The sequence below is a fragment of the Schistocerca piceifrons genome, chromosome 8 (genome assembly GCF_021461385.2).
Source record: "Schistocerca piceifrons isolate TAMUIC-IGC-003096 chromosome 8, iqSchPice1.1, whole genome shotgun sequence".
NCBI classification, from domain to species: Eukaryota; Metazoa; Arthropoda; class Insecta; order Orthoptera; family Acrididae; genus Schistocerca; species Schistocerca piceifrons.
The window spans coordinates 206,358,964-206,431,052 of record NC_060145.1 but is presented as its reverse complement, the minus strand read 5'-3'; positions in this window follow the sequence as shown (position 1 = coordinate 206,431,052).

Below are 72,089 nucleotides of genomic sequence, written 5' to 3'. Positions count from 1 at the left end.
ACGTAATGCACTCACCATTACACACAACACTGTTCTGACTAGAACTGACACCTGCATCGTATTGAGGGCATTGCACACGTGCTTTTTCGTAACCAAATTCAACAGCGCCAACTGCAGCCTTTACGCTTAAACATGCATTTCTCGCGATACTTCCATATTTTTGTCCAGTCCCTGTACAGTGAGCAGGTTCCAGAGAACGATGGTAATCACATAAAGATGACATGTACTGGATAAACTAGCACGGAAAGCAGCATCAAGCCTATCGCTGGATTGAAGGCGACATAACGCTAATGCCGGTCAACAACAGCAGAACTTGAAATCAGCTACTGTCTGTTGTTGTTAATAATGCAGTCTAAGCCGGCCGAAGTGGCCGTGCGGTTAAAGGCGCTGCAGTCTGGAACCGCAAGACCGCTACGGTCGCAGGTTCGAATCCTGCCTCGGGCATGGATGTTTGTGATGTCCTTAGGTTAGTTAGGTTTAACTAGTTCTAAGTTCTAGGAGACTAATGACCTCAGCAGTTGAGTCCCATAGTGCTCAGAGCCATTTGAACCATTTTGAATGCAGTCTAAGAGCAAATACTTAGACAATTGTTAGAGTTATTCATTGTGAACTTATTTCCCATCCGCTTACACCAATATGAGAAAAGTGGGTTTTGGAAATGTCGTCGCATTTGTACACTCCTTTCAGTCACGTTGCATTTCCTCCTCATCTAGAGAGAGACGAACGTTTAAAGCGTAAAGTTGCCTGCAAGATTATATTATGATCTGTCGTAATACACTAATCCGTTGAATTAGTTATTGCGGTTGGCGCAAGGTTAACTTAGAACTTGTAATATGCATCTACATTTATTGGTTCGGAGAGAAGGTAATAAAATGACCACAACTTTTCACAAAAATAACTTCTGCCGTGTTACTGCAAGGCTAATGATTTAACTCTCCATAAAATTGGAGATCCAGAATAAGCACTCAGCACTGGAAACTTCGTAGTAGGTTTTCAGAGAATTTGAGATAATGAGGATGTGCAACCTATTTGTACCTAGTGGAAAGACTTTCCTAAATCGAATCATCACGAGACATGAAACATGAATTTATGGCTTCGAAGCAGAGAAAAAAAGCAGAAGCTTGAAATGGAAACATCCTTGACATCCAGTCATGAAATGTGCAGTAGTTCCATCTCGATGGGATAAGCGATGCTCACAATTTTTTGAATTCATGAGGGCCATTTCTGTAACATTGTTTGGTGAAAAAAAAAATCAACAGTAATCGCCGTATGTTGAAGGACATGATGTATAACAAGGCAAAGAGTTATGTTAATTGAAGGTAACATGAGGGTTCGGGGGGGGGGGGGGAGGAAAGAAAAGGGAAGGAACCATTTGTATCAGCTGCATCGGGACTTTATGCCGAATTAGGGGCGTCAAGTGAACATATGTACCGGACCTGGATTCGAACTCAGAATTAGTAGTTGAAAGGCGTCACGACTAGATGAGATACTGTACCTATAAGATTCTATAAAGATTGTTGTGTTGTCCTAATCATCATCATTTCATCCCCATCGACGCGCAGGTCGCCGAAGTGGCGTCAAATCGAAAGACCTGCACCAGGCGAACGGTCTACCCGACGGGAGGTCCTAGCCACACGACATTTCCATTTTTATTTTATAAAGATTATGCGAAAGAACTTGCTCCCCTTCTAGCAGTAATTTACCGTAGATCGGTTAAGCAACGAAAGGTATCTAACGACTGGAAAAAAGCGCAGGTCATTCCCGTTTTTAAGAGAGGCTGTAAGACAGATCCACAGAATTATAGACCTATATCGTTGACGTCAATCTGTTGTAGAATTACGGAACATGTTTTATGCTCAAGAATTATGACATTTTTGGAAAATGAACACCTCCTCTATAAAAATCAACATGGATCCCGCAAACAGAGATCCTGCGAAACTAAGCTCGCTCTGTTCCTCCATGAGATCCATAGCGCAGTGGACAACGGCTGTGTTCCTTGATTTCAGTAAGGCATTTGACACCGTCCCGCATTACTGTTTAATGAAAAAAATGCGACCTTAAGGAGTATCTGAGCAGACTTGCGACTGGATTGAAGAATTTCTTGCAGACAGCACTCAACACGTCGCTCGTAACGGAACTAAATCGACAAATGTAAAGGTAATATCCGGAGTATCACAGAGAAGTGAGATAGGACCTTGATGTTTTCAATACATATAAATGATCTAGTAGAAAGCGTCAGATGCTCTTTGAGGCTATTCGCAGGTGATGCATTTGTCTGTACCAAAGTAGCAACACCGGAAGATAGTAAGAATTTCCATAACGACCAGGCTATTCGCAGGTGATACATTTGTCTGTACCAAAGTAGCAACGCCGGAAGATAGTAGGAATTTGCATAACGACCTGCAGACAATTGATGAGTGGTGCAGGCTCTGGCAGTTGACCCTGAACGTAAATAAATTTAACATATTGCGCATACATAGGAAAAGATATCCGCTACTGTACATCTGCACTATTGAAGACAAAACAGCTTGAGACAACATCTGCCGTAAAATATCTAGGCGTAACTATCCAGAGCGACCTTAAGTGGAATGACCACATAAAACAGATAGTGGGAAAAGCAGACAATTGATGATTGGTGCAGGCTCTGGCAGGAGTGAAACTCAGATCCATCGGAAGAATCTTAAGAACATGTAACTCATCCACGAAAGAAGTGGCCTATAAGGCGCTTGTTCGCCCGATTCTTGAGTATTGTCCATCTATCTGGGATCCATATTAGGTAGGACTGACACAGGAGCTAGAGAAGATCCAAGGAGGGGCTGCGCGTTTCGTCACGGGATCGTTTAGCTGGCGAGAGAGCGTTAGGGAGATGCTAAACAAACTCCATTTTCAGACGTTACAAGAGAGGCGTTCTCTCTTACGGAGAGATTTACTATTGAAATTTCGGGACAGCACTTTTCAGGAGGAGTCTGACAACATATAACCTTCTCCCACATACATCTCGCGTATTGAACACGAGGAGGATATTCGTGAAATTAGAGCCAATACAGAGGCTTACCGACAATCATTCTTCCCATGCACTATTCGCGAGTGGAACAGGGTTGGAGGGATCAGATAGTGATACCGAAAGTACCCTCCGCCACACACCGTAAGGCGGCTTGCAGAGTATGATATAGATGTAGGATCTCCTGCTTTCTAGGCAACTGTGTTAGCCACTAGGCCATCCGGACACAGTGTGTGAGCAGATACACGGATTATCTCGTCACGCTTCCCGGCTGACCCACGCTCCCACCAAGTTCCACCTATCCGCAGCCCCCGTCCATTTCCTGCATGCTCGCTAATTGTTATATTCCCGCCGGAGGTTGAACGATATTGTGCCTGCGCACTGAGGGATGTGGATTCATTGCCTATCGAGACGAACCAATTGCAAAAATCCGTGGCGTCTCGTATTTCGGACATGTTCGAAAGGACAGACACCAATCATTCATATAAGGTGAAGAGAGTAGTTTGAATTAAACATTGAGAGCACAGTCGGAAGGTGTTCCTATTTTGCATTTAACACGAGACAATATTCAAAAGCATCTTTCAAACCAATTTTGAGGTGATGCGGTATCTAGTGTCAGTACTAACGCCTCTTCATCGGATTATGATTTGTTAACTGAAAACTTTTTTTATCAGAATATCGGAAAACTTGTGTAACGATGGACCAGATATATTGAAAACCAAGGTTACTATCCTGTGAAAGGTGACGGTTTGACCTTTGCGCTATTGTAATAAATTAGATAAACTGAGCAGATACTTACTGAATCACTCCGAAGTTACCATTCTTTTTTTCAGTTTGTACACTTCGCTGATACACCAGAGTGTATTAAATCTGTGTAATACCCTGCCTGACAAAAAAGTGAAACATCTCGCATGTCAATGTAACCTCGTGCGCCTACACACCGCTGGCGGTTATGTAAATGGTTAGAGATTCAATTTTCTTGACACGAAGGACGGAGAGTACAGTACATTGATGTTGTTGGTGTTTAATGTTGGAACCAGGCCTGTGAGGATACATACAGAGCGTGAACAGCGACAGATGTTGAGTGAGCATTGAAGGATCCGGAGATGTCGCGTACTCGTGTGAGACAGCTTTATCAGCGCCTGACGAAATTTGAAAGGGAGCTAATTGTGGGTCTCTGTTTGACCCGCTGGTCGAATCGTGCAGTATCTTGACTTGTGAGGCAATCGAATGTGACAGCGGCCCAATGTTAGACTGGATGGAAACGTGAGAGCAGGCATACCCGTTGTCAAAGTATCACCAGGCAGGATCACCGTATTGTGCACGAGGAACATTTTAACCCCTCCACACCTGCGTCTCCCATTCGAGAACAGGTAATGGACTCGCTGCAACATTCTCTGTCATTTGGCACCATTGGTCGGAGGCTCAGGAGCCGGATTAGGGAGTGCCGTTAACACTGCACCACCAAATGCTGCGTGTGGAGTGGTGCCATGAATGGGAAGCGTCGACTGCTAATGAATGTTGCCGCTATTGTATTCAACGACGAATCTCGGTTGTGCACGATCCCGGTTGACCGTCGTCAGCGGATATGATGGCGACATGGGGAAAGGTTCCATTCTTTCGAAGTTTTGGAGAAGCACAGCGATGTTACTCTTGCGTCATGGTCTGGGGAGCCACGGGATATGATTCAAGGTTACACCTGGAAGTGATTGTGATAACTGACGGTGCTACGGAACGTCACGGACATCCTCTGTCCTCGTTGGTTACCTCTCAAGCGAGAGTATTTATCAACGGGACAATGTCGTCTACACATGGCACGTGTCTTTATGAACTGTCCACGTACGAGGGTCATTCAATAATTAAAGAGACAAATTGGTCTGGGGAAAAAACTGTTAGTAGGGAAAGTTTGGTACTTTTATAGCTTTCAGTTGGCGTCACTGGGATGAGTCCTGATCAGCTGATGTTATCATCATTGTTTTGTTTATAATCTCAAAAATACATTTCAAGATGGCGAGTCCGCTTCAAACGTCCACATTAGTTGAACAACGTTTTGTTATTCGTTTTTTACTTGCTGAAGGTGAGAAACCGGTGAATATATGCTGTAGAATGTCTGTTGTTTCTGGTGAAGGTAGTACGAATCGTGCAAATTTTTACAAGTGGGTATAGCAGTTCAAAAATGGTCGCGACTCAGTGACTGGCGAATACCGTTCTGGCTGACCAGTTGCAGTTTCAACCCTCTCACTTGACGGTCGAATTGATGACGTTATTCGCACCGACCGCCGTGTGACTGTAGAAATGATAGTTCATAAGTTCAAAAATGGTTCAAATGACTCTGAGCACTATGGTACTTAACATCTGAGGTCATCAGTTCCCTAGAACTTAGAACTACTTAAACCTAACTAACCTAAGGACATTACTCACATCCATGCCCGAGGCAGGATTCGAACGTGCTACCGTAGCGGTCACGCGGTTCCAGACTGAAGCGCCTAGTTCCGCTCGGCCACAGCGGGCGGCGGATAAGTTACTTTTGAATACATTATGGGAGTGACAGTGATCAATGTGTTACAAATATTTACTATTAAAAACAGTCTTGATCACAATTTATTTATTACGGTGACCGGTTTTGACCACTACTGTGGTCATCTTCAGACCAATGGGTAAGAACCTCCTTCTGCTGGAGAATCACTACTCTCCAACAGAAGGAGGTTCTTACTCAGTGGTCTGAAGATGACCACAGTAGTGGTCGAAACCGGTCACCGTAATAAATAAATTGTGATCAAGACTGTTTTTAATAGTAAATAATTGATAAGGTTCAAGTTAGTACTGGTACAGTTCATAACGTTATTTGTAACAAGCCGAAGTACTGCAAAACATGTGCAAGATGGGTTCCAAAGGATTTGACACGGCTACACAAGGAAAAATGGTTGAGAGTGTGCACAGAGCTAAAGGAACTTGTGATGAAACTTGGATTCACTATTATGAGCCAGAATCAGAAAGACAAAGCATGGATTGGAAGCACACAAACTCACCGGTCGAGAAAAAATTCAAAACCCAAGCATCCGCAGGAAAAGTCATGTTGACGGTGTTTTGGGATGCTGAAGGTGCAGTTTTTTGTGATTATCTCGAAGAGCAGCGTACAATGAACAGCCAATACTACTCGGATTTGGTGAAGCCAGCCACCAGAGAGACACCCCGTGGGTCTCAAACAAGAGACGTGATTCTTCAGCAAGACAACGCACGTTCTCGTATTGCTCAACTAACCAATGAAACCATTGACAAAATGGGCTGGAAAGTACTGCCTCATCCCCCTTGCAGGCCTCATTTAGCACCAAGTGATTTCCATTTGTTTGGTGCACTGAAGGAGGCATTACGTGGAAAGAGGTTCCAGGACAACGAGGACGTGAAAAAGTTTGTGGAAATTGGTTAAAACATCAAGATTAAGAGTTCTTTGCAGCCGGAATAAAAAACCTTTTAGCCCTTTGGACAAGTGCATAAATTTTCAAAGTGATTATGTTGAAAAACAGAGAAAGGATTGATTTGTAAAAATAAACGCTTTTTTCTCCAGACCAATTTTTCTCTTTAATTGTTGAATGACCCTCGTACTTCTGTGGCCAGAAAGATTCCCAGATCTTTCCCCTATTGAAAATTCGTGGTGCCAGTTCGCATGTCAACTTCCGTCCCAGTGCCGGTATCCAGGATATCAAAGTCCATTTACAACAATTGTGGGCCAGCTCGCTTCAGGAGAGGATACAATAGCTTTGTATAAAACCCTTTCCAACCGAAGCATTGCACGGACCGAGGCCAGAAGGGGCCCTAGGCCGTACTGAGAAGTAAGCTTATACCGCCAAGTTCTTAGTAAGTTTGTTTCGATTTTGTAATCATTGAAATAAAAAAAAAACACACACACACACAAACTCGCAACTGGTGAACTTTCTTTTGGCTTTCTGCTCGCCTTATGGGTACTTTACTTTTCTACTGTCAGGCAGTGTATTTACTTAACAGTAGTTTCTGTTGTTAGCAGCTAGGTGAAAGCAAATACTACACACCGTCTCGACAGTAGTAGGAACTCGCACTCGGTCACATGGCTTGGAGGGAATACGTCCCTGTTCAAAGCACAGCGCGCTATTACCGTGTAGCGCAAACACTGGAAGTGACAGCGGAAAATATCCTAGCGTGCCGGCTCGATGGCTTGCTGTTTACGCCATTACGTTTATTGACGATGAGAAATAGAAGCGAGGGACAGTGTCGATGGTGAAGTCGACGAAATGTCCTTCCAGAATGATGAAGCTGAATTAAGGCGATGGGGTACAATTCACGACAGAACGGGCGCACGTACCAAAAAGAAGAAAAAGATGTCACGAGAGGTATCGTAAATGCGCTATTAGCTAGCAATTCCTGCGATGCTGTGATCATTTTAAGGAAATACTCAAGTTCTTGCGGCAGCACGCGTTACACAGTGACTAACAGTTAGCAAAGCGACTTTGTGCAAGCAGTACAGTAAAACAAAAGTGTCCTCTCTCTATCGTAAACTTGACAATGCTACCACTCTGGTTCGAACCTTAGTTGGCTTTGTTCAGTCACATACTTTAATTGCAATGTTCAAGTAAATCCGCGACTCCCATAATTAGGAGATTAGAGAAGCCATTAGTCCTAACAAGACAGCTTCACTATTCTTAATTTAGTCTGCAAAAGGCCGACAAATATGTATCTGCATTACTCCAGATGAAAATGGTCGAAAATGCTGAAACGAATTTTTACAGAACAAAATTAAGATGTGTGACTGGCTGCTGTATTGTTAAAGCGATTTCATTCACCGTTTTGGTGATCAAATATGTCATGGGTAAAAAAATGCTGCAATATTCCTAAAAATTCGAGCTTTCCCGTTAAAGTGTCAGAGTTTCTGAAGTATTGTGAATATCTCTGGATTAGTCATTGAAAGTTGCAGGTTGTATTACTCAGGCGAGGATATGACAGGTTGAACTAAGCATACAGATCACTATTTCTTTGTTTGCTGAAATAAAATACAAAGACTGAAGTGAAAAAAAGTGAGAACACTGCATACGTCTATACAGGTTAAGTCACTAACTATTGCCACCTAGAATAACTCCGAAAGTATGATAGGAGCTGAAAAGTTTGTGGGACAAACGTTGCATGGGACATCAGGTCCCATAATATGACGTTGGTTTTTTGTTGCTAGGTGGGGTCGCGTCAGAGATATGGTCAAGTTTTTCTTTTTAATGGGATGCTGTAGTTTGGTACTTCTTTTCTGATTGCCGCTATTGAGACGAATCAAATGATGTGTAACAGTAAGGTCTCCGAAGGTCAACGAAGGTCACAAAGGTGGCATGAACGTCCATTACATAAGGTGTTTGAAGTGACGACTACTGGTATCAGTGCAGTGCTGCAATCTTCTTATAATGGATTGAGTGATATTCCTAATTACTTCGGCACTTATCAAAGCACATGCTCTGACAATTCTCTCTCGTATATCGCGCAAATAGTAAATATTCGTCGAATACGTCGTATCCATCTAATGTGCCATTGATATGTAAATACCATTCGACAGTTTCGCAATACAACACTTACAGGAACGGTAAGACTAGTATCGTCGAATCAAGCGAATGTGAATGGTGTATTCCTTCGAAGAACACGTCAATATGCTTCTCATTTACGGAGAATGCCAACGAAATTCAGTAAGAGCTAGAGACTTATACGCTGAAAGATATCCTCAATGTACTCACCCTACACGTCATACATTTAAACATGTGTATGTTAACGGGAGAACAAAATGGCTCTGAGCACTATGAGACTTAACATCTATGGTCATCAGTCCCCTAGAACTTAGAACTACTTAAACCTAACTACCCTAAGGACAGCACACAACACCCAGTCATCACGAGGCAGAGAAAATCCCTGACACCGCCGGGAATAGAACCCGGGAACCCGGGCGTGGGAAGCGAGAACGCTAACGCACGACGACGAGCTGCGGACTAACGGGAGAACAACTGGATATATAACGTATCGGAAATATATCCGGTAAAGGAAAGTTACTAAGGAGGAAACGGAAATTCGTACTGTTGCCACTGTGGTTCGAGGTCCTTGTGTTAGTTCGCGTCAAATCGCAAGGGAATCTGGCATGAGCCAGAGTAGTGTTGTTCGTGTTCTGCATCGCCATAAATATCATCCTTACCATATCAGTCTCCACCAAGAACTAACTGGTACGGATTGTATGCGTAGCACTGAATTTTGCTGATGGGCTCAATTTCAGATTCAGAGGGATGACACATTTATTAATTTGATTTTACACTCCTGGAAATTGAAATAAGAACACCGTGAATTCATTGTCCCAGGAAGGGGAAACTTTATTGACACATTCCTGGGGTCAGATACATCACATGATCACACTGACAGAACCACAGGCACATAGACACAGGCAACAGAGCATGCACAATGTCGGCACTAGTACAGTGTATATCCACCTTTCGCAGCAATGCAGGCTGCTATTCTCCCATGGAGACGATCATATAGATGCTGGATGTAGTCCTGTGGAACGGCTTGCCATGCCATTTCCACCTGGCGCCTCAGTTGGACCAGCGTTCGTGCTGGACGTGCAGACCGCGTGAGACGACGCTTCATCCAGTCCCAAACATGCTCAATGGGGGACAGGTCCGGAGATCTTGCTGGCCAGGGTAGTTGACTTACACCTTCTAGAGCACGTTGGGTGGCACGGATCCCGTGCGGACGTGCATTGTCCTGTTGGAACAGCAAGTTCCCTTGCCGGTCTAGGAATGGTAAAACGATGGGTTCGATGACGGTTTGGATGTACCGTGCACTATTCAGTGTCCCCTCGACGATCACCAGTGGTGTACGGCCAGTGTAGGAGATCGCTCCCCACACCATGATGCCGGGTGTTGGCCCTGTGTGCCTCGGTCGTATGCAGTCCTGATTGTGGCGCTCACCTGCACGGCGCCAAACACGCATACGACCATCATTGGCACCAAGGCAGAAGCGACTCTCATCGCTGAAGACGACACGTCTCCATTCGTCCCTCCATTCACGCCTGTCGCGACACCACTGGAGGCGGGCTGCACGATGTTGGGGCGTGAGCGGAAGACGGCCTAACGGTGTGCGGGACCGTAGCCCAGCTTCATGGAGACGGTTGCGAATGGTCCTCGCCGATACCCCAGGAGCAACAGTGTCCCTAATTTGCTGGGAAGTGGCGGTGCGGTCCCCTACGGCACTGCGTAGGATCCTACGGTCTTGGCGTGCATCCGTGCGTCGCTGCGGTCCGGTCCCAGGTCGACGGGCACGTGCACCTTCCGCCGACCACTGGCGACAACATCGATGTACTGTGGAGACCTCACGCCCCACGTGTTGAGCAATTCGGCGGTACGTCCACCCGGCCTCCCGCATGCCCACTATACGCCCTCGCTCAAAGTCCGTCAACTGCACGTACGGTTCACGTCCACGCTGTCGCGGCATGCTACCAGTGTTAAAGACTGCGATGGAGCTCCGTATGCCACGGCAAACTGGCTGACACTGACGGCGGCGGTGCACAAATGCTGCGCAGCTAGCGCCATTCGACGGCCAACACCGCGGTTCCTGGTGTGCCCGCTGTGCCGTGCGTGTGATCATTGCTTGTACAGCCCTCTCGCAGTGTCCGGAGCAAGTATGGTGGGTCTGACACACCGGTGTCAATGTGTTCTTTTTTCCATTTCCAGGAGTGTATTTACTGACGAGGCTACATTCACTAACCATGGAAATTTTAATTTGCATAAAACGCATTATTGGGCAACTGAAAATCCATTTTGGCTGCGGCAAGTTGCATACCAAAAACCGTGGTCGGTGAATGTATGGTGTGGGATTCTGGAGGACAGAATTATAGGCACCTATTTCATCGAAGAAAATCTTAATGGTAGGAAGTACACCATATTCCTGCAAGGAGAATTAGGTCTGTTATTGGAAGAAATACCTTTAGGAACAAGAAACATAATGTGGCATCAACACTATGGGTGTCCAGCATATTTTTCGCTGATGGCTAGAAATGAGTTGCAGAGACAATTCCCAAATCGTTGGATAGGAAGCGGAGTAGATGTGTCGTGGCCGGCGCGTTCGCCAGACTTCACGCCTATGGATTTTTTCTTGTGGGGATTCGTAAAAGACATTGTGTATAAAGACGTTCCTACTACACCTGAAGATATGCGAGATAGACTTGTCAGAGCATGTGCTTCGATAAGTGCTGGTGTGAAAAGGAATACCACTCAGTCTATGATAAGAAGATTGCAGCACTGCATTGATACCAGTGCTCATCACTTCGAACACCTTCTGTAAATGGACGTTGATGCCTCCTTTGTGACCTTCGTTGATCTTCAAAGACCTTACTGTTACAGATCATTTGATTCGTCTCGATAGCCGCTATCAGAAAATAAGTACCAAACTATAGCATCCGATTAAAAACAAAAAAACAAAGTTGGCCTTCATACTCTGACGCTACTCCACCTAGCAACAAAAAACCAACGTCATATTATGGCCCCCATTGCCCCATGCAGCTTTTGTCCGACACACTTTTCAGCTCCTATCACACTTTCGGAGTTCTTATTGGTTGCAATAGTTAGTGACTGGCCCTGTATCTTTTCCTTTCACTATTGAGCGTTCCATATTTTTCTAGTGTTTATCAGTTTCACAGTATTAGACATGGCGTCAAAGGAACAGTAGCGATTGATTATCAAAATCTTCCTGTTGCCAGCCAAGTATTGGCAGTGAAAATTTCATCTACCATCAGGAGTAGAACCGGTTTCTCTGACGGTTGAGTGCCACTGCACAAGTATGCGTTAGCAAACTCGGAGACAAGTTTTAGTTTTGTTGAAAGATTAGGACCAACCAGTGAACCATATCAAAAGAATTTTGAGAGGGATTGTCGCTTTCTAGTTATCCATATCACCTTTTTCATTTCTTGCGCCGTAAAGGGTGTCCAGATGGAAAGGTATGAGAAATTGTTACGGGAAGCAAAAAAACGTTGAAGATGTGAAATTCCAGTCCTTGCGCCAACGTCCTAGATTAAATTCGAAACCTCACCGCAGTGTCTCATGAAGTGTGGGCATGTGACACTGTTGATAGTGATTCGTCAGTCGGATGGGGACGTTAAGCTCAAGAGGCTCTCTTGGTGTTATTCGAGAATAGTGGGGTGTGTGCCAGCACTGGGTTTCACACCTCCCTTCCATCATCATCATCATCATCATCATCACCATCACCATCACCAACATCATCATGAAACACAAACGTACCACTACACTATACACGTATCGATTACACTCACTTATAATGTTCAAGCACAGATAGGACAAAAATGGCTCTGAGCACTAGGGGACTTAACTTCTGAGGTCATCAGTCCCCTAGAACTTAGAACTACTTAAACCTAACTAAGCTAAGGACATCACACACATCCATGCCCGAGGCAGGATTCAAACGTGCGACCATAGCGGTCGCGCGATTCCAGACTGTAGCGCCTAGAACCGCTCGGCCACCCCGGCCGGCACAGATAGGACAACTCTCACGCATTCCAGGGAAAGGGGCCAGTGTGCACGATGGAAGAATCCATGCCATACTACATTTACATTTTTAATAGGACGAAATTTTGTTGGATTATATGTCCAATGTGTTAGGCGTACAACTTTCTTGTGTCTAAGTGCACTGACTGCATCTAGAATATAGTGCTGTTTTTGTTTTGTCGTTCGTGATGAGAGAGAAGAGAGACAGTGAACCATGGAATTTATACCCAAGTTTCGATGAAAATTCAAGTACCACCTCTCCTTCCTTTTAGCCAAAATATTGGCGTTGAAACTTGCTTTCATTGCCGGGATTCAATTACCCTACCTTCCAGTCGGTCGTCATTGCAAAAGCGCGAGTCAGCTATCTCGGCTACGGTCTTGGGAACTTTCAGAATTACGAGTTATAAACCAAGAATGTGGAAGAACCTGGATAAACACAGAAAGTGATGGGCCATGCAGCTTTAATGCAGTTTCGCAAAGATGATTGTGGCGATATTCATGATTCGTGTCGCGAAAAACAAATCGAATTATCAATCATAATTGGCATTTTACTTGGGTATAAATATGCAATCACTTGATTTGTTGAATTTTTATGCAGTTGGTTCAAATGGCTCTGAGCACTATGGGACTTAACATCCGAGATCATCAGTCCCCTAGAACTTAGAACTGCTTAAACCTAACTAACCTAAGGACATCACACAAATCCATGCCCAAGGCAGGATTCGAACCTGCGACCGTAGCGGTTGCGGGCTTCCAGACTGAAGCGCCCAGAACCGCTCGGCCACACCGGCCGGCTTTTTATGCAATTTATTTTCCGTACCATTAACTAGTTTTTGAACTACTGTAGGCTCAACTTCAGACGGAAGTGTTACAGGAACATTATCAGGACCATGTGCAACTGAACGCTGTGGTCGTGGCGGTGACGGAAAAGGAAACGAAAACGTTTATCAAACGATAAGGTTCAAATGGTTCAAATGGCTCTGAGCACTATGGGACTCAACATCTTAGGTCATAAGTCCCCTAGAACTTAGAACTACTTAAACCTAACTAACCTAAGGACATCACACACGCCCATGCTCGAGGCAGGATTCGAACCTGCGACCGTAGCAGTCCCGCGTTTCCGGACTGTAGCGCCAGAACCGCACGGCCACCGCGGCCGGCAAACGATAAGGTTATGGGTACTTACAGTGAACTGCTTCGTGGTATCCATGGGAAGTCCGCATTGATAATGTACGCATTCATATTATACATGCACAAACGCATGGTTTAGCTGTACTTGGTGTTACACTTTTTCACAGTAAATGTAAGCACAAAGAACATGGGCATGATAGATATCACACATTGTCACATCATAATCATTGGCCTGAGATGCATTGTTCATCTCAGAGTAGCACTTTCAACCTACGTCCTCAATTATTTGATGGCTGTAATCCAATATCCGTCTTCTCTACGGTTTTTACCGTCTACAGCTCCCTATAGTACCATGGAAGTTATTCTGTGTTGTCTTTTCCATATATTGCTCTCCTCTCCGATTCTTTGGCGAACCTACTCAATCTTTACCTTATCAGTCCACTTAATTTTCAGTATTCTTCTGTAGCACTACATCTGAAATGCCTGGATTCTCTTCCTTTCTAGTTTTCCCACAGTCCATGTTTCACTACCATAGAATGCTGTGCTCCAAACGTACATTATCAGAAATTTCTTCCTCAAATTAAGGTCTGTGTTTGACACTAGTAGACTTCTCTTGGCCAGGAATGCCATTGCTAAACTACTTTTTATGCCGTACTTGCTCTGTGCGTTATGAGTTATTTTGCTGCCTAGGTAGCAGAATTCCTTAACTTCATTTATTTCGTGATCACCAATTACGATTTTAAGTTTCTCGCTGTTCTTCTTTTTGCTACTTCTCATTGTTTTCGTCTTCCTTCGATTTACTCTTAGTCCATATTCTGTACTGATTAGACTGTTCATTCCATTCAGCAGATCCTGTAATTCTTCTTCACTTTCACTAAGGATAGCAATGACATCAACGAATCTTCACCTCGTAATTTAATTCCACTCTTGAACCTTTCTTTTATTTCCATAATTGCTTCTTCGATGTTTAGGTCGAACAGTAGGGGAGAAAAAACTACATCCCTGTCTTACACCCATTTTAATACGAGCTCTTCGTTCTTGGTCTTCCACTCTTATTATCCGCTCTTGGCTCTTGTACATATTATATATTGGCGTCTTTTCCTACAGTTTACCCCTATTTTTCTCACAATTTCGAACATCTTGCGCCACTTGACTTTGTCGAACGCTTTTTCCAGGTGGACACAGCCTATGAACGTGTCTTGATTTTCCTAAAATCTTGCTTCCATTATCAACTGCAACGCCAGAACTGCCTCTCTGGTGCTTTTACCTTTTTTAAAGCCAAACTGATAGCCATATAACACGTCCTCAATTTTTTTTCTGTATATTACCTTTGTCAGCAACTTGGATTCATGAGCTGTTAAGCTTAGTGTGCGATAATTCTCACAATTGTCGGTTCTTGCAGTCTTCAGAATTATGTGGATGATGTTTTTCCGAAAGTCTGGTAGTATGTCGCCAGACTCATACAATCTGTACCCAAAGGTGAATAGGCGTTTTTTTTTCACTTCCCCCAACGATTTTAGAGCTACTGATGGGATGTCATCTACCTCTTGTGCCTCATTCGATCTTGAGTCTTCCAAAACTCTTTTAAATTCCGATGGTAATACTGGATCCCCTTTGTCTTCTATATCGACACCTGTTTTCTTCTTCTATCACGTCTTCAGACAAGTCTCCCCCCTCATAGAGGTCTTCAGTGCACTCTTTCCATCAATCCGCTCTCTCCTCTGCATTTAACATCGGAATTCCCCTTGCACTTTAAAGTTATCTCCCTTGCTTTTATTTTCACCAAAGATGGCTTTGACTTTTGCATATGTTGAATCAGTCCTTCCGACTTTCATTTGGTTTTCGATTTCTTCACATTTCTCATGCAGCCATTTCGCCTTAGCTTCCCTACTTTTCCTGTTTATTTCATTCCAAAGTGACTTGTATTTCTGTATTCCTGAACATTTTTGTACTTTCTTCTTTCGTCGATCAACTGAAGTATTTCTTCTGTTACCCATTGTTTCTTCGCAGTTACCTTCTTTGTACCTAAGTTTTTCTTTCAAACTTCTGTGATCGCCCTTTTACGAAATGTCGTCGATTCCTCTCCAACTGAACTGCCTACTGAGCTATTTGTTATCGCAGGATCTATTGCCTCAGAGAACTTCAGTACTTTTGTATCCCACTTCCTTGCGTTTTGATTCTTCCTGACTAGTCTCTTAAACCTCACCTACTTTTCGTCACTACTGAAGTGTGGTCTGGGTCTACATATTCTGCTGGGGACCCCTTACAACCCAGTATCTTATTTCTGAATCTCTGCCTAACCATTATGAAATCTAACTGGAATCTTTCCATCTCTCCCTGCTTTTTCCAAGTATATCCCCTCGTCTTGTGATTCTTGAACAGAGTATTCGTTATTGCTTGGAGAAATTTATTTCAGAACTGAATTAGTCTTTGTTCTCTCTCCCGTAAGCTTCTCTTCTACTCCTTCCCATACAACCGCATTCCAGTCTCCTATGACTGTTGGATTTTTATCTCCCTTCGCGTATTGAATTACCCGTTCAGTATCCTGAAATACTTTCTCTATCTGCACGTCGGCATGTATACCTGAATTATTGTTGTCGGTGCTGGTTTCCTGTCGATTCTGATGAGAAAAATCCTGTCCCTGAACTTGAAAGTGTACTTGTAAAATAGATTATAAAGTAACACAAAAGATAAATATACAGAGTGGAATGCTTACCACGTAATTAAAGACTGAATGAGTTACTACCATATGTGACAGAGCTTTTCTTCATATGAACATGGTTATATAAATAAAAAAGAGCAAAACAGTTACGAGTAAACAGACAGAGTGCCATAGTTGTTACATGAATAAGAGAATTATAATTTAAGCAGGAGGGTGAATGTATCTTGTTTTTGTCCTTTTTGTTGTTTTGGTGCAATGATGTCCTGGAAATTCTGGAAGAAAAAGTTCTGTGTTGAGTCGTTTGGCTCGTTAATGATTTTTTGGGGTCATTTTACCTTATGCATGTGAGTCTCTGGAAGTTCGGGGAGATCGATCTGTAGCCCTGTGTCAGCAATGTGTAGCAAAGAAAGGTTGTAATTGATATAACATACAGAGCGTTCATGCTGAGCAGTATATGACGGAAAGCTGGACTTGTTTAAGTTTTTGAGTCGGGGGCATCCGTACGTTCTTTACAGCGAGCTGCAAAATTTCCCTCTGGTTGTTCTACACTACTGGCCATTAAAATTTCTACACCACGAAGATGACGTGCTACAGACGCGAAATTTAACCGACAGGAAGAAGATGCTGTGAAATGCAAATGATTAGCTTTTCGGAGCATTCACACAAGGTTGGCGCCGGTGGCGACTCCTACAATGTGCTGACATGAGGAAAGTTTCCATCCGATTTCTCATACACAAACAGCAGTTGACCGGCGTTGCCTGGTGAGACATTGTTGTAATGCCTCGTGTAAGGAGGAGAAATGCATACCATCACGTTTCCGACTTTGATAAAGGTCGGATTGTAGCCTATCGCGATTGCGGTTATCCGCATGGCTGTAACGAATCGTGCAGCCACGTCTCGATCCCTTAGTCAAAGATGGGGACGTTTGCAAGACAACAACCATCTGCACGAACAGTTCGACGACGTTTGCAGCAGCATGGACTACCAGCTCGGAGAGCATGGCTGCGGTTACCCTTGACGCTGCATCACAGACAGGAGCGCCTGCAATGGTGTACTCAACGACGAACCTGGGTGCACGAATGGCAAAACGTCATTTTTTCGGATGAATCCAGGTTCTGTTTACAGCATCATGATGGTCGCATCCGTGTTTGGCGACATCGCGGTGAACGCACATTGGAAGCGTGTATTTGTTATCACCATACTGGCGTATCACCCGGCGTGATGGTATGGGGTGCCATTGGTTACACGTCTCGGTCACCTCTCGTTCGCATTGACGACACTTTGGACAGTGGACGTTACGTTTCAGATGTGTCACGACCCGTGGCTCTACCCTTCATTCGATCCCTGCGAAACCCTCCATTTCAGGAGGATAATGCACGACCGCATGTCGCAGGTCCTGGACGGGCCTTTCTGGATAAAGGAAATGTTCGACTGCTGCCCTGGTCAGCACATTCTCCAGATCTCTCACAAACTGAAAACGTCTGGTCAATGGTGGCTGAGCAACTGGCTCGTCACAATATGCCCGTCACTACTCTTGATGAACTGTGGTATCGTGTTGAAGCTGCATGGGCAGCTGTACCTGTACACGCTATCCAAGCTCTGTTTGACTCAATGCCTAGGCATATCAAGGCCGTTATTACGGCCAGAGGTGGTTTTTCTGGGTACTGATTTCTCAGGAACGATGCACCCAAATTGTGTGAAAATGTAATCACATGTCAGTTCTAGTATAATATATTTGTCCAATGAATACCCGTTTATCATCTGGATTCCTTCTTGGTGTAGCAATTTTAATGGCCAGTAGTATACATATGAGCAAGAGCAATATCTTGTGAGTTAGTGTATGCCGAGTTTTGATGCCTCTCTACAGTGGATTTATTATTTTGTAGTTTACTGTCTGAATGGAAGGATATTTTTATATTATGTGGCGTGAAACGATTTAGAAATTTGTATGCCCCTTTGCCTAGGAATGGAAGGCTGGCAAATTTTAGCATTTCTTTTTTAGCGCGCAACGGTGATGGCGATTGCTTTAGTGTACTTTGGTTTTATTCAACGAGGGTGCTTATGAGGGAGTCATTGCGTGATTACTTTGGTCTGTAGATTTAAGTATGTTCGTTTCTTTATATGCATCTGCTTCATTGATGGTGATGCTTACCATCTGGTTCACTACTGATCTGAAGAATGCAATTTTATGTTGGTTCGGGTGGCATGAAGGGTTGTTGATGGAAACATCAGTCACAGTTGCAGTTTGTCATCCATAATGGATGTACTGAAATTAATAGTAATGGTGAAAACTATGTTCCAGATTCAGTGAATTGGAAAAATCAGACCACCAACATGAAGAGCTCGTCAGCAGTGGTGCTTTGCGTGTTGCTGAGCACAGCCTTTCTCGTCACGGTGGTGCGCGGCCAGGCAGGGCGAGCGTTCGACACGGATGACGACGACCAGTTCCTGGACGGGCCGCGCTATAGGTCCAACTGCCGCTGTGAGCGCATCAACAGGTGAGCCAGCCGAGTCTTAATAAACGCTATAGCGGATGACATCTGTGTAACGCAATATTGTCCAGAGTTAAGCATAGTGCAAGTGTATTTCCTGGTCAGAACATTCGATGAATTAAAGAATGCGAGCTTAATGAGGAATTTGGCTCAATTCGTGATTGACACAAGTAATTAAGAAATGTTTGAGTCCGAAGAGCCTCCTGCAAAAAAGCGAAATGGTGAGGGGCCAAAGCAGAAAAATCTGCTCTACAACAACAGGTATCATGGATACTGTTAACACCACCAGCCACGCATGCTAGAAAGCGACTTGGCATGTTCTCCGAGTTGGTTCAAGTGGCATTAGGCAGCATTTCTGAGAAACAGCTGTAGAGAGTCCTTGATGGTTCCCCAAGGGCTGGAATTGGACCCCCATCGAATTGTAGTCGATTGTTAGCACCTACAGGTTACACACCCCGAGACATTGTTGGCTATTTCTGGAGGTGGGTGTGGTCACCAGCAACTCGACACGGACGGGCTTATCGCGTCCCTTGGGAATGTCTGATCCCGCTGCGCCTTTGGAAAGCTGCACATGTGGCTTCCGAATACGACATTTCTGTAAGAGCGAAGCCCAATGCGGCTGGAGACTAGACGGAGAAGAGGGAGAGAGAGAGAGAGAGAGAGAGAGAGAGAGATAGAGAGAGAGTGTGTCATTCGCCAACGCTGGTGCAGGAGGGCTCCAAAGCGCCATTGCATTTGGAGATGGACACTCAGAGCAAGTTACGTCTGCATGTCAAGGTAATAGAGAGCAGTGGAGACGCCAGTCAGCACGACCTTTACGAATCGACAGGATACGGGGTAATGCAGATATCGGCAAACTATCATTACTCAAGTTAAGTGATTATTCCGTCGCTTCTTGACGAGTCCGCCATAAATCTTTGACTATCGCCGTCACAGAAATTACAATATTTGTAAACAATGTTGGAAGTGATGTTACTCATCTAGACTAAAGCACAAACACTTAATAAACGTTATGTTTGACAGTGTGTAGGTAATACAATTAAAAGTTAAACAGTTGAACAGTAAATAAATATATCGGTCAATCAGGCAGAGACAAATCATCTACGTTGGCTGAGTATGAACGTCGATAGAGGTTTCAGAATTATGACTCCACTTGGCAAACAGAGGCCAAAAACTCATTCTGTTGGAAACCCTGAAAATCGACAAACATTTGGCCCACAGTTCTGAGTTAATATTAAATGACCAAATACAGCCCAATACTTCCCTCTTCTAAACTTCAGTCCTCTCATTTTCCATTGCGTCCCACACGGTCTGCTCCTTTCTGTTTCTCTATTTCCCTGTATTTATTCATTTTTACTTTTAATGTGGTTGCCTATGAACTCCATGTATTCTGTTGCTGTCGTTGTCTATTCTATGTTCTATCCATATGTTTTGTTGTTGTCGTTGTCAATTCTGTTTTTTACTCTGTTTTTGTATCACTTCAAGTTATTCTTTAGCAGCCTTGTCAAGTACTAATTTTATTTTATTGGGATTCTTGATTTAATATAAATTGTTACATGGGCGTCATTTTGCGAGTTTAGTGTTAACGTTTCCCGTGGTTTGCTCCCCCATATATTTCTTATATTGTACAAATTATTACCTTTTTAATTACATTACCATTGCCCTGTCAAAGATGACATTTACTTTTTGTTTTTGCCTCAGTCTGGACGAGTAACGTCTTTTCCAATGTTCTTTACAAATATTGTAACTTCTTTGACGATGATAGTCAGTTAAAGTGTTATGATGGCGTTGTAAGCTGAAAAACGGTTAACTAAAGAAATTAATCCTGTAGAACATACACAATATTGTGCTGTTCATTTATTATCATTTTTCAAGATTATGCAGGAATCCTTTTAGAAGGGAACACACTTGACGAATGTGTGCTTCTGTTAGAGCGGAAACATAGGACATCATGCAACAGCAATGAAGGTTAGTAATAAATGATTCGATTCGTGCACGAAGAGTCAGAGTTGGTTAATCACATGTAAGCATATACCCATAGCGTAGGGATTGGTAGGGTACAGGTAATGTGGGAATCTTCAGCGCTAGGTTAGATGTAGAGCACTTTTACGGCCGCTGGCATGGTATTGTAAGCAAGGACCAGTCAGAGACTTCCCATTTTGAGCCACAGCCACAACCATGCAGGCCTCCGCACAATGCTCTTCACCTGTGAATCCTGCCTGACAGCTCGCACACGCAAAGGAAACACCGCCAACACACTGATCACCGCCTTTTAATGGTGTTTACTAAAAGTTTGCATGCTGGTGTTTCGTTTGTCTCAAAGAAGTACCTGTCTCTGAGATAATTATTACAATAAGCGTATTATTGTTTATCTTTCATTGAATTGTGTTATGAATTGGTATTAATTATGTTTTTGCTAAACAGGTTTTGTAAAGGGTAATTGCAATCAGTCTATCAGTAATCCGAAACAAGTACACCCTCAAGAACTGTGTTCAGGGACAACCATGTATAATGTGTGCATACTGAGGGGTTGTCGTGATGGAGATCCATTTTGTCAGTAACATCGGCGATATGGCACTCAGGAGGCCTACGTGAGCACCCTCTGTTTTGACTCTGCGGGCAGTAACCGTGCTGCGTTCAGATGTGAAAAGTGTTTGCAAAACTCGTTTTAGGGCACAACCGTGTCCAACCGACGAGGATGTACTCCTCTTGAACAGCTACAGCCATTGGAATGGGGTCACGCCTTGCGCCTGCGGGAAGCTGGGTGGACGGATCGACAGATTGCAGAACATACTGAGCGCAATGTACCGGTGGGGTGTCGCTTCTTTCAGTAATGGTCTGTGGAACATTTCCACATCTGTAGACCAGGTTCTGGAAGCCTGCGCAGTACAAACGCACGTCAAGTTCGACTTACGAGGTGCGACAATAAAGTAATGAGACTGATGTGAAAAAAAAATATTGCTTACCTTTTTAGTCAAGTTTAGTGTTGTCTCCTTCAAAGTAGTTCCCTTCTGATTGCACATACTTTTTCCAGCGCTTCTGCCATTGATGGTAACATATCTGGAACTCATCTTGTGTAATATCCTCCAAGACCCTCGTCACAGCTTTTTGGACATCTTGTGTTGTTTGAAAATGGTGTCCCTTGACCGTCGTTTTGACTCTTGGAAATAGAAAAAAGTCGCACGGAGCGATATCTGGTGAATAAGGTGGCTGTAGTAGTACTGAAATTTGTTTTGAGGTTAAAAATTGCTGTACTTACAGAGCAGTATGGGATGGCGCATTATCGTGATGCAGAATCCAATTATCAGCAATGTTGGCACAGGCACGAAGAGCCTCACGGGATTACCCGAGCGGTCTGAGGCGCTGAAGTCATGGACTGTGAGGCTAGTCCCGGCGGAGGTTCGAGTCCTCCCTCGGGCATGGGTGTGTGTGTTTGTCCTTAGGATGATTTAGGTTAAGTAGTGTGTAAGCTTAGGGACTGATGACCTTAGCAGTTAAGTTCCATAAGATTTCACACACATTTGAACACAGACACGAAGAACTCTTTTATGAAGTGTTTCCAAAATTGTGTTAACCTTTTGACCAGGAGGCACCCACTCTTTTTGAACAATTCGTTTGGAATCATAGAAGCACACAAGCATGCATTTCACTTTTGACTTTGACATGCGAGCTTTTTTTGGTCTGGGTGATCCCTTTGAGCACCATTGCGAACTTTGGCGTTTTGTCTCTGGATCGTACTGAAAAAACCAACTTCCATCACCAGTGATAACACGGCTCAACAATTCTGGATTGATTTCCGTTTGTTCTAACAGATTGGCTGCCACATTTTTTCGTGTTTCTCGTTGTTGTGGTGTGAGATTTTTGGGGACAATTTCTGCACAAATCGTTCTCATACCAAGATCTTAAGTTATTATTAGACGAATCGTTTCTCGATTGGTGTTCAATTCTTCTGCAATTATTTTCACGGATAATCTTCGATCAGATCGTTCGAGTTCACGCACCCTGGCCGACATCCTTCCGTGAGGTTGATGATCCTCCACTGCGGTCTTCATCTTCAACATTCGTTCTGCCTTCACTAAAAATTTTATGCCAACGAAAAACTTGAGCTCTTGACATAACCTTCTCTCTGAAGCTTACAGTAAGTCGTCGTCTCGTTTTCACCCAATTTAACGCAAAAAGAAATGGCATACCGATGCGCAGTACTATGCGGTTCCTTTTCCGCGACGGGAGACAAGAACACGTGTTAAATTACTACAGCACAACTCACGACTGAGCAGTTGCATCGATGTGCCACTCGGACTAGAAGCAGCTTATAGACCAAGGTCAAAGATATTGTGCCTACGTAAGCCTGCAGGGTTGGCACATCTTGCAAAGAAAATCAGTCTCATTACTTTACTGTCGCACCTCGTATTATGGGAGCAGCGAAAACCGACACATCATCATTCATGGACGGAATACAGACATGTTGCACCTGCCATGTGGTAAGGGACCATTGGGAACCGTCTGCATGCAGCCTGATTAAGATCACATGTGCCTCCACCGGACTACCACTACCACCACACCATCAAGAATAGCTACTGTGGCAATGTGGAACAGTCAACTGGAGAGCGAAATGGTGCTCTGTTGTCGTTAGTGATGAGAGTAGATTCTGTATGCATGCAAATAATGGATGTACAAGTGTATGGCGTAGACGTAGAGAGCTGCCTATTCCATAGTGCTTTCGCCAATGACACAAATGTCCCATCCCGGGCTTCATGATATGGAAGGCCATCTGTTACAAATCGCGGCCACATCTGGTGTTTCCGCAGGCTAAAGTAGCCAGTGCCCGTTACATTGCACAGGCTGTTATACCGACAGGCCGTTATCTTCGACAGAAACGTGATGTGTCTTTTCAGCAGGACAATGCAAGTCCACATACGACTGCTGCGACGCAATGTGCTCTTCGTGGTGTAAAACAGCTGCCCTCTCCAGCAAGACCACCAGATCTCTTGTCAGTTGAATTCATATGGGACACGATGAAGCGGGAACTTATCCGTCCTCCAGAGCCTGCATGAACCATGCCGTATTGCAACAAAAGGTGCAAGATGCTCGGAACAATCAATCGCAAGATGCCATTCGGCACCTTTATGATCATTTGCTTGTGAATATTTACACGTTTGTGCTGCCGCCAGAGGGGGATACACTGTACAATGACGCGACTGTTTGGACACCCTTTACCGTGACATAGATTTTTCAATTGGTCTGAATTTCTTGTCGCGTACTCCTACAATGATAAACTGCCTGTCACATCACTTGTCAACAAAATAAGATACTCTTGAGGGTGTTGCATTTTTTTTCGGAAGTGTAGATTTGTGCAGATGAATCACCTATTCCTTTTGTTTCTCACAGATATCACACTCAAGTGCAATTATTTTATTATTAATGAATTTATTTAATATAAATTAGTTCCTCGAAGTGAACATAAAATAGCACACCGTAACTAGCTTATATGTGCAAGCCTGTGGGTAATTATCATTCCTATGTCCGTGAACGAAAATGTGAAGTTCCGTGAGCGACTCTCACATGATGCCTCCCGTATCGGGATCCCATCACCAACGACCCGGTGTCTTCCTGTGACTATACAGCGTACTGATTTTCCCTTTAGACGATTTAGCGAGTACAATCGTTGTGCAAATCGAAACAGGATTCATCCTCGAAGAACACATTCCTTCATTCATTCTTGGGCCAACCTCGATGTTGTTTACTCCTCAGTAAACAAAACTGTATTTGTACTGAAGCTAGACACACACTATCGGCCGTCTGGTGTACAGGCCAATAGACATGGGACTCCGATGCATAGTTTGTTGGGAGACTCCTCAGGCAGCTGAAAGTTCAGCTTGTCATTGTCTTGTTGACATCGTTGTATTCCGCCATGTAGTTACGCCCAAATACCACCCCTGTCCTGACTGACCACTCTCGGTCGGCGTTGTACTAATCTACGACTAACACTCGTTCTGTTTCGAACCGTTACTGCAGCGTGTTAATGACTCTCGGTGGCATATTAAAATATGCTGAAACTATGCTCTGTAACAGGCGTCCGAAGATGGTGCCCTGCAAAACATATTCCAAATAGTGCCATGTGGGCGTCACGTTTCATTATTTACCAACACACTTCGCTACTCACTACGACTGAAACGTTATAGGTCTAGGGCACGGATTTTCTTAACATTTAGTCTCGAAACAGGGGATTCGCGTTTATCGCACAGATAACACGGTTTAGGTAGGTAGGTAGATGGTAAGTTCCTGTGGGACCAAACTGCTGAGGTCATCGGTCCCTAGGCTTACACACTACTTAATCTAACTTAAACTGACTTACGCTAAGGACAAAACACACACCCATGCCCGAGGGAGGACTCGCACCTTCGACGGAGGGAGCCGCGCAAACCGTGGCAAGGCGCCAGAAACCACGCGCCTATCCCGCGCGGCCATAGTTTGGTTATGTGTGGTACACTGGCCGTAATTTACAATGATTGTTCCTCTTTTCTCCTTCAGTTTTTCTCTTTTGTCGACTACGGCTATTTTTTCGACGCTACAGTATCACTGTATATCTGGAAACTATGTACATCTGTACCACAATGTTTACTTAACAGATTTCGCTTAAATTTGTTATGCCAGCGTTTGTAAGAAACTGGCGCATCAATAAGTACATAAAATGGACATGCGAGTGTCGCTCAAATAACGAATACATTTTTAAAATTATATTGGAAATCTTTCGGGTAGGATGACATGGGGGGACACTTCGACCAAAAACTGCACTCATAATTAATGCGACTGCCACTAGCGGTGAATGCTTGCAGTCTATATTCAGCAATCTGGTACGCTTTAATAGCTATCTCTTAAAAGCCCACACTAAAATTTTTTTTCATTCTACTGTGCCATCAGGAGCTATAATATAAAATCATCGTTTTCCCGGGAAAATGAACCAATAATCATAGAGAAAAAGATTTCTCAGTGACATCACACTGAACGAAGAGTGATCACAAAAGCCTGTGTTACACGACGAACGAACCTGTGAATATCAGATAGGCAACCATTATTTGCAGTCTCTGAGATTTAAAGCGTGCAGTGAGCAAACAAAATCTTCAAAGAGTCTGCGTACTTATTGAACAGGTAGGGATAATTACAAGCTTTGATTGCTTGAATCACTCATTCATTCTTTCGTCGAATGACATGGGTTTGAAAGATGCCATTTTCTGTCGGTGGGCTGAGATCGTTCAAGGTTTGTCCCATCGGCAACACGGTTGTAAGAACGGACAGTAGTTAATGAGTGAACCACTGAATAACTGAAAGGGACTAAGGAAATCTCTGTTTTACAAATTCAGAGATACGTAAATGGTACAGCTGGACGAAGACATGAGTTTCCTTCTCCCAGAATAGAAGTCCACCGCGGTAATCATTGCGTAACTTCGCTAAATCCATTTTCTGTTGTCGGAGAACGCGGAAACGTATTTACTCATTTCACACTGTGACAAGTGGGGGAATGACTCCGCTAATTACGTCGAAATGAAAGGCCAGTGTTGAAAGAAACGTATACTGACTAAACCTGGTTGGTTAAAAGAAAAAGAGAAATACTGGATTCAGACCCGAAAAATCGTGTACCAGTCCAGTCCTGACGCTTACAGGAACAAACAAATAACAGGTGTAGCGCTGATAGACTTAAGTTTTGCATTTGACACCGTCAACCATAAAATGCAGATGAAGAAACTGTTCGAGACATTTACGAACATTGCGTCTCTGTTTCAAAACAGGCAGTTTTATGTAACACTGGTGAGCAGGTATAGTTGATGGCGTCGACAAAAGAGGAAGGACGCCTAGGGCATCCGGGGCCCCCCTTCTATTTAATCTATACATGAATGACCGACTAGCATACTACTCATTCCTTGTACTCCGATGATCTGGGTATTACCCCACAACACAAGAGCTTTGAGGAAATAGAAGCGAAAACTGCAAAACTTGTTTAACATCATGTCTGATTATTACAAAGAGAGCTCCCTCAAACCACGTAAGTTTTCTATGTGGGCAACCGCAGCTTAATCTGCGCATGGTTAAAAAGTTTTTAAAAAAAATTGTGGTAAATTCTAAAAAAGTGTGGACTCCGCTTGTAGCTGCCAATTATTTTTTTATTATGGGATCCAGATACAACCGATTTCGCAATAATGAATTTCATCTTCAGGTTAAATTTGGCTAGATTGCATTAAGCCACTAAACCAATATGATATCTCAGTGTTCTATAAGGCACACATCCAGGCATCATCAGATGCAATGGGCGTTGAAAGAACCATCAATAATCATAGATAGCTGTGGGTCATCGTTGGGGGGGATATTCGAATTTGGAACAGTTTGAACTCAAATCAAACTCCTCGAAGATACGAGTTAGCACTTTCCACCTTAGCTGAAAACGGGCAAACAGAAACCTGGAATGGCAGCAGCTTGTAACACACAGACACACCAACATACGTGGGTGTCGTGCTGGAAGACCATTGGCATACAAATATCTCTGTGAGAAGACCCGCGGAAAGATTGCCACCAGGAACATCATCATCTTGAGGAAACTAGTGAGTAGTAAATGGGAAGCCACCCCTACTGTATTAAGAACTGCTCAAACACATTGCTTTTCCATGGCAGAATAGGCAAGCGCTGTATAGCGCAGACACGCCAACATCTTTACTAACCCAAATGACACATGCATCCTACCAATAGGATGCATGAAACCCACACCACTTGGTAAGCTATAAAAGGTGATTCAGCTGCCCCTAACGATAGGTTCTATGCAACCTGCAACACCTTCAAAACCACACAGGAGATTTTCATGTTCTTTCGTTCACTATGTGCAAACTATTAATCCTACAGAAAAAATGAATGGGACCTTTTCGTAGGAAATTTAGTGTAGTTAAGTTTTGTTTGGGGATGCGTTTCTGCTGGAAATCACAGTTTTCAATTTATTCAAGAAAAACACTTTTGAAGTTCACTTTTATAAGTTTTTCTTGAATAATACGAAAACTAAGGCCTCTATCGAAAACGTATCTCTGTACAAAACTTAACTACATTAAATTTTCTACAAAAAGTTTCTGTTATTTTTTTTTCTGTAGGACTCATAATTTGCACATGGTATTTCAAGACGCTGCTTGTTGCATAAAAACCATGTGCGAGGGTAAGTGAATCACCCCGAATAAGGCATCTGGAATCTCAGATCCTGAAGCCTGAAGAACTGAACATGAGCATACAGAAAAATTTAAGCAGGCTTACGATTAGTTCCAACTCATACACGGTGCTTCATGCAAATCTGACAGACTTAAATTCCGCGAGGAGCCATCTATGGACTAACACGTCTCTCAAGAGATGGCCAGCGGCCATACATCTGGCTGGAAAATTTGGAGAACACTGAATCGTATCAGAAAGAGTGTGGCGCCAGTCAAAACAATCTTACTAAATGGGACCTCAAGACGAAGCAGACAACAAATGCGACTGTGGTCCAGGCCATGGAACATATTCTACTATGTCCCAACTACCCCACGAGATTTACCGTTGTCGACCTGTGGCTTACAAGAAACAAGCACTGGACGTGGCCCGATACTGAGCTGAAAAAACTTTAAAAGAAGTTTTCCGGGCACGAAAAATTAAATAGGTACAAATGAAAACTATGGTTCTCGGTTTTGTCATCTCATAGTCCTTTTGCAGTGAATGACAGGTGGGCTATTCGCATTGTAGGACATCTACTACATGTAGGAGAGAACATCGTGTCAGTATTATCCATTTCTTGACCTGTTTCATTCGCATACTAATCGAGAGAAAAATGACACTCTATTTGCGTCTGTACTTGCTCTAATCCCTCTCATCTTGTTCTTGTGAACCCCACACGAGTTACAAGATGATCGATATACATTTGCAACACACTCTTCTTCGAACAGAGGTTCTCCAAATTCACCCATCAGGGTTTCGCGAGAAATACGTCATATTTCTTCCGAGGGTTTCAATGTCATTTCCCAAAGATTTCTATTATATTTTCGTGTGGACTGTACCGACCTGTTACGAATATATCAGGCGTCTCTGAACGCGTTTGACGTCTGTTGACATCCTTACTTAATGAGGACTTCAAAAAATGGTGCAGTAGAATTGTCGGGTAAATAAAATGTAAACGTCGTGTGACTAGGGCCTCCCGTCTGGTACACACCGTTCGCCGGGTGCAAGTCTTTCGATTTGACGCCACTTCAGCGATTGGCGCGTCGATGGGGATGAAATGATGACAAGGATAACACAACACCCAGTCCCTGAGCGGAGATAATCTCCGACCCAGCCGGAAATCGAACCTGGGCCCTTAGGATTGACATTCTGTCGGGTGACCACTCAGCTCTCGGGGGCGGACAATTGTCTGGTATGCAACTGCCTTTAGAGGCACACTGGACTTTTCTAGCGCCCTTCCAACAAATCTAAGTCTTCTGTTTGCTTCCCCTGATTCTGATATTAAGTGACCGTCCCATTTCATATCGCCTCTTAATATTACCTCTAAGTACTTATCAGTTGTGACGAGCTTAAGATTATACAATTTAGGCTTTCATGGCCGGTGTTGTCTCCAGTTGAAACTTCCGGGCTGAGAGGCCGTGGTTGATGTATAAAATTTCCACCTGACGTTTCTTCTCCATCTGCGGGAGACATCTTCTGAGGTCGTCCGGCTACTGCCACTGAGGCTCCAGGTACTCTAGCATTTATAGAAGCGCATAGAGGGCACCACCATTCGTCACGTGATGCCGAAGTTTTAAATTTAGACAAAATATGGATGTCGACGTTGCGCCAGCAGAATGACAATCGATTACCTTCAATCGAGAATGATGACGCCTTCCAAAGATTCTTAAGCTGGAAATTGCAGGGAGAGTTGGAATTCCAGATCCACTCATCAGTGATGCAAATGTCCATATTAGGAAAACTTGCCACCGACGCCATAACACCTGGACTCTGGAGCAATAGAAGAACGATATTCGATCGGATGATTTATGCCAACGGCCTTGCCGCAGTGGTAACACCGGTTCCCGTCAGATCAGCAAAGTTAAGCAGTGTCAGGCTTGGCTAGCACTTGGATGGGTCACCATCCTGGTCTGCTGAGTGCTGTTAGCAAGCGGGGTGCACTCAGCCCTTGTGAGGCCACATGAGGAGTTACTTGACTGAAGATTAGCGACACCGGTCACGAAAACTGATAACGGCTGGGAGACCATATGCCTCCGTATCCGCATCCGGCGAGGCCTAAAGACTGAGAATGACACAGCGGCCGGTCGGTACTGCTGGGCCTTCAAGCCATGTTCGGACGGTGTTTCCTTTTTTTTCTCAGGCGATGATTTGGGCAAAGATATCGTAGTATTCCATGGGCCCCAAGGTTACTTGGCAGTGTCGCATTATTGCCAAGGACTGTGTGGGCATTATGCTTGATCAGGTCCATTCTGTGCTACATTTTTATTCCCCCGTGGTGTTGCTGTGTTCCAAGATCACATGGACCCCTTTCGCACAGCTCGCGTAGTCCAGAAATGGTTTTGTGAGCACGAGTATGAAGTTTCTGGTCTGGTTTGGAGAGAAGCTTGGATGATCGCTATCCATCTTCACCTGAACTTGCCACTCTTTTTCAGGAAGAACGTCATTAGATCCCTTGGAAATCATACAGACCTGTTTTTATCCATTCAGAGACGACGGGAAGCTGTTTTGAGTGCCAACGGTTTTCCTACACCATATTGGGCATGGTGTTGTGTTGATGTTTCCATACATTCGTCCATTCCTCTACTTCTACATGTATTCGAAGAATTTTCCGTTCTTGTTTCTCGATGTCATGAATTTTCGTCATTCCTTAATTGCTGTGATTTCTATAACACACAAGAACTCCATCTTCAGGCTGCGAGTGGCCTACGGGGAACATCCGACCGCCGTGTCATCCTCAGTGGAGGATGCGGATAGGAGGGGTGTGGGGTCAGCACACCGCTCTCCCGGTCGTTATGATGGTATTCTTGAGCGAAGCCCCTACTATTCGGTCGAGTAGCTCCTCAGTTGGCGTCACGAGGCGGAGTACACCACGAAAAATGCCAACAGCGCATGGCGGCCTGGATGGTCACCCATCCAAGTGCCGACCACGCCCAACAGCGCTTAGCTTCGGTGATCTCATGGGAACCGGTGTATCCACTGCTGCGAGGCCGTTGCCGATAACACACAAGGCTTCTGGTAAAACAACCGTACTGCCGTTTTCCATTACGAGATACTGCTCTTTTATTGTAGTAATTCCACGTCAGTTTGTACGCCTTTTGCAGTTTGAATGTTTTTTCTGTAATGGATATTCGGTTGGATGGTGGCCTCCTAGGTACCAGAAGTGACTGACTTGTTGGTGAAGTTCAGATGTGTTTCGCTCACTCTCTTATTGTCTTAGCTGCGTTTTCCTTGTCGAACAACGCAATTACACCTTCATCTACATACATACTCCGCAAGCCACTGTACGGTGCGTGCTGCGGTACCCTGTACCACAACCAGTCGTTTCTTTTCCCCTTTCCACTCGAAGATAGAGCGAGGGAAAAACGACTGTCTGTATGCCTCCTTATGAGCCCTAATTTCTCGTACCTTATCTTCGTGGTCCTTACGCGAAATGTCTGTTCTCGTAAGTAGAATCGTTCTACAGCACTGGTTCCCAACATAGGGATAATTACTGCCTGAGAGGTAAAATTTAATTTTCTGGAGGGTAAAAACAAAAGTGTCTAGCTGTGTTTCAGTCACGACCCTAAATTATTTTTAAAAGATCGCCTATATTATCACTGTTTCTTAAGAGTGTACGACTGATTACGTAAGTTACCAAGCAACTACATTCTTTTAAATTTCAAATTCTAGCAATAACGCGTGACACAATGTGGTGGGTGGTTTATAGCTTGTAATATGAATGTATGGTCATCTTATCCCCATAGTTCACACACTACACATACCGTGTACTTTGCACCACCCACTTCTGAACAGTAAAACTGAGACATATGTGTCACATATGCTTAAATATCTCATAAAAATGCCCCCTCTGAGTTGTATATAGTTCCCACAATAGACCAGCAGTTGCTTCATTATTCACTTTGCAACAGATAGACGAACTAATTGACAGCACGATACAGCAGAAACTCCGTAATGCTACTACAATGATGTAGGATCTACACATTATTATTATAATAATAATTATTATTAGTGGCAGTGGTCAGGTATTGAGCATGGACAACTCTAAGTCTTCCAATTTCTGCCATTTCACAAGTAAGGAGTCCAGCAATGAAGTGATTTACGAACAATAAATGTACTGCGTAAGTTTTAGCGGTTTGATCGTAAATGGGATGTCGCAAGGTCTCTGAGTGGTACAGAGGAAGTTTGCTCTCAATGCAGATAGTTAGCTCTCTTTTATGAGGAGGAATTTTTGGCAGCGCTCACAATGCAATGAGAATTGCTTCAACATTGCATAAAATAAGGTTGTTAGAAATAAACAGCACCAATTGTGTCAGTGGCTCTTTAGTTCGTGCTTAATAAAGCACCCACAGAAATTGAATCTTATTAATTATTCGTTATCTTAAAAATGTAGGTGTTCAAAGGAAAATATTTTTCATCCTACAATTTAGTTAGACACTAATGCTGATGATGACGGAAGGAGGTGGGAGAAGCGGGGTAGTAGCTAACATCTGATTACGCTCAGGCGTAATGTTCTCTGCAAGGTTGGGAACCAATGTTCTACAGTCAGCTTCAAATGCCGGTTCTCTAAACATTCTCAGTAGCGTTCCTCGAAAAGAAAGTCGCCCCCACTCCAGGGATTCCCATTTGAGTTCCCGAAGCATCTCCATAACACATGCCTGTTGTTCGAATTTACCGGTAATAATCCAGCAGCCAGACTCTGAATTGCTTCCATGTTTTCCATTAATGCGACCTGGTGCGGATCCCAAACACTCGAGAAGTTCTCAAGAGTCGGTCGCGCTAGCGTCCGATATTCGGTCTCCTTTACGGATGAATCACACTTTCCTAAAATTCTCCCAATAAACCAAAGTCGCCTTGCCCACGACAATCCTCTCGTGCTGGTTCCATTTCATATCGCTTTGCGACGTTACGCCCAAATATTTAAACGACGTGTCTGTGCCAAGCAGGACACTACTAATACTGTATTCGAACATTACGGATTTGGTTGTCGTACTCATCCGCATTAACTTACATTTTTCTACATTAAGAAGCAAGTGCCATTCATCACACCAGCTAGAAATTTTATCTAGGTCACTCATCTTCCACACCTTCCTACACACCACACCATCATCAGCAAATAGGTGCAGATTGTTGCTCACCCTGTCTGCGAGATCATTTATGTATATATAAAAATAACAGCGATCCTATCACACTCCTCTGGGGCACTCCTGACGATACCCTTGTCTCTGATGAACACTCGCCGTCGAGGACAATATTGGGTTCTGTTACTGAAGAAGTCTTCAAGCCACTCACATTTCTGGGAACCTATTCCGTACGCTTGTACCTTCGTTAACAGTCTGCAGTGAGGTACCGTGTCAAATACATTTTGGAAATCTAGGATTATGGGATCTGCCTGTTGCCTTTCAATTGGATGAAAAAAACGCAAGAAGACCTGGAGCAATTGAAAATCTCAGAGAAAGAATTTAACGACAGAAAAGAATTCAGAAATAAAATCACAGTGAATTAATGAGAAGGTTTTGGGAAGAAACGAAAAGAGAAAAAGGAAGTGAAGCTGTGATTGGGTCAAGTTTACACGTTCTCCTAAAGGGGAGAAATCGAAAAGAACGTATACAGGTCGTCCCAGGAGGAATGATCACTATTAAGGGATATGCGAGGAACGATCATTCGGGGCAAAAACGTCAAGTAAACAAGTACTTTAAAACGCATACCTCTAGAGCTGTGAGCACTTGTCCATCTTCACCACTGTGGAACACATCTGTTCCAGTGCTCGCAGGTCTTAAGGTGTGCGCTTTAGAGGAAGTGTTTACTAGGCTTCTTTGCTCCGAATAATCGTTGCTGTCATATGACTGAATACTGACCATTACGTATATACATGGTAGTCCAGTATAGTGACCGGATCAAATATCTCACGAAATAAGCATCAAACGAAAAAACTACAGAGAACGAAACTCGTCCAGCTTGAAGGGGGAAACCACATGGCGCTATGGTTGGCCCGCTAGATGGCGCTGCCATAGGTGAAACGGATATCAACTGCGTTTTTTTAAATAGGAACCCCAAGATTTAATTACATATTCGTGTAGTACGTAAAGAAATATGAATGTTTTAGTTGGACCACTTTTTTCGTTTTTTGATAGATGGCGCTGTAATAGTCACAAACGTATAAGTACGTGGTATCTCGTAACATTCTGCCAGTGCGGACGGTATTTGCTTTGTGATACATTACCCGTGTTAAAATGGACCGTTTACCAATTTCGGAAAAGGTCGATATCGTGTTGATGTATGGCTATTGTGATCAAAATGCCCAACGGGCGTGTGCTATGTATGCTGCTCGGTAACGTGAACGACATCATCCAAGTGTCCGGACCGTTCGCCGGATAGTTACGTTATTTAAGGAAACACGAAGTGTTCAGCCAGATGTGAAACGTCACCCACGACCTGCAACAAATGATGATGCCCAAGTAGGTGTTTTAGCTGCTGTCGCGGCTAATCCGCACATCAGTAGCAGACAAATTGCGCGAGAATCTGAAAAACGTCAGTGTTGAGAATGCTACATCAACATCGATTGCACCCGTACCATATTTCTGTGCACCAGGAATTGCATGGCGACGACTTTGAACGTCGTGTACAGTTCTGCCACTGGGCACAAGAGAAATTACGGGATGATGACAGATTTTTTTGCACGAGTTCTATTTAGCGACGAAGCGTCATTCACCAACAGCGGTAACGTAAACCGGCATAATATGCACTATTGGGCAACGGAAAATCCACGATGGCTGCGACAAGAGGAACATCGGCGACCTTGGCGGGTTAACGTATGGTGCGGCATTATGGGAGGAAGGATAATTGGCCCCCATTTTATCGATGGCAATCTAAATGGTGCAATGTATGCTGATTTCCTACGTAATGTTCTACCGATGTTACTACAAGATGTTTCACTGCATGACAGAATGACGGTGTACTTCCAACATGACGGATGTCCGGCACAAATCTCGCGTGCGGTTGAAGCGGTATTGAATAGCATATTTCATGACCGGTGGATTGGTCGTTCACCGGATCTGACGTCCCCGGATCTTTTTCTATGGGGAAAGTTGAAGGATATTTGCTATCGTGATCCAACGATAACGCCTGACAATATTCGTCAGCGCATTGTCAATGCATGTGCAAACACTACGGAAGGTGAACTACTCGCTGTTGAGAGCAATGTCGTTACACGTATTGCTAGATGCATTGAGGTTGACGGACATCATTTTGAGCATTTATTTCATTAATGTGGTATTTACACGTAATCACGCTGTAACAGCATGCGTTCTCAGAATTGATAAGTTCACAAAGGTACATGTATCACATTGGAACAATCGAAATAAAATGTTCAAACGTACCTACGTTCTGTATTTTTATTTAAAAAGCCTACGTGTTACCAACTGTTCGTCTAAAATTGTGAACCATGTGTTTGTGATTATTACAGCGCCATCTATCACAAAGCGAAAAAAGTGGTCCAACTAAAACATTCATATTTATTTACGTACTACACGAATATGTAATAAAAAATGGGGGTTCCTATTTAAAAAAAACGCAGTTGATATCCGTTTGACCTATGGCAGCGCCATCTAGCGGGCCAACCATAGCGCCATCTAGCGGGCCAACAATAGCGCCATATGGTTTCGCCCTTCAAGCTAGACAAGTTTCGTCCTTTGTAGTTTTTTTGTTTGACGCTTATTTCGTGAGATATTTGGCCCGGTCACGATCAATGGATCATCCTGTATACAGGGTGTTTAAAAAAGAATGCCCTGATTCCAAAACTCCGTATTCAACGTTCAACGTTAAAAACATAGTGCAAACTTGGAATCAATTGCATAATAGTCATAAAATCTAAAAAGTTGTAGCTACGCTATTACAAATGCTCTACGTGTCCCCCAGCAGCAGCACGAACAGCATCTAAACGACAGAACATTCCTCATAAACTTTACACAATGTATCTGCTTTCACAGGCGTTATAGAAGCTGTTATTGTGTTCTTCACTTCTTATATGTAACGAAGTGAAGCGGAGATGAACACACTTCCCTTCATACATCCCCACAAGAAAAAATCGCAAGGGCTCATGTCTTGGATACCAAGAATACAGGGCACTGTTTCGGGGTCCCTGACACCATATCCGGCGTTCAGGCAGAGTGTTATTGAGAAACTGACGTATGTTGTTGTGCCAATGTGGTGGAGCTCCATCCTGTTGGAAAATGAAGTCATCAGAGTCGTCCTGAAGTCGTGGAAAAGCCAATTCTGCAGAATTTGAAGACAGCTTATTCCAGTCACAGTGTTTTCCTCGAAAAACAAGGGACCATATACTTTTTCACTGGAAGTGGCACAAAAAAGTTCACTTAGGTGAGGCTCTTTCGTGCAGGCTGGTTAGTCTCGAAACGCCGACAAGACGCACTCTGGACAGAAATCGCTGACTCACTTTTTGCAAACAGCAGCACGCAAAACGGCTTCTGTTGAATGGACGCCATCTTACTTCTGATTCCAAGTTGAGCAGACATCTTACAGCTATTTGCTGAAACTGTAGGCCGCACCCATTCAGATAACACACATAAAAAACCTGCAAACTTATCGAAAACTTCTACACAAAAAAATAAAAAAAATATGGATACATTTATTCACAGGCAGTTTTAAAAAAAGGCCTTAAATTTTTTAAATTTTTTTCTTGTAGAAGTTTTCGACATATAAATACAGATGTATAAATTCTTTTGTGTAGTAGTTTCCGTGTACATGACCACCGCGTGTTTGGACTCGTTGTTATTATAGTAATATCTGTGAATGATTTAGGGAGTGCGCTAGTCGACAGCTCTGATTTATTCGTCACTTAACTATATCCGCTAACCAACAATACTTCAGACAAATTTTCTGCTTCCGGTATTACGACCGGGCTCCGATAGCTCGTCGGCTGTTACGATAGTACCCGAGATAACTGGAGGGGGCGCTCTACTCGGAGCTCCGACTCACTCGCCGCTTAACCGGATCCGAAGGCCAGGTGTAGCGCTGAGTTGCCACTGATGAGTGAGTGTGGGAAAACCGGGCGGCCGGTCGTCCCATCTTAGGACGCCTCCATTGACAGGGGTGCGGTGTGAGGAAACAGTCGATTAGGCCGCGAGGCCGGTGATTACGGAAATACGCAGCGCGGCCTTGGCGTTTAAGCCGGAGACGCTTTTTCTCTCCCCGAAGGCTAATGCCGTTGGTATGGGATGAGAGCGAACGTACTTACCACGCAAGTGACGCCTAGGACATGATGGTGTCTTAATGTCTAATGTTCGTTAACTACCGACACGGCGTGGAACCGTTTACATCCGGCAGCGGTTAGAAGTTCGTCGACAGCGAGTTCACAGTTGGATTACGAAGTGAGTGCAAACTCGCTGAAGCTTTCTTAAAGAAATTACTTTGACATTGGCCTGAATGTAGGTAAACCAGCGAAAAATTACGTCAGAAGGGTCTGAAATGGAGTTTGCTTGTTTGACGACTTTCAGGGGCAGCAAAATTTTGATTTTCAGTACTTCATATAATGATTGACCGAGTCTAAAACACTGCTATAATATCTACTCATTGAGAAGTATAATCTTATACAAATTCTTTAACACAGTAAGATGAGTATTACGTTTAGAAACTGTGCGTATGTCCTAAGATAGCGATATTTAGATACCGGACCTGTCAGTCATCTTCAGGTGAACCATCGAAGACACGGCCGTTGGCGCACTCTATCGTCTTCGATTGGAACAAATCGTGGAGATGATTGGGTTCCACGAGCTGTCCAACTGGTAGCCACTATCACACTTCATCAGGTTTTCAAATGTTCAAATATGTGTGAAATATTATGGGACTTAACTGCTAAGGTCATCAGTCCCTAAGCTTACACATTACTTAACCTAAATTATCCTAAGGACAAACACACACACCCATGCCCGAGGGAGGATTCGAACCTCCGCCGGGACCAGCCGCACAGTCCATGACTGAAGCGCCCTCGACCGCTCGGCTAATCCCACGCGGCTCAGCTTTTCCGCCAGGCATATTTCCACGGACTCTTTAATAACGGAACCTCAAAAAGAACCATAATTCTACCACACACCATTGAATATCCAGTGGAAACACAGAATTCTGCAATAGCGTGCTGTGAAAGAACGCTGCAATGAGGACAGACGTTGCACTAACCTTTTGGAATCAAGCAAGACCGCTATTGACGAGCACTGCATTTCCACTGGACATTCAGTGGAGTATGATAAAACAATGAGTCTGACCACAGCAACATCTTTTTCGGACTCCATTACTAAATAATCCGTGGAAATACGCCTGGCGGAACAGCTGATGGACCGTGATAGCAGCTACCATCTGGACAGTGCGTGGAACCCCATCGTCTCTACGGTTCGCTCTAACCAACGGCCGCGGCCAACTGTAGCACAGAGGACAGCTGAGTTCTGAGGTTCCACCAGCGAGGGCGCTGCCATCGGGAAGTGTGGTCTGTCTGTCAACTTGTTTTTGACGCAAGCACGGCATACTCGCAGCGCGCTGAACATTGTGGAACGGAGCAGGTCTTGTTCAGTCTTTGATGGCTCACGTGGAAATGACTGTGCGGGTGCCAAGTTGAAATATCGTGGGATGAATCAAACGGCGACCAGCTGCAAGCCCGAGATTTGTTTGAGCAAGAACACCCAGAATACATTCATCCACTATTGGAGAATGAGAGCGCTTAGCGACTTCCAATAACCTTTACTTTTAATTTGAACCGTTACGAAATTTTTCCTCTGACACCTCCGACACAATGACGAAAGACAAAAAGTGCGTAATTTACTACATTTCGGCTGTTCATGCAACATACATTGAGCATCAGACACGACGTTTTGATTTGTTACTTCTTTACTATTAACTCGCAACGTATTTGATAGGCAGTATCCATATATGTCACTGAATGTAGCGGCAAAATTGTATCATGTGCTACGCATGGTTCAGGAGATATGACGTTGTAATCATTAAGACGCTTTTGCTTAAATCAGAGCGCAAATTACTCAAGAGTATACTAATGCAGTGTTTGTTAATATGAATGTTTACCGCTTTCCAACTAGCTTTAAACATAATTTAAACTTTTTTTCGCTTACATACTTAACGTCAAATACTTAACATATTAGCTCATTTGCAATAAGACGCCTGAAGCTGTCACATAAGTGGGAGTTGGATTCTTTAAAAAATTGGGGGAGGGGGGGGGGGGAGGTACTGGTATTAAATCACTCACTATCGCAGCAGCTTGACGCTTGTATAAAAAGCGACGCTGCTGGAAATGAGTGATCTGCAGTGATGAATCACGCTATACCCCGTGGCAATCCGATGGTGTTTCAGTTTGGCGGATACCTGTAGGACGTTGACTGCCGTCGTGCGTAGTGGCAACAGTGAAGCATGGAGCAGGTGGTGTTACAGTATTAGTGTGTTTCTCGTGGTTAGGTTGCAGTCCCCTCATTGAGCTTAAGGAAACGCTAAATGCGGAAGGATGTGACCCCATTTTACCTCTCTGTGAACTGGGCACAGTAGAGGAACAGTTCGAATACGATGACTTTATCAGCACGACAATGCCCTCTGCTGTATAGCAACATTTGTGAGACCTGGTTTGTGGACGATAACGTTTCTGAAATGGACTGGCTTGCGCAAACCCACAACCTGAACCCAATGGAACACCTCTGCAACGAATTAGTGTCAAGTTCACTTGAGACCCCAGTGTCCAGCATCATTGCCATCTCCGGCTTCGGCTCTTGAGAAGGAATGGGCTACCATTCCTCCACATAAATTCAGACACTCCAGCAGATTTCAGGCCAGCATAAAGCCGAAGGGCCGACTAACCTCATATTAATTTCCACTAATAGGTATCCGCTTACTCGAGATCAGGTAGTTGAAGTCTCGTTTCACTCCCTGGTCCAAGACACAATCTTAATCTGTCAGAAAGATTCGTTAAAGCATAAATTTAGGTGGAGGGTAAAATACGTATTCTTTGTACTGTAGACACTAAGGTGATACTGTGTGACTGACAGCAATCGTTTGTTTACTTCGCAGGTGTCCCCGGCTTCAGGTGCTGGTCGCACCAAGATGTCGTGAGGGCTACTTCCTGTGTTGCTTCCCCCGCATCTACGACGACAACTAGTTTCTTTTTAATTATTTGTGTGTCATTTATGGATGCCTGATGTTCCTGACACACATATCAATGCTGCGTGTTGTTTTCACTGATTTGTTTTGTAATACGTGCAATGTGTGTGATTGCTATGTTATTCGATTAAGTGTTACACTTACTGTTTTGGGGATAATCATATTTTGATGTGTTTCCAGGGGTTTATGGTATAGACAGTAAAGTGAAAAATTTCTCTGGTGTGGACAGTTTAAAGAAATTCTAGTCTTGTCTGTGCAGTAATTTACTATCAGTGTTCTTGTCAAGTAACAGCTACATAATGCATGGTAAATTTCGAATCAAAACAACTGATACTGCATGATGAGTTTTGTTCGCAACTTCGTATTTGCGGTTTCTTCTCGATCCAATAAATTTCATATTCAAGAAGTAAAGACTGTGCTATGCGGGTGTATATTGCTCAAACTGTGTTGTGAAATGAGTTACTTTAACTTACAAACTTGCATATAAACAAAAAAATTGTGATTAATAATAATTCCGTCATATATCTGTTGCTGTGTGCCATTGAGTGAACGACTGCCTAAAATATTTTCTCATTCGAAAAGAATTTGATAATGATGAATGCATGTTAACATTAAAACATAAGCTAAGTAACTGATATTTTTATGATAAGAATTAAAGACGAATAAATGATTTACTAAATCTCCTCATGTTCAATATTGTTTTCGTGACTTGTGTTGTTGATGTCAATAACGTTCTGTGTTTCATACATTTCAAATTAGATAATGAAATTATTCACATTCTGAGAACAGCACATATTCTGTACTGTCGTAAATGATTAACAAATATGTTGTCAACACATTAACACAACGAGTTTGTACTTCCAAAAACAAGCATGTAAGAACGAAGGAGTGGCCGTGCGGTTCTAGGCGCTACAGTCTGGAGCCGAGCGACCGCTACGGTCGCAGGTTCGAATCCTGCCTCGGGCATGGATGTGTGTGATGTCCTTTGGTTAGTTAGGTTTAATTAGTTCTAAGTTCTAGGCGACTGATGACCTCAGAAGTTAAGTCGCATAGTGCTCGGAGCCATTTGAACCATTTGAAGAGCGAAGAAGCAAAACAAAATCTGTCTGGCTTTTTTATTCTCGGAGAGTAAATAACCAGAAATAGTTGCACGGTCGCCATAAGCTGTTCAGGACGTCTATTGCAGTAAAGCGTTATGTTCACGTACGTTGATTGGTAGGCAAAATAAAGTCTGTTTTTAACTGCTGATCATCATCTTACCACACAGACAAGTGAATATTAAACCGTATTATTGAAATAAGACTGGCAGCTGTACCATCTCAAATAGCACGTGTACAAGTACGTTACTTCCTGCAGAAACACAATGCTGAAGGCTAAACCTCTTTTTCAATTGTTAGCAGAGACTCAACAAGAAAAGAAAAAAAATCGTGTAGCTTTAAACGGACGATTCATTTCTGAAACCTACTGAAGTTTTCTCTGTCGACAGTTTTCAATAAATGGAAAAAATGCAGTTGAACAGATAGAGTTCAGCATGTTAGCATTTGTCCAGCTCAAACGGTAAACACTTCCACGCCAGATACGATTAGTATTCGGCTGGTCTTTTTGAATGATAACACGTGCATACGTATTAGTTTTGTTTTCACGTCAGCGAATGTAAGCGGTCTTTTCTGACTGAATTTTTCAGGAGTATCTGCAGGTACAATAATTAGCTATATCTTATGCAACGTGTTGGCATTATGTCAATGCCAGCAGCTTTCCGATTTCGTTTTGCATCAGTCAAACGAATTTTACATCATATTGTAGTACTTTTTAAGTAAGCAAAATGAATTTGCACTGTCGGAGCGTCGTTGTATTATGCTTTATTGTACAATTAACCAACTAAATTTTTGAAAAAGATTGTTGCAGCGTGTATGTACCGTCAGTTTCACTGATAATAATCACACCCCAGACAAAAAAGGAAACGAGATAACCGCATGGATTTTGGAAAATTAGAAAAAAGTTTTGGGTAGATAAAATCTTTGAGTCGAACTTGACACTACTTTGGCATGTGACGATAGACTGTTCTCAAATTTAATCGGTTAAGATTATGATTGCGACTAGCATACAATTTTTATGTATCGTGATATATCGACCTACCTCATGCCTATTTACATAAGGCGCTTGTAGAACTTTTCACCCAAAGAGAGCTGAAGGATACAAATGATATAACCATAACAGAATCAGAAATTGCTGATCCTGATGGCTATCAGTTAGTTACAATGAGATTATGGTGCAACTGTACGTTGCACTCGTCATAACGGCACTGACTGAAAAGCGAATAAGGCCGCCACTGAATTTTGGAAAAACTGTTACAGCCTATATACAGGCTACTGTCAGATTCACTTATAATTACATTTCAAACAAAACAACAACGCTCTTATCAACGTCTATTAATCATAAAGCGGATTGCGCAGGAAATCGGTAAGCTGAACTAAAACTACTCGTTCTTTCTCATAACCACGATATCACAGGCAGTCACTCATGAATTATCTAGCGCAGGTTTTTGGAGTATTGGGGTTTCGGCTGAAAATTATATTGGTGTGGGCTTATTTTAGAACAGCATTTAGTAGCAAACACATATTATCAGTTATCACACAACAGCTCAAATGGCAACAGAAATGTTTGGCAGTTAATGTCTAAAAAAGTATCCGTCCAGAAATAATTCTCGCTTAAAAATAGGAACAGCACGAATAATAATATTAATAAATAAAGAACTTGTTCTAAGCGAATACAGATTTTCAAACACTACTCTCATTCGATCCCAGTGAAGTGCAAGAGGGCATCGACCCAGAACAAATGAACGTAATTCGCAATATCACCCGATATAACTTTATAAGGGACCAACCATAATAACATAGTATGCTCAATGAGCAATGCTACAACAAGAACTACTCTCTATAACCCAGAACCACCACCAGCTATACTATGGAAAACATGGCTACACAGGAGTAGCTAATATACTGACAACAGACAGCAGCATAATACAAAAAAAATCTATGGCTATGCATAATGATTGACATACGACCTCTGTGTGAATACGAACAAAATACAGAAATCATTTTCTCATGTCCTCACGGCCGTGCCGTGCAGTATAGATTTCACAAGTTATGTTGGTGCACACAACAGCGACTGACTTCACCCTCACAACACCTGTCAGTAGACGTAGGTCATTAAAGCACAGCAGTTACTGCTCCGTACAATAAGCAATAACTAGTCTCCACAGTTCGTCGTCTCTGGCTATGGTTGCCCTCAAGGACTCCACTCTCCAAGAGGGCGATATCCACTCGACCATATTCTGCGTTGTCCAGGCCGGCCGAAGTGGCCGTGCGGTTAAACGCGCTGCAGTCTGGAACCGCAAGACCGCTACGGTCGCAGGTTCGAATCCTGCCTCGGGCATGGATATTTGTGATGTCCTTAGGTTAGTTAGGTTTAACTAGTTCTAAGTTCTAGGGGACTAATGACCTCAGCAGTTGAGTCCCATAGTGCTCAGAGCCATTTGAACCATTTTTGCGTTGTCCATTGTGACTCTCCACATGCTTCAAGGCCCCACGGTATTCCACGTTCCAGCTCGTTCCTGTTTCCGTCTCTATTCGTGGCTGCCAACAAGCTCTTATCTCCTCTGAAATGCGGCCTGGAGCGACTCCTTGGAGCAGTATCGCCAAACTCAAAACAAGTGTGGCCAGCGCACCAACATGGACTGGAGCCGCTTCACAACTTGTCAGCTGCTGGACACAGCGGCCTCCGGCGGTGGCTCAAGTTACTGTCGCCATGTCTACTCCACACAGGTGTCAAGTACTTCCTGGCCCAGCCCACTGTCAGGCAACCTCAGCTATAGTGCCACTGCCTGGCCCCCTGGGTACACACAGCAGGATTGACAGCAAATCCCACAGTGGACCTGGTGCTGGCCTCCAAATGATCTCATCAGTTCCTCTTCATGCTGCAGACTGCCCTTACCTCTGTTGTACTGATGCAAGAAAATTCTGTGTGGCGCTTCTGCATACTGCACACCACCAAACGTGGCCTCTGATGCAGGCACAGCACTTCTTTTGCTCCTGTCTGGGCAAGCAGAAACAGAGCCCTGCCGAGAAATATTAATTCCACGGCACAAGTAATTATGGTTTAGTAAGGACATTTGTTACTCTACCACATAAAACAGTGATCACTCAGTAAATTACTGTTATGCAATGTGCCAATCTACTAAATTTGATTTAAAACTTTAAATACACAGTAAAAGTAAATTATCAACATCAAAATTATAAATGCAGCTACCAGTGTATGCAGAATTAAGTAATTATGATCCTTTTCACAAAATGTATTATTACTTAATCACCCCAGCAACAATAATAAATTGGACAGTTAATGAGGTACTGTCAGCAGGTAGGCTAGTGATTAGAGTTGATCTGTGATAGTTCAGACAGGTGCCAGAGTTCATTAGTGAGCAGTATAGGTGAAGGGGCTTGGGCACACAGGCTTTGTAGATGGGCAATGCATACTACAAGCTAAGGACAGCTGTAGCTTACGAGAAACCACACGGTATTCAAGGTGCTGCAGTTTTAATGACCAGCACTCCAACACCCACCCCCATTCCCCTTCATAATCACAGCAGACACACCCCCAGTTCTGAGAATAGAGAGCTGGGAAATTCAAATTGCATACTAGCCCACTCTGCATTGTAGCCAGATGTCCCACTCAAGATCATCCCTTTCTCTCCCCCATCTTTCTCCTTCCCCTCTTCTCCCCTCCTTTCTAAGCCAATTGTGTGATGTATAAATGTCGGGAAATTCAAAGAGGCCTTATCCTATGGGTATGGAAAGTCGGCCCAGCCTGCATGGTTGCAAATTTACCCAAGATGATGCCCAATTAATATAATTTATGATATCAGACATTCCCTCTACAATTTATTGCCCAATTAGAGTAATTTATGATGCAAAAATGACTGTCAAAGATTTTTCCCCACAAAGTAGTTGTTCTGTGTTCCTATCTGCAAAACTGCACATTCAATTTTTTTTTATTACCGAATTATCCTGCTGTAATTTATTGTTACTCAGAGTTGAAATGATTAGCGCAGGAGAAGTACTGGTGGTGGGCCGCATCAGACCATTTGGAAGACTGATGGCTAATAAAGCCAAAAAAATACTACCCAATTTATTATCCCTATTTTACAGTTTGTGTGTTAACACAATTACTGTTACATTATCCTCAAGTGGTCGAAGGCCCACTGAAAATCGCCTGAAATTCCATTACCAACCTGGCTACGCAAGAAGCATACGTAACAAGAAGTCAGGTACACACATACCACAAAACAATTACTGTTGCATTGTAGTCACAGCAGACAGATTCAGTGGAAAAAGTCTGGAATTCCGTTACCACACTGGCTATGCACTAACCCTATATAACACATGAAGTACACACTTGCCGTGGGGCAATTACATTGTAGAGCTGTATGAACAAATTCCATTCAAAGCACCTGGTTCCATGGTTAACAGTTATCACAGCCCTTTTCTTATGTGGTCATGCTGTACCGCCCAGTGCAGTAGGATAGAATGGATACAACTGCATCTTTACTTTAAAACAGTTATGCCTCCACTACTTCCCCCCCCCCCCCCCAATTGCCGCCGCTGCAACACCCCTTCAGCATGCAGTGAGCAGTTAGCAGGCATCATGCTGTCATCTGGAGGCAGCGCAGGTGGCGGCAGCGACTTGCTCTATGAGGCCTTACTTGCTCGCCTGCTAGGGGGCACTGGGAGGCCCACACTGCCTCACCAGACCACAGACCACATGCTGACATAGACTCCACCACTTTGCGGCCAGGCCACACAGCATGATGAAAACAGGCGGTGCATGGGCGATGTTCAGAGGGTGTTGATACATCACCCACAGCTGCAACCATACCACATGACTCCACACAATGTTTCTGTTTGTGTCTGTCGTCTCCAGCCACCTTCCAGGGGCAACGAACACTGATATTTCGGAAAAGCTGTATATAATAGAGCAATTATTCTGTTTGTAGTGGGAGGGAAGGAAGGAAGGATGGAAAAAACTGCAACATATTTGTTATGCAGCATCTTGGCTGTCATTTTCGACCAACTACTATGCCCTGCATCAGCCAGTCCTCATTCCCTTCGCTATCGATTACTTCCCTGTGTGGTGAGAACTGCAGTAGCTATCTGAAACCCTTCCTTGCCCCTACTGGTTTAAATCACATGACTCCATCCACTACACTCCCCAATTTATGTCCATATGTATATAAACATGACATATACTTTCTCCCTGCGAGGTGGCAGCACCATACAGGGAAACATCAGAGCGCACATACAAATATTTATCTGCGTAATACACACATTTTTGTTTTGAGTATACCATAGGATTTGTGATTATATAATGCAATCTAAAATATGCAGAATATCCAAACTGACTATTTATCTTCTATGTCCCTCATATACAAAGTATCATTTAAGCTAATATTATTGCTACATGTTGCAGTACTATTGTGTTTTGTTACCAGAACAGTGTATTGTATTGCAGCCTCTATTGCTTAAGTTGGTAATAATTATGCATTGTTTAGTGTGCTTCATGTTTTGAATAACATCTCTGCGTACAGAGTAATGGCGGCGAAATAACGTGATTGCACTGTCCAGTCACTGGTGGTAGCTTGATTACCTTTTGTGGTCTAAGACGTGCAGGAAGAGGGTCAATGAGACTCTGGATGGTACACACAAATGTAGATAGCTATGCTGACTCCAGTGCCGTGGTCATTTGTGCTAGGTCTCTCCATAGAGCAACCATGGCACGAACAGGTGGTCCCATAGATTCTCGTTTGGGCTTAAAACTGGGAAATTTAGTGGTCTCGGAGGTACAGTAAACAAATCCTAGTGCTCGTTGAAACATGCACATACACTGCGAGTTGTTTGATAATTAGCATTGTTCCGCTGCTAGATGCCATCGTGCCAGGGAAAACCATGGTTTGTAGGGGTGAATATGGTCCCCAAGGATAGATGCATACCTGTGTTGATTCATTGTGCCTTCCAGAATGACGAGATCACTCAAGAAATGCCACGAAAACATTCTGTAGACCATGACAATCCCCACTGGTAGCAGAGTGTTTGCTTTCAGGTGTTTCACGCTATACATGACAACAGAGATTTGTCTGGCGGAACATAAAACGTTATTTATGTGAGAAAGCCACTTGTTGTTATTCAGTGGGCATTCTGTTGCGGTACTGATGTGCATGTTCTAGCCTTTATCGCTGATACACAGCAGTCATTATGGGTGCATGAACCTGAAGCCTGCTGCAGAGGCCCATACGCCCATACGCAGAAACGTTTGCTGAACAATGGTTGATGTTGGTAGTGCCTCAGTTCATCTGGATGGTCAGTTGCTCAACAGCTGGAGGTGTGTTTACTAGTACACACCCCTGCAGTCATCGTTTACCCCTGTCATCTATGGGCTGTGGTGCACCACACTTGCCTCGGAGCTGGTTTTGGTTGCCACTGTTTTACCATGCACGACATACTTTAAGTAAGGGGGCATGTGAGCAGTTGACAGACTTAGCCATTTTGGAAATGTTTCCACTCTATGCCTGAAAGGCAATAATCATGTCCTTTTGGATATCAGATAAATCGCTCCATTTCCACATTACTGCAAAAACTGAACTGTTTTCTGCGTCCCTCGACATGCTTTATATACCCCCCACTGCTAGTGCTGCCACCTGCTGTCTATAAGTTTTTATTCCAATTCGACGTCGAAGTTGGGTGATGATCACATTAATGTGATTGGACATTGTGTGTTTAAGTCATATGGAATGTTGTGCCAAGGACTGTGTTTTTCCTTGGGGAACCCTTAGATGCTGCAACAAATCTGCTATATAAGGCCGCCTCTATGGGGATATTGCAGTACAGTGTGCGACCCTAACGAGATGAACAAGATTGAAAAAAGTTGAAAGAAAGGCAGGTCATACTGTATCATCGCATTATTGTGGAGAGAGTGTCATGGAGATAATGTGCAATTTACACAGACAATCTTTTCCCACATATACATGCATACCTACATTGGGCCGTCTAGCCAAAAAATTCAAGCTTCGTAATTTCAATACGCAGACAAAATCGACAGATGTAGTCATAATTTCGAATCAAAGGATTATTGCATTGTTGGTTTTGTATACAACAGATGCCATAGGAAGTTCCTTATTGTGCATGGTGGCGAGTACCTCTGTCTTTTGGAAAAACAGATTCTCAGTGAACGCCTGTATTCGCTCAGTTTTCCCACTGTGATCATTTCGCGAGAGTAATATGCTGCCTGTAATATACTCTTTGAGAATCCTTTTCAACAGTAAACCTCTCAGTGATACTCAACATCTCTTTTGTAGCGTCTAATATGACAGTTTTGTAACATCTCGAGCCGACTAAACGATTGTGTACATGGCAGTATGCACAGGATCTTGTCTACCTCTTCGAATAATGTGACCGGCAGAGGGTCAGAGGTTGACGCCTAATACTAGCCTGGCAAATTCATTTCCCTAAATTCTGTTTTGTCATTCAATTTTACACTAAAGTGACAAAAGCCATGGGACAGCGATATGCGGTAATACTGCCTACATAAGGTAAAAAAGGGGATTGCATTGGCGGACATGTCAGTTGTACTGTTTATTCATGTGAGAAGGTTACCGACATGATTATGGCCGCATGATGGGAGTTACAGGCTCTGAACGTGGAATGGTGGTTGGAGCTAGATGCATGAAATATTCCATTTCGAAAATTAGTAGAGAACCGAATATTCCAAGATCCACCTTGTCAACAGTGTTGGGATGGGGTTGTTGTGGGGAGGAGACCAGACAGTCAGGTCATCGGTCTCATCGGATTAAGTAAGGATGGGGAAGGAAGTCAGCCTTGCCCTTTCAAAGCAACCACCTTAGCATTTCACCTGGAGCGATTTAGGGAAATCACGGAAAACCTAAATCAGGATGGCCGGACGCAGGATTGAACCGTAATCCTCCCGAATGCGAGTCCAGTGTGCTAACCACTGCGCCACCTCGTTCAGTGTCAACAGTGTGCCAAGAATACCAGATTTCAGGCCTTACCTCTCACCACACACAATGCAGTGGCCAACGGCCTTCACTTAACGACCGCGAGCAGTGGCTTTATGTAGAGTTGTCAGCGTTAACAGACAAGCAACACTGCATGAAATAACCGAAGAAATCAATGTACGGTGTACGGCGAACGTATTTGTTAGGACACTGCGGTGAAATTTGGCATTAATGGTATACGCCAGCAGAAGGCCAACGCCTGTGCCTTTGCTAACATCACATCACCTGCGGCATCTCTCCTGGGCTTGTGACCGTACCTGTAGGGCCCTATACGACTGGAAAACACTGGCCTGCTCAGATGAGTCCCGATTTCAGTTGGTAAGAGCTGATGGTAGGGTTCGATTGTGGCGAAGATCCCACTAAGCTATGGACCTATGTTGTCAACAAGGCACTGTTGGTGGCTCCATAATGGTTTGGATTGTGTTTGCATGGATGTACTGAATCTTCTGGTCCAACAGAACCGATAATTGACTGGAAATGCTTATTTTCGGCTACTTGAAGACCATTTACAGCCATCCATTGACTTCACGTTTCCAGATAACTATGGAATTTTTATGGGTGACAAGAAGTCATGTCACCAGGACACAATTATTCGAAATCTGTTTGAAGAACATTTTCAACAATTAGAGCCACACAGATCAGCTGACATGAATCCCATCGAACATTTATGGGACGTAGTTGAGAGGTCAGTTCATGCACAATATACTGCACTGGCAATACTTTCGCATTTATGGACAGCTGTAGAAGCAGCAAGGCTCAGTAGGAAGTTCCAGTGACTTGTTGAGTCCATGCCATGTCGAATTGTTGCACTACACTGGGAAAAAGGAGTTCTGACACGATAGTAGGATTTTTTTCTTTATTGTATTTCAATGCCCCATATGAGGTGGGCTGGCAGCATGGCAGCAGCATAGGAGCCGCTCTTCAGCCGAGAATCAGTACATAACAGGGAGACATTTAAAACAACATAAAGGGGGAAATACGCCGAAAGGGGAAATACAATGAAAGATTGCGTAAAAAGGAGATGTCTGTAAAAAAGGCGATAAAAATCTAAAAACTGTACACAAAAACCACACACTGTGACGATTAAAAGAAACACAAGACAAAGTATGGCCGGGGCGTAGAAGTTGCGATGGGTAGTGTAGCACATAACACCTGCTGACAAGAACACTATGTACAAGTCCAGCACACAATTAAAAACACAGCTCTTGGCATGGTGGGAGAACAGCATCAAACACAACACTGACGTAGCACACCGACAACGAGGAACTGAGAGGATCTGTCAGGGGTACGGAGAAAGGAAGAAAGGGGTGAGGGGCGGTGCTAGAGGGGGGGGAGAGGGGGAGACGGTTGGGGGCGCGCTGATGGGGTCCGGGGGGGGAGGGGAAGGCGTCGGAGGGAAACAGCCGAGGAGGGGGTGCAGAGACTCAGGAGGAAGGGAGAAGATCTGCTCTGGGAGAAGGAGAGGAGAGGAAAAGGGGGCCTTGGGGGGGGGGGGAGGGGGAACGAGGCCAGGCTACAGTTGGTAGGAAAGGTAGATGTCACGGCGAAGTTCAACATCCGGGAGGGGGAGGTGCTGGAAATTTCCCTGATGAAGGAGACGCAGGGTGTGGAGGTGGAGAGAAGGAGGGATACAGCAATAGAGGCACAGCAAGGGGTGGTGGGTTAAGAGGAAGGACACCAGGGATTGGGGGGGGGGGGGGAGATCATGCCTGCGGACAGTGTAAAGGATGCAGATGTGTCAGAGGAAAAAGAGAAGGTGGAGGATGGGGATGAGGTAATACAGGAGTCGTGTGGGGGAAGGAAGGTGGATACAGAAGGCAAAGCAGAGTGCATGGCGTTCTAAGATTTGGAGAGACATTAGGAGATATCCCTTGACTTTTGTCGCCTCAGCGTAGATTGCTCCAGATGGTTACTTATAGGCATTTTACGATTGATACTCTTTTTATTGATTTGTCATCTACAGTGAATCATGCAGTACTGTATTTCTCTGTCTATTCGTGCACATGACACAACAGTTACTTACAGTCAGTTCCACAAGACAGTGTATGCCATAATTTTAAATATCTGCAGCGACATCTCTGGTAGTAGGTTTGAATCTGTAATCAATGGGCTTTTGCCTACTGTATAGATAAACAGTGTGAGATTTGAATGTTTTGTTTTGTCATTTGCAGTTTAAATTGAGTGCAAGATAAGTGAAGTGTCACGAAGCAGTATTCCTTGTCAATCATCCAAAGGGACTAAAGCTTTCATATGGAGCTGCTGCTAAAATCCTTAGAAAGTTAGACATTTGTGTCGAAGTGGGTCAAATGATATTTAGAAGTTGGAGATGTGAATGATTTACCAGAGAGAGGGCTTAGGCGGCAAGCTATAATCAACAATGGCGGCCATTGGATTAAGTATTAGGTAATTGTGCAATTAGTAATGACATGTATTTTCACATAAACATGTATTTGTACTAGTTACTTTACTCAATATGGGGTTGTCAGGTTCTGTAGATGCTGCTATGGAATACCTCAGACCAGACATTTTAAGTAACATCCATAATATGAATTTGACCCTCACTACCCCAGCAGAAATAATATCCATCATAAAATCTCTACAATCAAAACATCTAGTGGGTATGATGAAATAGCAACGAAGCTAATTAAATGATGTGAGTCTGAGTTAAGTAACATATTAAGGTATCTGTGTTAACAGTCATTTATCAGTGGAATATTTCCTGAATGGCTGAAATATACTGAAGTTAAGCCACTGTTTAAGAAGGGAGATAAAGAAATAGCATCAAATTTCCGTCCAATTTCACTTTTGCCAGCATTCTCAAAAATTTTAGAGAAAGTAATGTACAATCGGCTTTATAACCATCTTATCTCAACATACTGTCAAAGTCACAGTTCGTATTTCTAAAGGGTTCTGATATTGAGAAGGCGATCTACACTTACAGTGAAAATGTGCTTAATTCATTAGACAAAAAATTGCAGGTAACTGGCATATTTTGTGATCTGTCAAAGGCGTTTGACTGTGTAAATCACAATATCCTTTTAAGTAAATTAGAATATTATAGTGTAACAGGAAATGCTGCAAAATGGTTCAAATCTTATATCTCTGGCAGGAAACAAAGGGTGTTATTAGGAAAGAGACATGTATCACGCTATCAGGCATCATCCAACTGGGAACTAATTACATGTGGGGTCCCACAAGGTTCCATTTTAGGGCCCTTACTTTTTCTTGTGTATATCAATAACCTTTCATCAGTAACATTACTAGAAGCCAAGTTCGTTTTGTTTGCCAATGATACAAACATTGCAATAAATAGCAAATCAAATGTAGCCTTAGAAAGGTCAGCTAATAAAATATTTGTGGACATTAATCACTGGTTCCTAGCCAATTCTTTGTCAATAAACTTTGAAAAAACACACTACATGCAGTTCAGAACTTGTAAGGGGTGTCCCAAGAGTATATGTCTAACATATGATGACAAGAAGATAGAAGAAGTGGATAGTGTTAAATTCTTGGGATTACAGCTTGATAATAAATTCAACTGGGAGGAGCACACCACAGAACTGCTGAAGCGTCTTAACAAATCTCTGTTTGCAATGCGAATTTTGTCAGACATAGGGGATATAAAAATGAAAAAGCTGGCATACTATGCTTATTTTCATTCCATAATGTCATATGGGATTATTTTTTGGGGTAATTCTTCAAGCCAAGTTAAAGTTTTCCAGGCACAAAAACGTGCAGTAAGAGCTATATGTGGTGTGAACTCAAGAACATCCTGCAGAAGCCTGTTTAGGGAACTAGGGATACTAACTACTGCTTCCCAATATATTTATTCCTCAATGAAATTCGTCATTAAAAATATATCACTTTTTCAAACCATCAGCTCAATTCATGGAATCACTACTAGAAATAAGAATAATCTTCACAAGGATTTAAAGTCACTTAGTCTTGTACAAAAAGGTGTGCATTATTCAGGAACACACATTTTCAATAACATGCCAGCAGCCATAAAAAGCTTAACAACCAATGAAATTCAGTTTAAGAGAAGCCTATAGGATTTATTGGTGGCCAACTCCTTCTACTCCATTGATTTGTATATATATATATATATATATATATATATATATATAAGTACAATATAACTTCTGCACAATTTCAGTGCAGTAATGCGTTCATTCCAAATAAGTATTTAGTAGTTGTATTACTCGTTTATTACCTTATAAATAAATAAACAAACTTTTTTATTTTCAATTCAGTGCATTAGTATTTGTAAAATGATTATTTCATATAGCGTTCATTGAAAAATGACGACCATGCCACTTGGGACCTGTGGAATGGTACATTGGCTTATTTGTTTGAGTTGTAAATATTTGTCATGTATTGTTGTTTTTACGACATGTTCTACATCCTGGAGGACCTCCTCACTACGGATCAATTGGAATGAAAGTAAATCTAATCTAATCTAATCTAATTTCATACAGAAAAAGGCATACACTTTCTTGTGGAATTGACTGTGCATTCAGTGTCAACCACCAGTCTACATACCAGTCATCGCTCCTCTGTAATTTGCGACTGTCTTATGACGTTGCTGGCTTCTTAAAGAGAACCACATAATCTGCGACAAATTATTTTTGCATCCTTCAACCCTCTAGTGCACATGTGCACTGCAGTGCTGTTAATGGTCGCTTCAGGGCACTGGAGTGGACTGCGTGTATTTGCAGCCTCAGGACTAATTGTGAACTCCAAAGAAGCGACAGCCGGCCGAAGTGGCCGTGCGGTTAAAGGCGCTGCAGTCTGGAACCACAAGACCGCTACGGTCGCAGGTTCGAATACTGCCTTGGGCATGGATGTTTGTGAGGTTAGTTAGGTTTAACTAGTTCTAAGTTCTAGGGGACTAATGACCTCAGCAGTTGAGTCCCATAGTGCTCAGAGCCATTTGAAAGAAGCGACAATAACAGCTGTCCAATGTAGTGGACAAGTGCACCACAGGGCTAATACAGCAAACGTTCTCGAATCCATCATTTCTGTAAGAACATCAACGTGTGGCCACCTCCCATTGCTATTAACAGTAAACTCCCATATCTTGTATTCTCTCATTTGTATCCAGATTTTTTCCACTCACAGCTCGTTGGTGTTGTTAATGAATTCTATAGCAATCAGAATCCAATTAAAACATATCTGAAAGAGTCAACTTGCGCATGACAAATCACACGCCACTGTCCTAACATCAGTAATAAAACAAGTGTAGGGAACAGTACTTAGTATCCCAAACACCACCGTCTGGTACATGTAGCATATACATTTAAGTGTCACAGGCAATAATAACACACCAGTTACAAGTTACTATCTTAGCGTCTGCTGCTTCGGTCACGTTGAATGTAGAGTTTACTTTAAATGAATTTTTATGATGTCCATAAATTGCAACTTCTTCTGAACTTTTTAGGCTAATTAAGGCCCTAGAAGCATGGTCTTTTCCGAATGTACTTCTGACCAAAAAACGATTCTGGCAGCTAGAGTTGGAGGTTTTTGTTAATCCTGTCCTTTGACATCTTGTGATGAAATTTGCACAGAAACCTTCGTCTCATAACACGTATTTCTTTAGAAGTCAAATACCAATCGCTATTGATTTAGCTCTAAAAATGTTTTAGTATAACAAAATACTTTCATAAAAATTTTCATCCCCCATTCACCCTCTTAGGAGTTGAATTTCCAAAAATCGATGAAAGCCGAGTTTTTTATTTTTAAACGAGAAGCTAGATGAAAATTTTCAGAGAATTAGTTTAAAAATACTTTCGTAATGGATTATTTCCATAAAACCTTTCATCCCTCATTTTACTCCATTAGGGATTGAGTTTCCAACAACAGTGACTCACCTGATATTTTTATTTCTAACCGAGAAGCTAAAAACAAATTTTTGTAGATTTAGGTTTAAAAGTGATTTCATAATAAAATATTTTCATACAAGTTTTCATCCCCTATTTCACATCCACAGGGACTGAAATTTCAAAAATGCTGAAACAGATGTTCTTTGTTTCTAAACGATAAGTTAAACACCAATTTTCACAGATGTAGCTTGGATAATGCTTTGGTAGTGCTTTAATGATTTATTTTATAAAAAGACTTTTACCCACTATTTTACCCCGTTAGTGGTTGAATTTACATATATGCTGAAACTTAAACTTTCTTTATTTCTGACTGTGAAACAAAATACCAGTTTTCGTAGTTATAGCTTCAAAATTGCCTTAATAGCGATATATTTTCAAAAAAATTCTCATCCCTTACTTAACTCACTTACAAGTAGAATTTCGAACATTCCCTTACTAAACTGCGCCTATAGTTTAAGGTCAACGCCCTCCCCAAAATTGAAGTTTATATTCTTAGCGGCTTGGGCTGGTCGGTGATGAGTCAGTGAATCAGTCAGGCCCTATTTCACCCCCTTAGGGGTTGAATTACCAAAAGCACTGAAACACGTAAATTTTTATTTCTAACCTGGAAGCCAAATTCAGATTTTCATAGGTTTAGAGATAAAAATGCTTTCATAATGAAATATTTTCATAAAACATTTCCTTGAGTACACTCCTGGAAATGGAAAAAAGAACACATTGACACCGGTGTGTCAGACCCACCATACTTGCTCCGGACACTGCGAGAGGGCTGTACAAGCAATGATCACACGCACGGCACAGCGGCCGTCGAATGGCGCTAGCTGCGCAGCATTTGTGCACCGCCGCCGTCAGTGTCAGCCAGTTTGCCGTGGCATACGGAGCTCCATCGCAGTCTTTAACACTGGTAGCATGCCGCGACAGCGTGGACGTGAACCGTACGTGCAGTTGACGGACTTTGAGCGAGGGCGTATAGTGGGCATGCGGGAGGCCGGGTGGACGTACCGCCGAATTGCTCAACACGTGGGGCGTGAGGTCTCCACAGTACATCGATGTTGCCGCCAGTGGTCGGCGGAAGGTGCACGTGCCCGTCGACCTGGGACCGGACCGCAGCGACGCACGGATGCACGCCAAGACCGTAGGATCCTACGCAGTGCCGTAGGGGACCGCACCGCCACTTCCCAGCAAATTAGGGACACTGTTGCTCCTGGGGTATCGGCGAGGACCATTCGCAACCGTCTCCATGAAGCTGGGCTACGGTCCCGCACACCGTTAGGCCGTCTTCCGCTCACGCCCCAACATCGTGCAGCCCGCCTCCAGTGGTGTCGCGACAGGCGTGAATGGAGGGACGAATGGAGACGTGTCGTCTTCAGCGATGAGAGTCGCTTCTGCCTTGGTGCCAATGATGGTCGTATGCGTGTTTGGCGCCGTGCAGGTGAGCGCCACAATCAGGACTGCATACGACCGAGGCACACAGGGCCAACACCCGGCATCATGGTGTGGGGAGCGATCTCCTACACTGGCCGTACACCACTGGTGATCGTCGAGGGGACACTGAATAGTGCACGGTACATCCAAACCGTCATCGAACCCATCGTTCTACCATTCCTAGACCGGCAAGGGAACTTGCTGTTCCAACAGGACAATGCACGTCCGCATGTATCCCGTGCCACCCAACGTGCTCTAGAAGGTGTAAGTCAACTACCCTGGCCAGCAAGATCTCCGGATCTGTCCCCCATTGAGCATGTTTGGGACTGGATGAAGCGTCGTCTCACGCGGTCTGCACGTCCAGCACGAACGCTGGTCGAACTGAGGCGCCAGGTGGAAATGGCATGGCAAGCCGTTCCACAGGACTACATCCAGCATCTCTACGATCGTCTCCATGGGAGAATAGCAGCCTGCATTGCTGCGAAAGGTGGATATACACTGTACTAGTGCCGACATTGTGCATGCTCTGTTGAGTGTGTCTATGTGCCTGTGGTTCTGTCAGTGTGATCATGTGATGTATCTGACCCCAGGAATGTGTCAATAAAGTTTCCCCTTCCTGGGACAATGAATTCACGGTGTTCTTATTTCAATTTCCAGGAGTGTATTTTACCCCCACAGGAGCTGAATTTCCAAAATCATTGAAACACGTATTTTTTTATTTCGAACTGAGAACTCAAATACCAGTTTTCATTCATATAGCTTTAAAATGTTTTAAGTTGTTCTTTAATAATGCTTTGTTCAAAAAAAAAATTCACCCACTATTTCACCCTCATAGGGGTCAAATTTCATAAAGTGTCGAAACAAGTATTTTTTTATTTCTGACCGAGAAACCAGATACCATTTTCCGTAGTACTACCTTCAAAATTGCGGTAACGGTGACATATTTTCAAAAATCCATTCGTATCCTATTTCATCCCCGTTAGTGGCGGAATTTCGAAAAAAATCCCTTCTTAAACGATGCCTACAGTATAAGAGCAACCTCCTCTCCAAGTTTCCGGCCTTAGCGGTTTTGGCTGGGCGACGACGAGTCAGTCAGTCATGGCACTTCCTTTTATGTACAGAGGTTATGACAGTGTGCGTGGGGTAGGAACGTTTTTTGCAATGTCCATCGATGCACAGACCAGAGGCTGTCACCGCAACGCCTCTCGAGAGTGACTGCCGCCACAGGCTGCGAGCCTACAGAACTCCCTCACCATTAGAGTGACACCTGCTTCTGCACCATGTGCCAGACGAAACGCCGACCGTATTCATGTTCCAATACTCTCACATTCGTTCCGCGAAAGCTGTGGGGGTGGTCAACATTAGTTCTGGGGTGCCGGTGTACAGGTCGTACTGATATATGGTTATTATTACGTCCCTGCTACAGCAGTGCAGACAACTGTGCTAGTAGGTGCTAGTCAGTGGATCCGAAGGATCTGGTTTTCGATTCCGCATCTTTTTAGTCACAGGATTTGTATCTGTCACCATTTTCAGCTCTATTAATGCTTTTTTGTGCAGGGTTAAGCAATCTAATTATAAACAGTAGCTCAATACCATCTTTTTGTTTACTCAAGGCACTTTATCAACTCGGTAAGTTGACTACAAATCCTAAATAATGTTGTAATCTCTGTAATTCTCTGCGTGGTTTACATGTAAGTTCAACACTTTAGAAAACAAATGGTCGTTAAATATAACTATTCCACAGGTTTAAAAACTCAGCAAACTGCTTTCCAAATCCTAGATGCATACTACGGTACTGTTATAACCCCAGTTTGTGCATTGCACAACAAAGCACGAAGTACTGCTTATTAGTATGAAAAATGCTTAGCACCACATTACAGTTATAAATTACAGCCTAATACTCAGGAGGACACGTGTCAGAATATTTAATAAGATCGGTAAGATGGTTACCTAATTGTAAATGTTTGTGCGTGCATCTAATATCTGTATCACGTAAACTAATCTGTGTCGCTATATGTCTCAGTAGTACCACGTATTATTACGGGAACATTTACAAGATGTAGCAAATCTACTAAAGAGAGTGCATAGATTACTTTTACCACTGTACACATATTGTCATCCGCCACCCAAGTACTGCCAGCATGAGAGCCAACCGTAGTTTTTTACTGCTATAGAACAATTAAGTTACAAACTATATATACGTTTTATACTCCAAATATTACATACTCCGATAATTCATACAGACAATTTTTATTTTTGAACACAGGATTGAACTTTTTTCGTCCGCGATAAGAGATTTTCAACCACATGATAGCTTCGAGAACATTTTCTATATTAAAGGATCTAAGACCAATTAGTAGCAGATTATGCGGTTGTTTATAAGATGCCAGCAACGCCATAAGACAGTAACGAACTGCAGAGCAGCGATGACTGGTACAAAGACTGGGAGTTAACAATGAACGTAAGTAAATGTAGCGTGGTATGCATAAATAGGCTGAGAAATACAGTACTGTATGATTACACTAGTGAACAAATCAGTAGAGACAGTAGCATCATAAAATATCTGCAAGTACCCAACCGGAGCGACCTCAAGTGGACTGAATACATAAAACAGAAGTGTAGAAATGCAAATCCCAGACTAATATTGTTGGTCAGCCTCGGACTCCTAGCAAGTCACAGTAACGGAAAGATAGATATGATGCAGCGCATAGTGGCATGTACGCGATTGTTTATTCGGCATGTGATGCTAAAAACTCCACTCATATTAGAATCTACAGGTAATGTACTGCGTTTCACGAAGGGATTTCCTGTTGAAAATAATTCCGAGAGAGTACGTTTTGAGCAGAACATTCCTCCCACATACGGCTCGCACAATTATGACAGAGCTAGTATGAAAGTTTACCGACAAACATTCTCTCCACGCGCCCATAGCGAATGGAATAGGGATGAACGTTAAATGACAGAGGTACTTGCCACCACATACTGTGTTCCAACAGTACCTGTGCTAAACAGCACCAACCCTGTTGTAAGCATCTGACTCGAAATTATGACTACATTTCATCCTCGTATTGGAGTACCAAAGTTTGTATTTTTGTTGTGTAGGCGAACCCAGTGGTGATATGAATGTTTGGGACGGCCGCTGTGGCCGAGCGGTTCTAGGCGCTTCAGTCCGGAACCGCGCGACTGCTGCGGTCGCAGGTTCAAATCCTGCCTCGGGCATGGATGTGTGTGATGTCCTTAGGTTAGTTAGGTTTAAGTAGTCCTAAGTTCTAGGGGACTGATGACAGATGTTAAGTACCATAGTGCTCAGAACCATTTGAACCATTTTTTTGAATGTCTGTGTGGGGGAAGAATTGTCATTCCAAGGTGCGCGGTGCTTCTGTGGCCCTGTCTCCACTATTTGGCAATAATAAACTGTCCTTCTTTGAACTGTTTTTCGATGTCATCCATGAATCCTATCAGGTAAGGACATCTTACCATGCTGCATAGCTCGCAGAGGAGGGATAATTGTTACGTAAGCAGATTCTTTTAGTAGATTTCTCACAGCATCTAAGTGCCTTCCCAGGAAAAATGCAGTCTTTGGTTCACCATTTCATGTGTTAAACACAGTTGTAGGGGACCATCACGTTATTTCGTTCCTTTTTTGTGAATGTAGAGATGTTATTCACAACACAAAAGACACTAAGTAATGCATGATTATTACTAAGTTAAACGAGGGAGGTTACAATACAGTGGGCTCTTTCGATAATAAACACAGTACCACTGTGATTGTAGAAATACACAGTAGTACATGATACTTTAGAGACATAGAAGATAAGTAGAAGTTTTGGATTTTCTGTACAATTTCTATTGCATTAGAGACACACAGTTACAAACCTGTGGTATACCAAACATAAAAAAAGTTTGCTTATTGCTCAGCTTCATATTTGCACGTGAGATCCGATATCTCTCTGTAGTATGCTGCCGTCTTGCGGGAATGAAGTATATGCCGTGGCTGCACATACGTAAATGGACATAAGGTGAGGAGTGGAGTGGTGGAGTCACGTGACTTAAACCAGTAGGGGTGGCTGAGGGCATGGGAAGGTGTCAGGTGTCTGGTGCAATTCTCACCTCGCAAGGAAGTAATCCATAGTGCTGGGAACAGCAGTCTGTAGGGCGTAATCACTTTATTTAGAACATGAAACACAATAATTATTACTAAATCATATGAGGGAGGCTACAATACAGTGCACTGTTCCATTAATAAAACACGGAAGTGTGCTTGACATTTTATCTTGAGTTCGTGTGTGGGTAGCATATTAATAGAGTTTCAGCCGTTTTTTGCGCTGGGTCTGTATCCATTGTGACGATAACGCAACTGTAGTAATTTTTTTTTGTGTGGCATGAGAGTACTGTGTATGTTACGTAGAGTTTTTGTGTAGGCAGTTTAGTAATGGAGTTCCACATGTTTTTACACATGACAATAATGCAACAGAATTGTTTTAACATCAGTTTCTTCAAATTTACAGTTGTTTTCCATCTTGGACAATAAATTATACTAATTGTAAATTATAGCAATAAGAGCCCTAGGGCAGTTCTAATTCGGTAATGAATAGGCATAATAACTTGGGTAGCAAATTACAACAAGATAATTCGGTAGTAAAAAAAAAAATGAAGTGCAGTTTTCAGATAAGAAATGGGAGCAACTATTTTTGGGGGAAAAATCCTTGGCAGTCATTTTTGGGTCGTAAATAATTACGCTATAAATTATAGAGGATTTGTGACTGATGTCATAAATTATATTAATTGGGGATTATCTTGGATGAATCTGGCAACCATGTAGGCTGATCCAGATTCCCAGATCAATTGGATAAAACCCCTCTGAATTTCCCACCATTTATACATCGCCCAATTAGCGTAGAAAGGGCGAAGATGGGAACTGGGTGGAAGGGTGGGAATGGGAGGTGAAAGGGTGACTTCGAGTGGGGAACCTGGTCACAATGCAGTATGAGATAGTGCATAGTTTAGTACATTACTATTTGAATTTCCGGCCATTCTATAGTTAGGAGACTTGGGGGAAGACTACTGTGATGTCTGAGTGTGTAGAGGATAATTAAAATAGCAGCATCAGCAAGACTGTACAGTTGCCCCCGCAGTTCAGTTACCCTTAGCCTGTAGTCTGGTTGCTTATTAGTGATAATAGCACTTGTGAGGGTTGGAAAGGGGCATTACTGTTTGTGCAATATCCACACATACGGGACTTTCGGATGTGACAGTGCCCCGACGTTGGACTGAATGAGAACGTGGTGTAAACCAAGTGCGTCGTCGAGTTTTAGGTCAAGCAAGTTTGAGCACACTGAGGGGCGCCGGCCGAGGTGGCCGAGCGGTTCTAGGCGCTAAGGTCTGGAACCACGCGACCGCTACGGTCGCAGGTTCGAATCCTGCCTCGGGCATGGATGTGTGTGATGTCCTTAGGTTAGTTAGGTTTAAGTAGTTCTAAGTTCTATGGGACTGATGACCTCAGAAGTTACGTCCCATAGTGCTCAGAGCCATTTTTGAACACTGAGGGGCGATAGTCGCGTTGAGAGTAAACCCATCACGTCTCCATCTACCATCTAAACTCGATACAACATAGTAACTCATCCCACACTATTAGACGGAGATTAGCTGAAGTCTCACTATATCATCGTAAGATGCTTAGGTTGCTGTTTAACACAACACAGACGGCCGAGTGCTGAGTATGTAGGAATCGCGGGAAACATGGGCTACTGACATAAAATGGTTCAAATGGCTCTGAGCTCTATGGGACTGAACTTCTGAGGTCATCAGTCCCCTAGAACTTAGAACTACTGAAACTTAACTAACCTAAGGACATCACTCACATCCATGCCCGAGGCAGGATTCGAACCTGCGATCGTAGCAGTCGCGCGCTTCCAGACTGTAGCGCCTAGAACCGCTCGGCCACCTCGGCCGGCGGGCTACTGACAAGTGGCATCGCATGTTTTTGAGCGATGAATCTCAATTGAGACGAAATCAGTTGACAATCGTCAGCGAGCTGATGGCGTCGAATAGATGAACAGACCTGCCAATGTTTTGGAAAGATGCGCCAGCGCACCTCTAGCGTCGTGGTGTATGGAACCATTGGCTTTAACTTCAGATCATCTCTGGAAATGTCTGCGGCTCGTGGTCTTGAGGTAGCGTTCTCGCCTCCCGCGCACGGGGTCCCGGGTTCCATTCCCGGCGGGGTCAGGGATTTTCTCTGCCTCGAGATGACTCGGTATTGTGTGTCTTTCATCATCATTTCATCCTCGTTCACTCGCAAGTCGCCGTAGTGGCGTTAAAGAACTTGTGGAGCGGCGGCCGAACCGCCCCGCGAGGGATCTCCCGGCCACCAATGCCATACGCTCATTATTATCTCTGGAAATGGTCAGGTAACTCTAACGACGGAGCTGTTCTGTGCTGACGTCCTGTTACTCCATGTGTCACCTCTCATGAGATAGTATCCTTGTGCAATCTTCCAAGAAGTCATCACACGTCCTCACAAGACCAGCTTCTCTACGAACTGCTTGCACTATGTGGAGTATTCTCTTGGTCAGCAAGATCCCCCAACACATTCTCGATAGAACATGTGTGGAACAAGGTCTGACGTCTACTCCGTCTCAGTCCCAATGTGCAGAAATATCAATGTTCTTTTATAAGAGCTGGAACCCAACGTATATCAGGAGTACATTAAATGTATTTGCAGTTGCGAATATGGACAACCATCAGCTGTGTAATGGGAAACGACAGTGAAAATTTGTGCTGCACTGGGACTCGAATCCATATTTCCCGCTTATCGCGAGCGGTCGCCTTACTATTTGGCTATCCGAGCACGACTCACGGTCAACCAAGTGTCTACAACCTGTATGTATTTTCCCGTACATGGGAAGACATTTTACTTGAAAGTCACTTGTCGGTGTCGGCGGATTAATGGTATATTGCAATGCCTGTGCATGCATGTCCAAAGGAACATTGCGTTGTAATTCGGAATAACAGAGGCACTGCAATAACGTATACATCAGGAATGCTTCCAATGACTGTAGGGTACCTTTTCCCAACCGAAACATCCCCTGCACGCCGTCCGCGGTGGCCGAGCGGTTCTAGGCGCTTCAGTCCCGAACCGCGCAGCTGCTACGGTCGCAGGTTCGAATCCTGACTCGGGCATGGATGTGTGTGATGTCTTTAGGTTTAAGTAGTTGTAAGTTCTAGGGGACTGATGACCTTAGATGTTAAGTCCCATAGTGCTCAGAGCCATTTGAACCATCCCCTGCATCTTGGTGGAGAGGTGTGCAACCTACTACTGGCAACGGATCAGGGATAAGCTCGTACCGCCAGTTTTTCACTTTCTCGTTTCACTCTTATAAGTGAGCATACCTATTCAATATTTTACAGCTTGCTGAATTACTGTAAATATTTTATTGCTTTCGCTATATAAACCAAAACCAGTTATTCTGAATTTTCTGTGTAAAAAATGTAGTCGATACTTTATATGTTACCATCAAGTTCAAACTTCGCCCTTCACCTGATTGATATACACTTATATAGCTCGTAAAAATTAGAGATTATGAAAACGAAAAAATAATAACGCTACGGCTGGGAAACAGTCACTTTGAAACGTTGTGTGGAACTTCTGTGTAACGAGGCAAGCGGTTTTGTCTGTTACGTTACAGTATTATCGTGACGATGATCATTTGTCCATTCACATCTACCCGTGGAATTGACATAGACTACTTTCTTGAACTAAAGGCATTGAAGACAGCCGCTTGTGACAGCTTAGTATTGCACATCCATACACGTGACTTCTTTTGTTTTGTTTTAATGAGTGGAAGATCCGTTAGTATTAGCAAATTTTATACCAGTAGTAACACTGTACGACGCAGGAAAAATAAAAAGTTAGAAAACAAGAATACTGTAAAAATTCGGAGCAAAATATCTGTTGGTGAGAGCTGAGCCTTTATAGTTTGAGGTCTACCGACTGTTTATTGTAACTGGCATGAACACAAGTCCCCATTAATAACGTGGATATACTTAACTTTTATAAGTTTGTTGTCCAGAGTGCAGGTCCACGGCTTCATATGAATGTTTGAGGTATTTTTATGCTGTATATACGAATAATAGCAGCTTCTAATAAGTTTGGTTTATTTGTGTTCTGCTTATAAACAACATGACATCGGTGCATTAAAATGACTTGTTCATCAGTGTTGCCACTTCACCATGCACGGAAACATTGCAGCGTCATCTTGTTGACATGAGGACTTTTGTCGTCTGATCGCAACAACCTCTCACGCAAGTGGTACTGCCAAAACCGACTCCTCGTCAGCTGAGGCTGCAACTTTTGTTCTAGGAGCTAGTGACGTCACTCCCTTGACGTCAGGGAAGCCCTATCTCAGAATTACGACGTGGATAATGATTCCAATTAAGTACTGCGTAAGTTTAAAATACTTTGATGGATGATAATACCGATAGTTCTGTGCATCCAAATGTCACTTGTATATCAAATGATTCCATTTCATCAGAGGATTACAAAAATGTTATTGGATTTCATGTAGGTAAGGTATTATGAAAGTTAGTGATATGTCGTTATTGATGTTTTAATTTATTAGCAGTAATTAATACATCGTCCTTTTAAGTGAAACTAGTTGTCAGAAGAGGTCAAAATGACCTCCTGCTTCACTGAAATACATCAGTTGCTTCAACAGGCTTTTCTTAAAAATAGTGTCAAAACTGAGATGAACAATGTTCTCATATGCGGCATTTTAGGGTTATTTGATGGGAGGCGTGATTCTGGCTTCCAGTAAATGTTAGTGAAGCTGAGGCTGGCTGCTCCTAAACGAGAAACCAAGTACGAAAATTTTAACCAAGCGAAAACAGCTGATAAAGTACACATAATTAAAAGAATGATAAAGCTATTAAATATATTCGCAATTGCGAAATATGGACGACCATCAGCCATAGAATGGATGCTAGACAATCTGTAAATATTTCTTTTTATTGAATTCCAGTCGTATTTCATCCCCTCCTTTCATTTCTCGTCGTCATTCCCTGATCCTTTATCTAGTACACACGAGCGGGAAATGCGGGTTCGTGTCTCGGTCAGGCACAAATTTTCATTGTCGTCGTCCACATTCGCATTTGCGAGTACATGTAAATTTTATAACGGCTGTAGTCGCCGCCAGTGCCTGTCATTTGGACATCCATGGGTGACCAAAGGAACATCGAATCGGAATTCGCAGTAACATAGGCACTGCAGTAACGTAATATAAAGCTCCTGGTGAAGATGGCATCATCGCAGAACTCTTCTAGTATATGTATGAGAATACGATCATCGAACTGAGAAGAAGAGCAGTTTCCAGAAAGCCGGACGTCGGCGCTAATACATCCTATACGCAAAAAAGGAGATGAGTTGGAGTCTGGAACTGCACAGAAATATCGTTAATACCAGTGACCTATAACGTATTGTCAAAAGCACTGCTGATAAGACTGGAAAACAATGAAATCCACAAACTGGTGAGTACCAAGAAGGCTGCAGAAAGGGGAGATTACGCGCAGAACTAATTTTGAATATGAAACTGGTGACCGGGTATCATACACAGAGAAGCAAGAATTTAGTGCACACATTCGTAGATTTCAAGAAAGCTTCTAATCCAGTAGGTAGACAAAGACTGTTCCAAATTTTACAGGAGATAAGTTCGGACAGAAAATCCAATGAACTAGTTAAACAGACCTTAACCAATACAACCACCAAGATCAAGTTCAGAGGAAAGCTTTCAGAAGAAGTTTAAATAAAGCTTTCAGAAGACTAAAACCAGGATGAGACTGGGGACAGACTCTCCCCTCTGGCCTTTAGCAGTGTACTGGATAAAGCGATCAGAGAATGGCGACGAGAAATGAAAGGAAAGAGTGTAATACTACTGGGCTGCAAGGAAAAAGAAATATAGCAAGATTGTCTAGGATTCGCAGACAATAATGCGATATTGTCGGAATATTAGAAGAAGCGGTTAAACAAATCACGCAACTACGGAGACAAGTGACTAAAGCAGGCCAACAGATCCCTATTGAGAAGACACAGTATATGACAAACATCAAGGCAGCTCCTAGACGGATGGCAGCAAGAGAGAAGATTCATGAAGCGGACATATTTAAACACGTGAGAGATTGGATAGAAACTAGGCTTGCAGAAAAGCAAGTAGTGGGAGCATTAAAAAAAAACGAATTTAACAAACAAACTAATTATGAACATCTAAAGTATGAAGAATGTTTAAGAAGAATATTTCGATCAGTGTAAAACTGAGACATTACCAGACAGTGATCCTCCCTGAAGCATTATACGCAGTAGAAACTCTTAACCTAGTAACAGTAGTGCTTAAGAGATTAGAACTGGTGGAACGAAGGATTCTCAGGAGGATATTGGGACCTCGAAGAACGGAAGATGATCAATTTAGAAGACGAACTTGCCAAAAACTGTTTACCAAAACAGGGAGATCCTGGAATATATCCCGGAAAAGAAGGGGCGTGCTCTACGGACATATCCTTAGAATGGACCAGAGGAAGTTAACACAGCAAATAATACAGTTTCTGGTGAACAAGGGAGCCAAAGCACGCTGGATCCAAGAAGTACAAAAGGATCTGGAAGAAATGGGAATACACCCGAATCGGAGATATACAACGGAGTGTTTTTAAACAAAAAATCGAGGGCTTCACAGGCTTCGGCGACAGATCTAGACCCAGAATGAAACCGAGAGAAGAGCGAAGAAGGATGCCAAATGTGAGAATGAAAGAATATTGGGCAAAGAGAAGTACCAGAAGAAACGAAACCGACGCGAATTAACGTGTTCCCAAGATGGCCGAAACGAAAAAAATGTGAAAAGGGACGGATAATTTCAAGCTATTTAGTGTGGCGGTCGCAAGTGTGTGTTATGTTACATCAGAACCAACTTTCATTGCGTAGGTTTTAGGTTAAGGCGAACCAAACAGTTTACATTAGCAGCAGTCAAAAAAATGGTTCAAATGGCTCTGAGCACTATGGGACTTAACATCTGTGGTCATCAGTCCCCTAGAACTTAGAACTACTTAAACCTAACTAACCTAAGGACATCACATACATCCATGCCCGAGGCAGGATTCGAACCTGCGACCGTAGCAGTCGCGCGGTTTCGGACTGAGCGCCTAGAACCGCTAGACCACCGCGGCCGGCTAGCAGCAGTCGATTTGGAACAGATCGATTGGTCGCAATTAATGCACGATTTATGAAAAGCTCGGTGAATTGAATACAATTATTTCACAAACTTACTTTTGAAGAGATAGTAAGTTTTGGACATTACATGTTGCAGATGGCTACGTCCTCCACGAGTGAATTCGTCCACTCTGCTGTCAGTTTATCCATCGCAACGACACAGCAGTAGAAATACCCCCCTCAAACACATCAATACGATATGAGTTCGTTGTCTTAATTTATCCTGTGTACTTAATGAAATTTTAAATCAGTGTAGCTGGGTGGAGTTTGAACGCCACTCCTCCTTAATGTGTCCAGTACCTTCAATCTGCACCACTTCGCTCGGAAAATCACAAATAGACAAATCTCTTTCGTTTGGAGGGCAGGAAATATCGATACATAACTGTGATAACTAGGAAAAGTGAGGGGGATTTCCGTTTAACGTGGCGTCGACGCCAAGATCATTCGTGACGATGCACAAATTCAAGTTCGAGAAGCATGGGGGTGAAAATTGGACTCTGCTCATAGTAATTAGGTGACAGATCCTTTTGCCCGATGGGCCGATGTGAATATTTTCTTGTAAATGACTCAGTACAGTGCTGTTAGTTCTCTGTTCCGCGGCGCGTGGAGTGGCCGCGCGGTTAGAGGCGCCATGTCATGAACTGCGCTATCCTTCCCGCCGGAGGTTAGAATCCTCCCTCGGGCATGGGCGTGTGTTGTCCTTAGAATAAGTTAGTTTAAGTAGTGTGTAAGTCTAGGGACCGATGACCTCAACAATTTGGTCCCTTACGAATTCACACACAATCGAATTGATCTCTGTTCCGCACGTGATGGTGTATTCTTCTGCCCGAATTCAGGTTTAATCCACGCTACTCTGTCCTGTGCAACCCTCTGGAGCTCCCAATAACTACATCCATTTTAATCTGCTTGTGGTATTTACTTATCCCTTGGTCTGCCACTACAATTTTTCCTGCTTCCCCCCCCCCCTCTCCCACCCAAACACACACACACACACACACACACACACACACACGCACACACCTCCATAACCCTTCACAACCAAACTTACGATTACTTCGTGCCTTCGGATGCGTCCTGTCAACAGATCCCTTCTTTTAGTCAAATTGTGCCATAAATTTCTTTTTTCCCCAGCTCCATTCGGTCTCACTTCATTAGTTACGTAATCTTCAGCATTCTTTTGTAACACGACATTTCAAAAGCTTCTGTTCTCTTTTTGTCTGAATTGTTTATTGCCAACGATCCACTGAAGTGCAAGTCTACTCTCTATACAACTATATTCAGAAAAGACTTGCCAACTCTTACAATTATATTATATGTTAACAAATTCTTCTTTTTGAGAAATGTTTTCGTGTTATAGACCAGAAATGTTTTCGTGTTATAGTCAGTACGCATTTTATATTCTCTCTGCATCGGCCATCATCAGTTTTTTTCCTGCCTGCTTTTAGTGACTCATTTTCTAAATTAATTCCTTCGTTATCACTTGATTTAAATCGTCTACATTTTATTACCCTTGTTTTACTTTTCTTGATCATCATCTTTTAACACCTTTTCGAGACACTACCCGTTCCGTTCAGACGCTTTTCCTAATGCTTTGCTGTGTCTGACAGAGTTACCATTTCATCAGCTAATCTCGAAGTTAATATTTCTTCTCCCTGAACTTTAATTCCCTCTCCAAATTTCTGCTTGGTTTCCTTTACTGCTTGCTCATGATAAAGATTGAATAACACCAGAGAGAGAGAGTACGAGGCCTGTCTCACTTCCTTCTCAATCATTGCTTCCCTTTCTCATGTCATTCGACTCTTATAACCGAAGTCCGGTTTCTGTACAAGTTGTAAGCAACCTTTGGCTCCTGTATTTTATCACTGCTACTTTCTGAATTCCAAAGAATGTATCTCAGTTATCATTCTCAACAGCTTTCTCTAAACCCACTGATGCTATGAATGTTCGTTCTTCTTTAACTTATCTTATAAGATGTTTCGTAGGGGCGGTATTGCCTCGCGACTTAGTTCATTCCTTCGGAACCCAAACTGATCTTCACCAAGGCGGCTTCTGCCAGTTTCTCCGTTCTTCTGTAAATAATTCGTTCCAATACTTTGCTGCAGCACTTCAAAATTACGATAAATGTCATAAAACGTAAAGTGATGGTTAATCGAATGTACCAGGCACTTCTTAAAAAAAGGTAGTTGTGCGACTACACATCATTTATATCTTTCTAGCAGACTACTTACTTCTGTTCCTGAGTTCCTGTACAGTATAAAAGGAGGATGTCCGGGAGAAAAAGTTTTCAACCACATTTGACATCATTACTGGTGCTTGTCAGACGTTAGGGACAGATTTTCAATGAATCTTATTACAGCGTAACCCATGCCTTAGATCAGAAGTTGGGTACACTAGAGGAAACTGCAGATTATCGTATTTGCGAATACTTTGAAAGAAAAGAGACGTGTGGCTGGTAAACTTCGAGGGGGAGTATTACCCGCCTGCTTGGAAAAGGTTTTCTTCCTTCACTTACAATGACTCCTTTCCTCGCGACGTGTGACTGTTGAGTCTTTAGCCAATGTGACTGTGTCTGATTTGTATGTACTATATACACAACGTGTACTATCTGGCCTAAAGTGCTCGGACACCTATTAGTGGGCTTTAATATAGGATGTATATCCCTTTAATATAGGCTTTAATATAGGGTGTCTACCCTTCGCATTTACGGCCGCTTGAACTCTGCTGGAGACACTTTCAGTGAGGTGTCTCGATGTCTGTGGAGGAATGGCAGCCCATTCTTCTTCAAGACCAGAAACCAGAGAAGTTAGTGATGTAGGGGTTTAGAACGAAGTGGAGGTTCTCACTCATCCCAGAGGTGCTCCATTGGGTTAAAGTCGGAACTCCGGACAGACCAGTCCAATTCAGTATTTTCATTATCCACAAACCATTGCTTCATAGATGCTGCTTATGAGAGGGTTTGTGGTCACAGTGATACAATCGTCGTCTCCGAACTGTTCCCCTTCTGTACACAGTACACATTGCAGTAAAATCTGTTGATATCCTTCCACATTTAGCGTCTTCTTAAGCGCAATAAGGGTACCACATCCTGACCGCGAGAAACACCCCTGTACTGTAACGCCACTTCCCCTGGAACTTCACTATTAGAATTGTAAATGGTAGTAGGTAACGTTCTCCGGTGATTTGCCAAATTCAAACCTTTCCATTGGATTGCTTCTGGCTATAGTATTATTCATCACTCCAAATCATTCATTCAGTGTCCAGTGGTGGCGCTCTTTACACCAAGCGTCTCTTAGCGTTGATTACAGAAATGTAAGTTCGACCACTGCGCCCACTTTTTAAACGCTCTATGCCAGTTGGACCGCTGGCAACAGTTTGGAACATGACTCTTTCTCTGACTTCATGCGATCTTCAATCGCTCTCCTCAGTGCTCGACGATCCCTGTCCACCAGTACCCGTCTGCCTGGTGTTGGTTTAACTGTGGTAGTTCTTCGAATAGACTTCGGTAGGTTTAAAATGGATGAGATGTCACTGATAGCTTTATTAGTCAGGTGACATCCAATGACTAGTCCACGCTCGAAGGCACTACAAGCTCTCTCCTGACTGACCCGTTCTATTGTTGCTGCTTCTTTACTGACAACACAGACCTCCCCTCCTTCTATAACTCTGTCATGTCCGTCTGTCGTGATGCATAATATTGGTTAATAGTTACATTGGGGTATGCGAGTACTTTTGATCAGCTGGTGTAGTTCTTGTTTTATACATTCACCTACACTCAAGAGCGAAGAGTAGTGCTGGGGAGAACTGACACCACGAATCCTGCAGGGCTGTCCATAAATCTGTAAGAGTACGAGGGGTTGGAGATCTCTTCTGAACACCACGTTGCAAGGCATCCCAGATATGCGCACTGATGTTCATGTCTGGGGAGCCTGGTGGCCAGCGGAAGTGTTTAAACTCAAAAGAGTGTTCCCGGAGCCACTCTGGACGTGTGGGGTGTCGCATTGTCCTGCTGGAATTGGCCAAGTCCGTCGGAATGCACAACGGACATGAATAGATGCTTGCATATGTGTCACCTGTCAGAGTCATATCTAGACGTATCAGGGGTCCCATATCAATCCAACTGCAAATGCCTCACACCATTACAGAGCCTCCACCAGCTTGAACAATCCTCTGCTGACATGTGGGGTCTATGGATTCA